At 41.8% G+C, this 71,749-nt stretch overlaps 2 protein-coding genes across 2 annotated transcripts; one reads left to right on the top strand and one right to left on the bottom strand.

Moving 5' to 3' along the window:
* Positions 1 to 36,236: 36,236 nt before the first annotated feature.
* MRPS22 (mitochondrial ribosomal protein S22) lies at positions 36,237 to 42,092 on the top strand. Its single transcript, XM_014870260.2, has 8 exons — positions 36,237 to 36,341; positions 36,575 to 36,735; positions 37,520 to 37,684; positions 38,813 to 38,956; positions 39,429 to 39,512; positions 40,409 to 40,554; positions 41,563 to 41,671; positions 41,917 to 42,092. The coding sequence occupies exons 1-8, from the start codon at positions 36,242 to 36,244 to the stop codon at positions 42,007 to 42,009; spliced, it is 1,002 nt and encodes a 333-aa protein (XP_014725746.2). The 5' UTR covers positions 36,237 to 36,241; the 3' UTR covers positions 42,010 to 42,092.
* Positions 42,093 to 42,605: 513 nt separating this feature from the next.
* Positions 42,606 to 56,358, bottom strand: COPB2 (coat protein complex I subunit beta 2). Its single transcript, XM_014870258.2, has 22 exons — positions 56,260 to 56,358; positions 54,957 to 55,094; positions 54,619 to 54,705; positions 53,621 to 53,747; positions 52,914 to 53,062; positions 51,646 to 51,792; positions 50,510 to 50,609; positions 50,239 to 50,381; positions 49,834 to 50,033; positions 49,434 to 49,544; positions 49,081 to 49,169; positions 48,898 to 49,004; positions 48,478 to 48,621; positions 47,703 to 47,833; positions 47,199 to 47,406; positions 46,879 to 46,989; positions 45,859 to 46,073; positions 45,492 to 45,584; positions 45,232 to 45,412; positions 45,055 to 45,120; positions 43,357 to 43,449; positions 42,606 to 42,978 (listed from the first exon to the last, which is right to left on the bottom strand). Exons 1-22 carry the CDS (start codon positions 56,260 to 56,262, stop codon positions 42,883 to 42,885), a joined length of 2,739 nt encoding a protein of 912 aa, XP_014725744.2. The 5' UTR covers positions 56,263 to 56,358; the 3' UTR covers positions 42,606 to 42,882.
* Between the last annotated feature and the right edge of the window lie 15,391 nt (positions 56,359 to 71,749).

The following is a 71,749-nucleotide window of genomic DNA, read 5'->3' as shown; positions in this document are numbered from 1 at the left end:
TCCTCCACAAATATCCCACACTTACTCCTTAGCCAGGACAGGTTTGGAGATGGAACAATCACAGTCAGGCATTTTTAGTCTCCAATTTCTCTCACCTGAGGTAGGTACATGGAACAGATGAACTCCCCGTGCCAATTCTCTGCACTGATTGTAGGAAGACCCCAGACATAAAAAGGAAGCACAGCCAAATGGATCAGCCATCTCCAGAGCCCATTCCTGCATCCCCACACTGCTCAGATGAGCCCCACCTGCCACAGCACTGATCCTCCTTTCCTTGAGGTGCAGAGCTCTGCATGAGATGGACATGGAGCTCTCACAGCACAGAGAGGCTCAGGGGCAGCAATCTGAGTTTTGTGTGCATTCACACATTACTGCAAACAGGCCTTGAGGTGCCCAAAGTCTGACTCTGAACACCTGTCCTGGCTTGGGCAGAGGCTTTGGGACAGTGAACTCCAAAATTATAATAGAATTTTTTTAAGTGCTACAGGTATATGCACCTGGTCCCCATCCCTGAAGGATTTTAGATCAGATTCAGTCCTGCTGAAATTTTTTTGAGTCTTTGTATTAATTACAAAAGGATTCTAGGGGAGGCACCAGCAAAACCATCCAAGACAATGCTTTTGTACTTCTTATGTACTAACATGTACATGTAAAGAATCCATGTCTGAAAGAGCTTAGCATTATCTAAAAATCCATTCCTTCTGCAGTCCTTCCAGTCTGTGCTTTTTTACACTAGATATTGCACAGATTTAGAATTAAGACCTAGAAGTAATTCAAAAGAAGAAATTTGAAAAAAAAAAGCTGGAGAGAACGGCTCCACATCCCAAAGCAGCCTGTGTGGTCTTTGCTGTCAGAGAAGATATTGCAGATACAAACATGCAGCCCAACACATTTCTGAATTACATGTTCCTGTGAATGCATTTTAAAAATACACATTTTAAAAAGCCGATCAGAATGATTCTTTTTTTCACAAAAACTTTGCAAACAGGGAAAAGAAGTATTCATGACCAATTGTCTTGCTAATTGTTCAGTGTCCAGCTGTTTATCTTTATTGCCCTTTGTTTCAGATCTATTTAACTGCATGTTTTACAAATGAGTGGGTGGATTGGATTCAAGCAAATATTTTAACGTCTTGTCACAGGTCATTCTTGCTCTCCCTTTTTTAATCCTGCATCTATTACTTTCCACAAGAAAGTCTTCACAGAAAGAAGAATTTCCTGATAATGAAAAAGCTTTCTTTTATTTACTACTTATTATTTTATTCTGCATGGCAAGAGCAGGAGATCTCTGTCCTCCAAGGAAGCCAGTTGGAGTTGCACATTCCAGTTCATGAGGCAACTAGGGCTAAGTGAAGAGGAAGTCAATAGCAATGTTATATTTGGGGTGGCTCCAAGCATGCTTTCACAGCTTTGATAGCTGACACAGAGATGGTCATTTTATGCAAGGCAAAATCCATTTACCACTGAGGTTCCCTTGCCAGATTTTTCACGCTGTCTCTGGTAATAAGCGAACATATAAATGAATGTTGTTATTAAACAAGAAGCCCTGATTAAATCCATGTATTCTCCAACAGAAAGCACATCATTCCTGTGCTGTGCTGTCCTGAGGCAGTGCCACCCGCAGGTCCCTGCCAGGCAGAGCTGCTCCTCCCCACTGGAATGCCCAGCTGAGCAGACGGGAGCTCCGGGTGCTGCTGCCAGGAGCATCGCCCTTCAAGCCACTCAAACAGGTTTCAGACAAATTGGGTGGACTTTGAGTTGGGTGCATAGTGACATCAACAAGATCTGTAACTTATGATGCCTGGAAAAGTTGCAAGGCAACAGTCCAAGCCTTGGTTCTGGGGCCATTGTCGTTGGGATGAAATCTCTCCCTGCAGTGAACCCTCACATCTGGTAGCCTTTACTGCTCCTGCTGCTCCTCTTTCCCATGCACTCACTGACCCCTTTGACTTTCTGAATAAATCTAATAGTGGGACTGTACAAAGATATCCTTGGAAACTTGCAATCTAGTGACACCAGAGGAATATGTTTCCAAATACTGAGACAGTTATCCCTAAGGATACTTCCTATTGCAGGCCTGGCAAGTGTGGAAGCTGCTGTGGTCTTATTTTATGCTCAAAAAATGGCCAAGAAGAGAAGGAACTGGTGCCAAAAATATGCCTTAAAAATTAGAGGATGACAGAGCTAATAATAAGTGTTTGAGCTGGTGAAAAAACAGCTGAGATTCTGTTGCTCAGTGCAATAGCTGGAATGCAGTTTGGTAGATCACAAGAAAATTTGAAAACACATCTGAAAGATTTTTAAATGTCCACCTAAATGCAGATTCTTGGTCACCAACAGAACTGAGCTGGACACACCAGGCATGAGAATTGCCCTTATTTTCTATGTAAGTCTAACTGTGGAAAAAGTAATATTAACTGATAAGTACACACTCTAAGCAAAGCAGTTGTGCTCTTCTTTCTCTGAGTTTCTAAACTTGCTCCAAACACAAGGTGTGGTGGATCAGAAGGTGGAGAGGTGAAGGGAAACTGAGGCACAGAGCAGGGATGTGATTTCTCATGAAGTCACAGGGAACCAGTGGCCAAGTATTTGAACTGGCCAGTCATCCACATTATCACTTAACCAGGAACATAATTTACATGGATTTATTATGGAAAGTTCTTTTCCAAAGTTAAAATGTGTAGACTTGCATGACTTTTAACACCAATGGGGCAAAAGATGTCAAACAAACTTGCAGCAAGATGTTGCAAGTTACTGGAGTGCACAGAAAAGTGACACAGGCTGTGATGTCTAATCTGATTTTTCAGGCAACTTCAAAAACAACCCGAACAAAGACACAGAGCATTTGTCTCCGAGTTCCTGTCCTATGAAATACCACACTGGAGCCAAGAATATTAAATAATCCCTAAGAACATGTCAAAAAGGATTGAGTTTTTGTGAAGGCATATTTCTGTAATTTGCAAGAACAGGAAGAGGCTGAATCACTTTTTGACCAAAAATAAAGCTGAACTTTTCCTAGAGTTAGTTCCACTTGTAAAAAACTGATTTGTGTGTGTGAGCAGTCTGGGATCCCTTGGACTGGTCAGGTGGCTCTTACCCTTCCTAGGTGTTCACCCCTGGGCCAATACCTCTGGTTTTTGGTCCCAAAGTTACCTGTGAGCAAGGATGTTCTCACACTGCGATGGGCAATCCTCAACGCTGAGAAAGCACAGCACAACTGGGAATCCTGGGGAGGGATATTTCCATGACAATGACATCCAAAATGCCTCTGCACACACCCAGATCCTGCTCCAGGGAAAAGATTACAAAGACGTCTGCATATGGATACAGCATTCCCCTTAAATATAGCTTAAATGGCTTTGTTTCAGAGCTGGAACATGACACTTTTCCTGTGCAAATGTAACCTCTAGTAACATGTGTCAGCTTTAGCCATAGAAATAAATAATGGGTCAGGCTAAGTTCACACCAGCACCTTCTTTCATGTGATAGACCCTGCTTGGAATCTGGTCCATGATTAAATAGGTTTTCAGGCCGAGTCAGAGCTCTAGGCTTTACCTAATCACAACACTTCATAAATAAAATTTTAAAAGAAGAAATTTGATTTTTTAAAAAGGAAGAAAAAATTTGATCACTGTGATGTCCATAGCACAAGAAAACATAATATTTAAGGAATATCTGGTACAATCTGTATTTTTAGTAATTTGACATATACAGTTTGGTCTAATAAGCCCACTCTTAAATGGGCAAGCTAAGCTTCCTCTGAAAATCAGAAAATTGAAACTACCTTGCAGAAGTTTATGAAAAATAGAAACTGTTTTGACTCTGTTTCACAAGAAAAGAATTCATTTCACCAAGCTGTCAGTCACTAACATTGAGCCACTCAATTTTCCTGCAAAAAAATGCACAAATGGCTTTCATTATATTTAGCTGCAGCTTTAAGAAAATTTAATCAACCTAAACTGTTTAGTCTTTTTCCCTGATGAGAATCATAAAGTCAAATTCACATTTAAACCTGTTTAAACTGAAGCTCCTGTCAGCACCTCTGTTTATATTAAATCTATCGGCATGAAATGCATTAAAATAAGAATAATGATATAATGTCTTAAGTGTATAATGTTAACATAGGTCCCAGACAGAAAAGTGGGACAGACAGGCTGAACATTGTAAATTAATTTTCAATGTGTTATATTTATAGCTGTCAACTTTTCTAAATAGTTGCTCTTGTAGCTTTTACACATTCTACTTGTCCATCTGTCTCTGTTACTCAATGTCTGTCTCTACCATCAGTATTTCAGCAGAAAATTGCTATTTCCACATTTTCAGAATGGTTGGCACTCTGGATATTGAGCTCTCCTGGTGCTTGCTTTCAGAAACAACAAAAACAATTACCCAGAATGGGAAACCCATGATATCCCAGGCCCTAAAAAGCAATGCCAGTGTTCCTCCAACTCTTCAATAGCTACAGAATCTATAAAAAACCCAGGTAATAAAAAGGGTAGGAAAATTTGTGTCTAACTCGTCTTCTTTGGTGGTTCCATCTGATTGATCTCATGAATTCCCGTCTAATCAGGAATAAACTTCCCCAGAAGTCTCAAAAACTCACTTCAAACTTGGTTTTGTTTCAGTATTTCATGCTCCATTAAAACACCATAAGATTAAACACCAAAGTCCAGAAAAATCCAACAACTCTACCTTCCCAAACTCCCACGGGTGATGCTGGGGCCCCTTTTTTGAGCATCCCAGTCCCATTTTCAGTTCCTGGGTGAGTGGCCCAGGCTGGCTGGGGAGCTGCACAGACACGATGGCTCTGCCCAGCAGGTCCCAGGGTTCACACAGTTCCTGCTGATGGGAATATTGCACAGTGCTGCTTCTGGGCATTGGCTGAGAGCTGGGCTTAGCACATCACACCAAGCAGCCAAAAGGGCTCTTTGTGCTGGAAAACTGAGGACACAACGATGGAAATCAACTGGTCAGCTGCTGCATTCCAGACATGCCCAGCTTTCTTCGCAGTGACTTTGCAAAAAAAAAAAGTTTTGGAAGACCAGGAACACAATTTTGCACCTATATTGACAGGACTACAGCAATGCCTTCTGGAATTTGGAGCCCTGAATGCCACCAAAGCTCAGCACTTTATAAAGCTTGTGATAAATGAGGCTGTGTATGAGTTAAATAATAGAGGTGCCCTGAAATCATGCTAAAGAAACCAAAACCTATTTCCTCACTGTACATAACAAGAAGGGTCAAACATCAGGACCCACGATGATTCTCACACAGTCCGTTTGTGGGAGCAAAAGATGCACTCAGTTAATCTATTTCCTTTCCCAATTAATCACTGGTCACAGCAGGTTTGCTGGATGCTGACGACTCCTCTGGTCTGAAAAGGGGTTTGCATTTCTTTCTGCAGAAGGAAAAATTCATTGGCTGTGGGTCAAGGGGCCTCAAGCACAGAGTAGAAAGGAATGACCAATAAACCTCAGTTCTGTGCCTTAATTTGGTTTTCAGGTACATTTGTGAGATATGCACTTTGAACTCCATTCAGTGATACTCAGAATATCATGAATGTTCTATGACCTAGCAAGGCTTGCTTTTAAGTAACTTATCTCCCATTACATAGAAATTAAAGGAATTTTTGTCAGTGTCTTCCTAGTGTAGCAAATCAGGACAACACTCCACACTATATTTAATAATTTCAAATTGGAAAACAAAAGTAGGTGGGGAACTTCTGTTATATGACCTGAGATTTCAGAAATCCTCACATGTGAAACTGAGATAGAAATTTGAGTTGTTATATGCAGATTTTAAATAATTTTGATGGAACCATTAGCTGTGAGAAAAATTTCAAACTAAAAAGAATGCTACTGGGTTTAGAAAATATCAAAATAGGCCTTGGCAAGGTTTTTGAATTGAAAAGCAAATTTAAAATTTATTATTTCAGGTGTGTGTGTAGGCAGACACGTGGTTGTTGGTGTGTACATGCCAGTTTTGGTCTGAACATGGAAATTCACTCAGATTTCAAATGCATGAACCTCTCCATGAACTAAAACCAGTATGAACTGTTATTTTCTGGATACCGAGTGTTCATTATCAGAGCCTGGGAAGGTACATAGTTTGTAATGAAGATTATAAAACCTCTCATATAAGATAAATTGTGCTGAGAGTAAAACTCCCCTGGCTTTGCTTTTTGTTAAAATGCCTCCCATAAACTTCTGACTGAAAATCCAAAGTCAGATCTCTGAGGCCACAGAAACTAAGAGTGGTCAAAGAATCAGTCTCAAGGAACTTTAGCATTGATGTTAAAATGATGTTAAAATGATGAATTTATGTCTCTAACCTTTTATGCTTGTTTACAAATGACTCATTATGATTGGAGCTAACAAAAATTTCATTTTGCATTCTCTAGATGCCTTCTGTTAACAAATGAAGTAGAAGTAAAGCCCAAGTAAATTACACATTTGAATAACATTAAAATGCAGCAAACTTAATTTCCTGATAAGTGTAAAAGGTTTTATTACTCCTATGTTATGTCAGTAAGTCCACAGCCATGGAATCAGCCATCACTCACTCATTTGATTGACAGTATTATCACTCTGATGCTTTTCTGTGCTACACATGCTGTAATTTTCCCTTTTGTCCAGCAAGTTTTTCTATTTTGGCATTTATATTAGGAACCAGATTTGTCTTCCAAGCCATGCTACTTTCTCCTCTCTATTAAGAACACATTCTCTGGAAAATTCCCATTTTCTTACACCCTGCCAATCTGACCACTAACGTGCTTCAACTTTTACCCTGGTCTTCAAGTAACAATTTTTTGTTCATGTCAAATTTACTTCTCAGTGCTACCAGCCCTGATTCTTCAGTCAACTCCTCCTGAAACACAGAACACCACCTCTTGAGTGTTCCTTCCCATTTTACACTCTGCTTAGTCCCTGTGAATCTTGGATTATTCTCCTGCACCCTTCACAGTGCCCACCACCTTGGCAGATCAGGCCATTAACCAAATATCCACATATTTATGTACATATAAACCAGTGTAGCTCTGTGGAAGTCACTGAGTGGTTTTACCCATGTCCTCAGATTTACAGTTCCCTGTACGAGGCACTTTATCCCAGAAAAGCTACAGTGAAAAGAGAGAGGTGAAGCAGAACCTTATAGCATTGATTACTGTGACACAGCCTCAACAATCAATGATCTGCCACAGCTTGTGAAGCGGTTTCATAAACTTGCAAAAATGTCAGCAGGTTCAGTGGAGGGTTTAAAAGACAGTGACAAGGCCCAGTATTGAGGAAGCTGTCTTTTTCCTTTTGAACTCCCTGCTTATTTCCAAAAGAAGTAAACACTAACTCAACCAGCTCATCCTTCACATTCTGCCACAGCATCTGCACCACAGTTCTCAAGTCTGTTTTGTTCTCCCTTGTCTCCAGTAAATAGAAAGGGAAAAAAGATAGCAAAGCAGCCCAGCTTTCTGGAAGAGACAAGGAGGCGAGTCCATGCCACATCAGTGGGATCAGAATTCCAAAGAGGAAAGTTGTGTCCCTTTTTCCTGCATTATCAGTTGCTAACTCATCCCTTTTAGATTCACACAGGACTTTGGTCCAGGTTTTAAGCTGTGAATCTGACCTGTCCCAACTCCCCAACGGCAATTTAGTTATCTCTATTCAGTTTTCTCCTTTTTTTTCCTCCAATACAGTCTAATCTTCACTGTTTGCATTTTGATTGCCTGGCAGTGCCAAGTTGTTTTGGTTCAGTGGAACCACGGAGGCGACGTTTATCACAGGCGTTACTCTGGAACCAAGTTCAGTTCTCACCAAGAAGAACTGTTACTCCCATCAGTGACTTTTTGTTCTGAAAACAAGGCTACTGATTTGGCTGAAGGAAACAAAACAGCCTTTCCCACCCCGAGATAGCTGCAAGACTCTCATCTCAGCAGTGAAACAGAGGGGAGGTGCCACAGCACCAAGGATATTGTTGTTTCTGGAGGACCAGGCACTGATAGAGAGGCTAAATCACAAGGAAAGAAAGATGCTTCCTTTCTCAAGCACTCCTTGTGGATAAAAAATTCAGTCATTTTCATTCATGTGTTGGCCAGACTAAGCAAGTGTGAGAGAGATTCTGGTATTTTTGAGAAGGCAAAATGAATCAGTTCTGTGGTCACCCTGCATGACCTGTCCTGGTCAGTGACACTGGGAGCCATCAGCAGCTTCTCCTGTCCTTAGACAGCACAGTCAGGCCAAAGCAGCCTCAAAGCCACCACAGCTAATTAATCAAATATCTTGATTACTTCAATAAATGTTGAAAAGGTTACTTCAGTTTCCCGTCCCCTTGAAGGAAGGGGAAGTCCAGCAGCCATGTGCTGATCCCAGGGGTGCCTTCCAGCCTGAGGTGTGCTGGATTCCATCTGGGAAGAGCTGCAGGAGAATTTGCTTGGATCAGCCACGCTCTGCCCCGAGGGATGGGGACCAAAACGGAGCAATTTTGGAACTACAGGACACCTTGAGTAACATAATGACATGCAAAGATGTGTACCCATCTCTGAAGGGAGCAGAGGCTCTGCTGAGCAGCGGTGAACAATGGTTTAAAGCCAGCAGCTAAGGAACATCAGAGGAAACAATGTTGGAGGGGGATTAAAGGGAGGTAGCATGTAATTATCCCAGTTGGACCCCAGCCTAGAACTGCATTTCAAACTGCTTTTCCTTTTTCAAGAATAATTACTATGAAAACACTTAGCCAACGCTGTCAAAACAGATGTCAATATTCCATTCAAAATATGTAGGAGATTTTCATTATTAAAAGGGAACAACTGAGAACATCAGAAGTTACAGATTTTACACAGCTCTTGTCTGCCAGTTTGTCAACTGCAAGAAATAAAGGTGGTGCTCAGATCCAGCTGGATAGAAAGAAGAGGTTAAAGTCAGCTGTGGGTGCAGCAGTAATTTAAACAATCTGAATAATGTGTGTTTATTCCCAAGCAGAGCTCTGTGGCACCACTCAAGGCCTGGCTGTGCCCTTTGACACAACCGAGGGAGCAGTGATGGTGTCACAGAGCAAACTGCCAGTGGTGAGGGAGTAGGAGAAATGTCCCCTCTGCCACTGACAATATGGTGTGTGCCTGGACCACTGCTACAGACTGAAACGCCCAATGGTGCTGGAAGCCCCAGAGATGGGAGGTAAAAAGTGAGGTGCTCAGGCTCTCTCAGCCTGGGAGTCACTGACCATGCATCCCACATTACAGACAGGAGAGTTTTCTGAGAAGCTAGTGTCCTCTAAGAGTTTATAGGAACACTACAAAAGCTTTTTCATGTTCCTTTCAAGTAAGGAGCAGCTCTGATAGCATCTACTCCTATTGAACTTTTTATTCTTTCCAAACTTTCTTTTGTTCTTCAGGATTGTTTTTTTTTCTTGGCAAACACAGGGAATTTATTTGGGTACAGAAGTACATCTTGACCAAGTATTTTGCAGTTAAAATATTTCTCTCTTTGTTGGATGGAATAAAAAACCCCACTGTGGCATTTTGCTATCCTGAAATTGTTTCTACCATCTTGAAAGTTCTTCTGTGCCAGGATAGTAAATAAAACTTAATGGATTTAGGGCATAGAAGGGGAGATTGCTTTTTCAAAAAGAAAAAAAATAAACCAACAATGAGGTAAAGATTAGTCACAGCAAGTAGGAAGCAAAATTTATCATAAACATCACCAGTGTCTGTGTGTCTAAAATCGTTGGTGCATTTATACTTGCAAGTAACCATATGAACAGACCATTTCTGACCCACCTACTGGTGGGCTGGCACACATAAACTTATTTATAACGGGATAGTTCAAAAGTTAGCTCAAATTTGCACCAGTGGAAATCTTTTGCCATCAGCAGAGCTTGCCCCAGTACAAATTTGGCTTTAGATTGCTGAGTTTTTCCAGAATCAGTTTTCCAAACAGAACTAAATGAAAGAGCTGGATGCAGAGTGAACTCTTGGAAAGCTATCTTGATTATTAAAAGCTGAAACCAGAGAAGCAGCCTTCACAATTAATGTAATACTGATCCAAAGGCAATTAATTTTAACTTTGGATGAATGAGGACAAAATTTGCCAGACTTTAAAAGCTTGCCTATTCCCATCCTGCCTGCTTTCCTCTGTGTAACTGACACCACACAATTTGTCTCACACAAAAGCCTGGATGGATACTATGGCATATGAGAAGGGAAGTTTTACAGTTTGCTATCTATGAGAGAAAAAGAGAACAGCTCTTCTTTGGCCTCTTCTGAATGAAATATGGCTGTTTTCAACTGCTGCCTTCTGAATCTCGTGACTCAAGAAGTCCTTAGCTCATTTCAGTGCTCAAACTGCTTGCCTATGATGAATGGATTTTTAACCTCAAACTTCCTTCCTACCTCATCAGAAAGCTCCTTTTAAATTGCCAGGTGAGCCAGGTGTGAGTTCTGCATAAAGGAGGAGCTGCCTTTCTAAAAGGAGCTGCAGGAGCAGCTCCTGTGGGGGGAAATAATGCAGTGCCCAGCCAACCTGGCAGTGCCAGCAGCAGCCTCACAACATCTCCAGAAACAGCAATCCTAAACTCAGTTTCAATGAGCAGGTATATTCCCATTGCCTAAGCAAAGGCTTCATTTTATACAAAAGAAAGTCATGGTTAAATTGCAGCAATTTCCCTTGCCTCTGCTCCAAAAGTAAGATTAGCTTTACACATTAAGGTACTTTCTTCTGGAATAAATGAAATGTCTCTATGAACTTTACCTTCAACCTGTTCTGGAAAAAGGGAAAAATTATTTTAAAATATTTGATAAGCAATTTTAGGGACTCACCAAGCAGCAGTACCCACAGGCATGTCAATGAGTATATTAGTGTGCATTCTTAAATTGCCCCAAGCATACCTGAACACTTCCTAAGCTTTTATCTGATGGCTGAAAAAGGACAATCTATAACCATTTCCTTCTGCTGTCAGATTAAAACATTCAGCAAGCCTTTATTCCTTTTAGTTTAGTTCTAAGCCAGTACAATTCAGCTATTCTGGTGAATCTGAATTTGCCAACTTGTAGCCCTGCAATTTGCAAAATCAGGAACAGCTGGAGGCCAGGCAGGCCCCAGTTCCTTTCTCTTTTCAGTCTGCAAATGCATCATGCAAATGAGATAATGAAAATCAAAATATAGGGTGAATCAGAGCTAGTGTTGGGAAGGTTATTTTGGGTCTTCATTTTACTTAAGGGTGGCAGTTGTAAGAGGTATCTCAATACCTGTTGATGATCCCTGACTCTTTATGTACTGGTTTTTATAGAAAATTCATTTTCTTTACACAGAATATAAATAGAAGGGATATTACTGCATTGGCCTCATATGAGATAAACTTTTTATACCTTCATTTGCTTAAATAAGAGATCATAATTTTTTTCAATTAACTGCTGCTTTTTTCCACTCAGTGAGAATAGAAGTCAACTGACATTAAAGTGAAAAATTGAGTATTATAGATCAGGTTAGCAACTCTATTCAGTGATCCTATTTTTATATTGTAGCTAATGGCTTCTGAAAAATGACACCTGCTTTCTTCTTCATACTCATCTGACTGTCAATATTAGCAGTTACAGAAGTTTCAGAATTTTATCTGTTGTATCTGAACACCAGAAAATATAGTCCTGAAAAGTTTTGACTCTAGTATTGTTTGATATGCTGACATTGAGTTTACATGACCTGGCATCAAACTTGCTCTCACTGAAATCTGGGGCAGACAATGTTTAAAATGGGACACGTGATGCTCATACTGTACCGAGACTGAAAATGTGGGAGTCACTTATTTTACTTAATCACAGCATAAGGTCTTCCTTGTTTAATCCCCCTTACCAATTGCCAAAATAAGTAAAATTAAAAACAGTGAAAATAGAAATCTTGACCGAGTAGTACCAACAAATCCAGTTACTAAATACTTAAGTACTTACGGGAATGTTACAGGGAGTAAATATTAGGCAGGATTTCACTCTTCTCAGTTATCTGCTGAGGACTGTTCTCAGTACATTTGGGTCTCAAGTTGGCTCTCCTGCAGTCACAGAGATAGCAGTTAATTGCTTCCCTTGATTAGAATTCGCAGCTGCATCTGCAGCAAGAGAGCTCCTGAAATTAACTGAGCTATCAATCAACAGAATAATTTGCTAGAGTGAAAAGCAACTGGTGAGCTGTGCACTTATCAACAAAAGCAGCAAAGTTTCTCTGGGAAAACTCCTAATGTTTGATAAAACAATCACATGCTTCTCTCCAGCCTTAAACATCAATATAAATCATTGCCTTCTGCATTTAAACTGTTCTCAACACTTTTGCCAGCTTTCTTGTCTGTGTGCTACTGTGTTTACAGAAGAAATCCTTACAGGTTTCTCTAATGGGTTTTAACATGCAGCACCAATCATATGCAAGGCATCCAGGGGCTGATAAAATTTCCTGATTCCATTTCTGAAAGACCTCCTCAATAAAACTTAACCCATGCTGATGCTCTCTTTGGAAATTAGGCAAACCTGAAGTTAACAAGGACCCTGCTACGTCTTACACTAACTACTAACAAAGTTCAGGTTCCAAAGAAAGCAAGCATAAAAAATTACCTGCTCTGAATATTTTGGAAGAAAAAGTTACATGAAACAACTTACTGCACTAATTGTTTCAGTCATTGCAGCCCATGGTGTACTTTGAGATTTTGTATCTCCTGCCAGCAAGGACAACTAGTCATTGAGGCCAAAGTTGTTTTTTAAGAGGAAACTCAATCTTTTTTGCTGCTATAGGAAGCCTTGGATCTAACATAGGCTTCAGTTCAAGTTCCAGCCTTCAAATAGATGTTCACCAATTTCGCCTCGTTTGTATTTGCTAATTCTGAACTAAGCTTCTTGATGCTTAATTATGATCACTGACAGACTCTTCCCCCCACTCAGCTTGTGCACAGAAAAAATGAGTAAAACTCTTCTCTACAGAAAACCAGGTGCTCACTGCCTCTCATGTACCTTTCTGACCTAGGTGCCATAAAAGCAATTGCAGGAACATTTGTCACACTTGTGTTTCTGCTCATTTTCTAAAACCCATGCCTGTAATGGCTGCTATCCTCTGGATTACACCCAGCAGGTAATATTTTATAAGCTCTGTTTCTGAAGTACTTGCATATAGAGGATCAGCTGACCTGTGCACCAAGATCTTTGCAAAGTGATTTCTGAAGCCAGGTTACTGAAACTGTTTATCAAGCTCACAAAACTGATAGAACGTTTGCAACACAGATTTCACACCAAAAGCTCTTTCCTCACATCCCATGGTCTCACATTTACAGTTTTACTATCAATTTAAACCTTAAACTGGTATTATTCAAATACCTGTAAGTATTAAACGGCTAGATTTATTAGCAAAAGAGAAAATTTGATGCGATTTGTTTTATTTGATGACTCAGTGGCATCACTAATGTTTCCTATTTATGCACTTTGAAGATATCCAGGACTTCACACAAGAAAAAGCACTGATATTCAAGCATCTTAAAAGGACTGATTTGTGCCATTCAATAATATGTCAATATGATTATTGATAATAATGTCATACTGCATCCATATTAGGCATGAGTTCAAGCTTTCACAGCAGAGCAGGAGTTTGTCCAACGTGCTGCAGTGATTTTCTGTGTCCAGTATGTGGTTGACAAGTGGGCAGATGAAATTCCTGCAGCAGAGACAGAATCTGCCCCGTGCATCCCCTAAGTGCCAAGAGCTCCAGGCTCAGCCATAACTTCCTCAGCAGGAACATCACTGCCATTCAAACTTTGGGAAGCAGAGACATTTTATTAACTGCAATTAGAAGAGAGTTAAGCCAGAGATGAGCACATTATAAACCTCCTACGTGTCCTTCTGTAAATAACTTAGACATTTTTATGCCCCAGTCATATTTTATACATTATTTCTTGAGGTTACAAAGCACTTCCTGCCACACAATGAATGCATACAATGCCATAGTGAGTATGCTTGTTATAAGCCATGACTGTCAAATAAGAACAAAAGATCAGTCATCAGATTAATTTGTTTTAGCAATTACAACTTTTGGCGTGTTAGAAGTTGTCTACAGCAGTGACCTCCTTCAGGGCCTTCATGATGGAATTTAGAGTTCACAGAATAGACACTGTGCTAGAACACTGAAATGCTGAAGTGCTGGTGCTTCGAGGAAATAGGAAAATGGGAGTGTCATTTCCTTTTTTCAGTGAAAGATTAACACCATATTTCCAGCAGCTGAGAAGTCAAGCATCCTATAGGCAAATTTCAGCATGAGCTCATTCTAAGACACAGCAATAAACTGGACTACATTATGTGGGTTTAAGGAGGAGAGCAAGGTCAGCCTCATAATTGCAATTATCCAGAAGTGGAACCAATCACAGAGAAAATGTCAGCTCACTCTATTTTGTGCTAATATTTTCATGTTTCAAAGAAGTCCATTAATTCTTTTTAACAAAGTAATTGGGTGATGTTATGAAATGCAAAGGTATTTTAAATTTTAGTTTTCTAAATTGCTTTCTGATCTGTCTTTCCTGCCACAGGGCGAAAGGTTCTAATGCTACTATTCTCAGAAATATTTCTGTATTCCAGTTAAAGAAGACTTGGAATAACTGGATTCAAGGCAGAAATTATAATTAGAAAGCTGCATGTGTATAGGCCTACATATTTTAGGACTGAAAATATACATCTCAATCTGCTCAAAATCTATTTGCAGAGGTCAGAGAACCAAAAGAAATACATGTGCTCGTTACAGAGCAACTGTAGCACCAGTAAACTGATTTTAATGTACTGCAAGCTGTGTGTGCTGTATGTTTCAACATTCCCCCTAAAGCTGGAAGAATTTCCAAGAAGCTGCCTGACAGGGAAACACTGCAGCAGCTCTGGGCTGGCAGGACAGGAATGACTGCAGAAAACATGCTGTGCTATGAATGCATTGTGATCAGACAGCCCACCAGGCTCTTTATGAGCTTTGCAGCACTACCAATATAAATTTTATTCTTTCGTGGTTTTTAGAATCGGGAATTCTAACTAAAATTGATTAAAAAAATACAGCATTGAATAAAACATGATGATTGCTGCCTATAGCCCTGTCTAGATGTTCATCAGGTTAAAAGCAGTTGTTTGGGATTTAAACTCTCGTGGCTTTGATTTGCATTCATTTTATCCTGTGTTCCTTCACTAACTAAAGTTTTAGGAACGCTTTTTGGGAGCTCTGACCCAGCATCTCTGAGCACAGAACGAGTGAGCTTCCTGTAGGGTACTGACCCATAACTGTGAACAGATGTGCTGCTTTGAGGCAGGCAGAGGTTACAGATGTTCTGCTGCCAGAAAAGCAACGCTGTTATTTCAGCAGAGCAAGAGCAGCTCGGAGCACCTTGACCCATCCGAGGAACACCTTACCCTTTGCTTTACTGTGCTGCCAGGTTTTGCTTCTTCTCATACAACGTCGTGACGAGGCTTTAATGTGTGGGAGACAAGGCTCTTGCTGTTTATCAGGCCCTTTGAAATGTCCAGACACATTGCCAGGAGTGGGAAGCACAAGCTTTATTGAACTGACTCTGCAGTGAACTCTCTACACCAGGGTATTTTTACTTCCCCCTCTCCAGCCCCCCCAGTTGGTTTTCTAATAAAGCAGCAGCTGACTCAGCAGGTATGCCCTGCTCTTTTCATTATCATTTTAGGAAGCTTAGAGGACAGGGATGCTGTAGAAAGCAGCTTTTTCAGCAGTAAAGAGGAGTGATGGTTTCAGGGGGAAGAACGTCTTTAAAAATTACATTTTAGTAGCTTTGACTTTCACTGCTCCTGATCTAGCTCACACTGAGGAGGCAGCAATGACAGCACCCGGGGCAGAAGGAGGATTAAGGGGTGACCCTCTCTGTTACTCAAGCTGCCATTCCCATGGATATTCCCTGGGAATACTGATTTTAAAGCTTCCACAAATTCTGAACTCAGTTCTAGACTGAGAAAGTTTGGGGAAGATTTTTAAGATGGGGTCAGTCTGCTAGAAATAACAAACCTTGCCAAGAGAAAATATCCACTGGAATGAAACTAAAAATGTTTTTTGTGATTCCAAGGCATCAAGGCAAGCATCCCAGCATTTCTTTTAAAGCTGCAAATTAGAAATAAATGTTTTAAAAAGCCACAAAATTTATTCTTACCTATTGGAAATATGAGTAAGAGCTGCTGTTTCTATGTGTGTGAAGATTAGAAAGAGCTTAAGCTAAAACGTTCTGTAAGAAAATTAATCTTCTGTTGTCTGTCTAAAGCATTTTGGGGCACACCTGGTAATCCAAGCAGTTCTACTCTATTTTTTACTGTCAACTTCTACATTTATCTTTGTTGACTTCCAGAGAAATTTCTTAAACTATGTTTTCAAAATGGCACAATAACAGATTATTCTAGAAAGAGAGTGATTTCCTTTCCAGAGAATACTGCACAATTGATTATCAGCCTGCATTAAAACACTGAATGCAGGTGGTTTGATAACAAATCCTTATCAGATTCAACTTTAAAAATAATTATTACACAAAAGAAATAAAAATGATCAGCAGCTAAGGGATGTTAGTACATGTTAGCTTTTAACTGAGTGAAACCCACTCGTCTGAGGAAAAGCAACCCTGCCCACCAGCTTTGGATGACTGGGGATTATTTGGGGAGGAAATGTCCCTGCAAGTCCATCCTGTCCCTGCCATTAAGAATATGAGGAATCTTAAACTGCAAGTGCTGACATATGAGCAACTTCACAAACAGGTAAGCTCAACAAGAGGTGGAATATCAGTATTTTTCTGACAAAGCCCTGCAGCTGCAGTGCCCCAGCTCCTGCCCCCCTTACTGCCCCAGCACACCTTCTAACCCAGAGCTGCTCCTCCCCAGGAGATCTGCACTCAGGGAAAGCTGCTCTGCCAAAGGGGGCTGCACTTCTGGGGGGGCTCTGCAGCCCCTGCTCACTGTGTAAAGCTGGAGTAGGGCTGGGTACACAGCTCCTGGGGGCTGCACTTCATTCTGCTCAGGAAGGGGTTTGTGTTTACTGTGGAAACCTGTTAGAAATCAGCTCCTTCTTGCCTGGCAGAATTGGATTTATACATCAGGAAGGTATTAAAATAAGTCTGGTTTTAGCCCTGAAATAGGCACTGATGCACACAAAGGACAAACAGGAATTAAGAGGAAGAAAAGAGCCATTTTAGGCAGTTCATTGAGAGTGGCAGCTGTTCACGGTGACCAGGTACTGTGGTACTTCCACAGACACCTACAACAAGAATTGAAGGTGGATGTTCTTCACCACTTATATAAAATTGAAATCCTGTGCCTGTGCTAATCATCACTGGTTACAGTTTTATTGTTTTAATTGGTATCATTTAATGATAAGCATTATTAATGATTTATGCATATACTCCATGCAAAGCAGATAAGATTTGAGGTTTTTCTCAAATTTGCAAAGTGCATATAGCTACATGACAGTTACATTTTCATCTTCAGTCCTGAAAAGAATCTCACTTAAGTTTCATTTGGGAAATGTAACTGAATTTTTAAAATTTATTTGCATCTCAGATCAATGTAGAAAGAAACAATGGAAGCCAATGACTGTAAAGAGATGAAGAAAGAAACTATGGCTGCAGAACTCTCCAGATGCAGCCAGCTGTTATTAGGGATATTCTAATCCTGCAATCAATCCTTAGTCTCAGAGAACTAAACAGCTTTCTGACTGCAGAACTATGAGGTTTGTTGATTATGTCTTTGAACTCAGATAGTCCAAGTACAAAACAGCTGCTTTTCACAAAGAAATCAGACTTTCTAAAAACAACAGCATGAAGAGACGTGATGGTTTTTGCTAACACCACTACTGCATGTAGCCTCATTAACCAGGCAGAACCATTGTAAGCAACTGGATTAAATAAAGGGTACATCATGGGAAAGATAGAATATTCTAACTGAAGCTGGTTTATAGTCTCTTTAACTTGTCTTAATTGCAGTTAAAATAATGGCATAAATTGCTAATCACATCACTTTGGATTTATAAACATTACAGAAGTAAGAACAACTCTGCAGCTACAGAGACATGTAAGTATTTCCAAACTACAAAGATAAAAAGGAGGCTAGAGACAACTATCAAATGAACATGGAGCAGTTCAGCTCTGTGCTGGCAATGAAAGTCCTCTGTGTCTCTGAAACTTATTTATTCCTTTAGAGTGACCTATGACCAATATGTTACCCCCTGTTACTTCTGAGAACATTACAGGGTCTAAGCAGAAGCTTGTACTAATAGATGAAGCAATGCAGTGCAGTGTGAAGAAGAGTAGTGCTGTGCTCATCATGAGTAAGAAGTGAATCCATGAGTCCCAGAACTGACTATTATGGGTGAGAAAAATTTGCTGGTGTCATCTAACTCTGCAACCTTGACAAAGCCATGTCCTCAGTCATATATAGAAAAAGCTTGTAAACACATTTCCATATTCAAAGTTTAAGCTGGACACAGTGCTATGAGACCAAAAGTGTTTGCCATACATGTATAATTAATTATTATTATGCTCCTGTTAAGCTTGTTTGTTAATTCATGGTGATATCCTATGAATTCAGTAATTTAGCAACTGTCCCATTCCTTGAATATAATTACTTGATTTAGAAAAGTGAATGAGAATTTGGGTGTAGGCAAAGCTCAGGAGCTCAGTGCAAGCCCAGAGCTCTGCTGGCTGGGCTGCCCAGGCTCTCTGGGGCTCTGGGCATCAGCAGCTGGGGGACAAACATCTGCTGTCATTCCAAGAGCTGCTCCTGGCAAGACTGGCCTTGCGGTCCAGGGACTGATTTTTGCCATGTACAGAGGGCATCCTTCAGTGTCTGAACCACATCAACCCTCCCGTGTGCACAGAGCTTGTTTTAAGTACTATTCTATACTTCCCCATTTTATACATAGTATAGTAAAAATGGTTATAAATCAAGGGTGAGAGATGAAGGAAAGTAATTAGAATTGGCAAGGGAAGCATCTTTGCATTTTTGCGTTTCCTAGTCAGTTAGCAGATACCATATTATCATATCCCTCATCCAACTACAGCCAGGACTGAGGCTGGGAGCTCCTCAGCAGAAGCACACATACAGAGGTGTAAACTCTGCCTCCTTTCAGGCCTGACTTCCTAGATCCCCTGGTAAGGGGAACTGAAAGGCTAAGGTGGTTATTTCCATGCTCATTAGGATTTAGATTGGTAGGTCATGCACACTGGTATCCCCAGCTCAGAAAATGTGGAAAAATGTTTCAGAGACTGGGTGCCAGTTCACACTAACATTATTTTAAGTCCACTGTGAGCTACCAGCCTCTTTTATACAACATGAGTATCAAATACTGAGATCGGTCTAAAGCTCTGTTTAGGAGATGACAAGTAGATATCTACAGATTTCTCTTTTTTAAATGAAAAATTAATGGAGAACCACTCTTTCTCAAAAGCATATTCAGACTGAAGTTGTACCTTTTGAGTGATAACTCTCTTATTGCTTTGTTACAGTCTAAGAATTTGATAACCACATGGGTTAAGACCCTTCCCCTTTACACTGGCCTGAGTTGGAGTTCAGTATCTGGATCTGTGCCATGTCGCTCTCATCTTAAAGTTCTGTGAGGGAGACCTCATCTCCCTCACCATCATCCTCCAAAATTTCATCTTCACCATTCTTCTGCCTTGTAACGGGCTCAAGCAAGTGCCATTCCTTAATTTGATGTTTTCTGTTTTATTTTGCAGGGCAGTATGTTCAGAATCAATACAGATGTTACAGTGGTAGCACCCACCTCAAAGAATTACTCTTCCCCCAACAAAAAGTAACCAATCTTACATGAAATCAATTGTAATCGAGCTAGCTGTCCATTATCCAGTGAAATGGGAGGCATGGCTGAAATGGGAGCCAGGACAGCAAAGGGAACACCATGGCTGAAATGGGAGCCAGGACAATAAAGGGAACACCATGGCTGAAATGAGAATGAGGACAGCAAAGGGAAAGCCATGGCTGAAATAGGAACGAGGACAGGAAAGGGAACACCATAGCTGAAATGGGAATGAGGACAGCAAAGGGAACACCACGGCTGGAATGGGAACAAGGACAGTAAAGGGAACACCACGGCTGGAATGGGAACAAGGACAGTAAAGGGAACACCATGGCTTACCAGTCATGCATGGTGCACAGAGAGCTGTATGGGGCCAGACAAGGCCCACCAGGATAATGGATAGAGGAAAGGATTTCTGCACATAGGTGCTCTCTGCTCTTGGCCGTAGAAGGAACCAGGGGCTCTGGCAAAGCACCAGCCCTCTTGTGGGCCCACATCTGCCCCATGGAAAAAGCTTCTTGGGCCCAGAATGCTGGAGACAGTGCACCAGGCAGCTCTCCTTGGGTGTCCCTCAGGTCAGCACTGGTTGGGTTCCACTCAGAGCAGCTCCCTGCACACTCAGGCATCAGTTTCTGTGCTGGGCTGGAACTTTGTTTTTAAACATCTGTAGAGCTCAAACCTTCAGCATCCTGCTTATGAACTTGCCCACTGAAGTCTACAAATATTTTGCATTCAAATATTTTGCATTACACCTTTAATAAGTGATCTAAATGTCATCCTATAAATTAAGAAGAGGATGTTCAGAAAAGCTAATTTGTTCCCATGTTTCTGTTCAGTCATTTAGCAATAAGAATATAGAATAAATTCCATAGCTGCACTGCATTAGAAATGCTGTCAAGACTGGCTGAAGATTACTGATTCTGCTTCGGCTGGAATTTGTACAAGTAATGTTATCTAAAGAAGAACCATATGACGGCAAATTGAGAAGCACAGAATGAAAACTATTAAAGTCTAACCTAGCGGCAAAGTATTAAAAAAAAATAAATAAAAGTGAGACATTCAGCAATCCATGTGAACATCTAAGATTCTCAAAAAGCAAACCAAATTCCTCTGACTTCTCTTTATCAAGCCCTAGTAAAAGTCAGTATCTTCAGAGCATCTCATTCAATTACAGATCCACGATGAGTTACTTGCCCTTGATAATGCTGCATCCTTTAATTTATAATCCATTAAAGAGGACTGATGCTTGAGAACAACAGAATGTGCCAATTTTCCAAAGCACAAAGTGGCATATACACAGAGGAAAATTACTTATTCAAATAATTGAACTCTATCAGTATGTATTATCTTACCACAGGCAGTTATTATTTGATATATACCAAACCTGTTTCTATGAATGCTATTTAGATTAGAAGTATGAGCAGTTTAGTTTGAAGAGGGTCTCAGACAATAAATTACCTTCACCTGCAAATACTCACTTTTAATGAGTTTTGCTTGTTTAAATGCTGGAGTGGCGGTACTCAGCATTACCACTGCACACTGTACAACACTCATGCATGTTCCACGAAAAAAGAGTGATGGGGGAACAGTCACCTAACATATGGCAGCAACTTGTGCAGTGAACTGGAGCAACAGTAAACCAGAAAAAGAAAGATAATATTGGACAGCACTTTCCTCAGCTAAGAAATTCTGGGCCTTGTAGTTACAGCACAAGTGGAGGAGACAGGAAATCTGGGATTTATTCTGGGATCTGTCACAGATTTCCTGCATGGCTTTAAGAAAGTCCTGTGGGGTTAACTTCAGCCATGGGGTCTTGTTCCTTTGAGAGCAGCTCGTACCCATATCTCAACCCTTCTTTAGTGTGAGCTAATTAACACTAAGGGAGGTGTTACTGGTGCAACTTTTGTACAGAAGAAACAGCAGTCAGGTCTAATGCAGGCAACACCCCCCTCCCCAGGAGCTGGCAGGGAGGGAGTAAAAAGGACATGCACTCCAGCCAGGTAGAGCACAGTTGTGACAATGCTGGAATCAGGGAACAGAAATTTATCTTCACTGAAAGCCAAGACTTCATTTTCCTATGTTCTTACAAGCCTAAAAAGTAAAGGGGGACATACAGGGCTTGTAATTTCTTGAATGCTACCTCCTTTTCAGTTTTCACACAGACTACATTCTCCTCGTGCAATCCAGCTGTGGGAAACCAAGACACTCATTCCTCTAAAAGGCACCTTCACATACCCAGTTAAGTTAGCCCAGAGTTTTCAGTTACAGAACGCAGTATGATAACTTCAGTGGGTCACTTTTATTTCTCAGGCCTGCATGGCTTAATGTCTCAGATTTGAGCAAAACAGAATAAATCCCACATGTTCCTGTTGGGAGCTCACACCCTTTTGGGTTCTTCTGGTTGGAGAGATGGTTCCCCTCATTCTCTGAAGACTACCCCAGAATTAAGATAACTAATCCACAAGAAACCACTTTATGTTTTAGGTCACTTGCCTGGTGCTCCCAGATGATCCATTCTTATCTCCTGTGTTCTGAGCTATTTTGTTTCTACTCCGTGTTGTTACCTGCAAGGGAAATAAAACCTCTAGAAGACAGCTCAATGATGCTGTTGAGTTCAGTTAACAAGGATCTGGAACCAGGCATTACCCAACTGAATTTCCTACCCTCTAGCCCATAGGTTATTCAATCACAGCAGGTGTTTCTACTTGTTTCATGGCATTAATAGACACTTGGGTGCTAACCGAGTTTGTAATGCGTTTGCAACTTTTGGTTATTTATGGAACATGCAGTCTGGGAAAGCCTTATTTTGAATTTGATCTGTGCGAAGAATTTATCAAACTTCTGTAGTGATTTATTTTAGTTTGTGCATCAAATCTTCAACTGAAGAATTGCTTGTTGGAGCTTTCATTTGCAGAGAAAGATGGGACTGGAATTGGGACTTGGGTCATAAAATAATATTGCATCCCAATATCTTAAATAATCCTCAAGAAAAAAAATGTGGCAAACAGAGCTGCATCCATGTAACTCTAAATCACAACTTTGGTACAAATTGTCTTTATAAAAGGTTGTGGGATTAAATTTCTAAGAGACCTGAAACCACATTCAACCATTGGAAATGTGTCACCTGGTTTCTCAAAGATGTTCTAGCTCAGCTGGATCTGCTGGGCAATTGTGAGAAACCAATCACTGAGATCCTAACTGGAAACAAGTGACTAGGGATCCTATTCAGTCCCACAAGCAGCACAACTCTAGAAATAAAACAGGAAACAGGATAACAGCTTGTGTCCTGAGCTTCATGCTCAGCTTTGAATTCAGATTTCACTAGAGATGGAAATGCAAATCTTGAAATCAAACCTTTAAAACAGAACAAAAAGTTCAGGATACAGGACCACAGGTTGCTTTTGTCCACTGTAAGTGTGGAGGCAAACCCCGTCCCTACAAACTCTTGCCCTGCATTGAAATGGTTGTGTCTGTCTGCTCACACTCATCCTCTTCCTCCTCAGCCCCATGTGCAGCTTCACCTTCCAAGCAGCATGCAGCAAGCAGAGTCACTGGGCAGACTCCAAAATGCCAAACAAAAGAACTTTCTCCTGATTTAGGGTCACTTACCAGCCCTCTTCCTCTTCACTAGCTCCTACAGAGACTTACAGGAATATTCCCAGTAGCAGGTCTAATTATCCATCACAAAACATTAAGCATTCCACAGATCCTAACAAGGTACCACACCAAAATAACTGACAATGGGCTTTCCCCTTCCTAAGGGCTCAAAGGACATATTCTGCACATAATTTTTCTGTTTAAATCCACAGTGACCCTAAAAAGGTTGACAGTGAAGAGATTTCTAATCCAAGGTATAAAACCAACATCTTCCTAAAGTCTACAGGTTTCAGTTCTATAACTCTTGGACATAGCAAATATCTGTCCCAATAAAATGCATCTGATTGACACCTATTTTTCCAATTATTTTTTCCTCTGATGCTGTATCAGAATCTTTAAGAATCTTCTCAGAAAGCTGAAAATTTAAGTTTATGGTAAAAATATCTTCTCGGTGGAGTTTAAGATGCAAGACAGTCAAATCTGTAGAAAAATTAAAGATTATGAAATATTTCCTCTGTATGAGATGCATTTTATGTAAGTTTTTATATTCTCTTTTCCAGAATTCACATCCATCTATCTACACAAACCCTGCTCACCTATATCCACATTTTCCAGCATGAGTTTTGCTACTTGTCTCCGTTCTTGAGTGTGTGTTAAATGCAGTTATCAATTACCTGGGGCTGCTCTTATGGGCCTACAAATGGAGTTCCCACAGTCACACGCCTTCAGGGCTCAGCTATTCCAGCTGATGGGGACAGCACAGTGCTCCTCCTTCACAGCAAACACTCCCTGCCCACATTCCATTATTTCTCAGGAACACCAAAACCAGGTTCCACTTTGGAAATACAAAATGAGAGAGACTTTTCACATCTTCATTTGACATTAGAAAAGCAAAGTCTTTACCTTTTTGTAGTTCCACGATGACTCAAACTTCTGAGTTCTTTTCTAGCCTCGGTCTGTCTAAAGCATCTCGGAAAGACTTCCCCACACTGTGCTAACAGGAACAACACAAAGGCCTCCCAGTTGTGACACTATCAAATTCGGGGCACGTCTTTTCACTGTGTTTGTGGGCCTCTAATGCTGACACATTTCTGAGAACACAGGACAACAAACACACGAAAGAGAGGCTGAAGGTGATGCTGCAATCATGGCTGGGGCATTCTAAGCATGGGTATGAGGTTCAGCTCATCCAGAAGGGATTAGCAGACCAGATTGTTTACCATATAAGAGAAAATGCAGAGAGTTTTTAATAAATATTTTTCATGCTGTTACTGCATTTTGACAACAATGTAATTTTGTTAAAATATCATAAGAATAGTTTATTACCTCAGAGCATTCCTTCAAAATCTAAACTGAGTTCCACAGAGCAGTTCCAGATAACTGACATCAGAACAATGCCCATCTGTTATTCTTCCAAGAAAACTGGTACCTCAGAAATAAACTGAAATTAACAATCAAAAGCATTGAAAATGAAAAATCTTTAAAAGAGGAGAATGTGTGAGCTAAAGACAACAGTTAATGACTGGGTAATATGTTACCACGGCCCTGACTAAATTACAGTATTGTAACTGTTTTGTTCTATGTTGCATTTCCAGATATTTTTATGTTATAGCAGACTGCACCTTTATAATATTTTTAATTGTTTTTTTTCCTTTACTATATCTTTATTGCCATGAAACAGGCCCTCAGCCAGAGTAGATTCTTGTATATCATAAACTTTAACAGAAGTTTTTTCATTTTTTGCCAGCATCTTACACTATGCACTTAGGAAATTACTGAAAATCTTACATAGCTTTTCTAGGAAGCAGAGGAAGCATAATTATCTCTTTCTAATTATTGCACTTTGGCTTCCTTGGATTATTTGTTTAGCATGAAGATTTGTTTATGTTCACTGATACTTTGGTTAAGTTTATTCTTAATTTATTTTAATTTGATGTTCCAAGGATATTTTACTGAACACTCCCTGTAAGACCTTCAACTGTGGCCACCCATATCCTGAAATTTTCTCTCTACCTAATCCTGCCTTATGTCATAACACAGTTAATATATATATATATTTACAAAACAATTTTTTTCCAGCAAAATATCCAGAGTATTTCATATGTTATTTTAAAAAGCTTATGTAGCATTGCACAGTGTGTGTGTGTGTACATAAATATGTGCACTTGCTAACCCCCCTAAGAACATGCACAGAGCTATTGTTGAAAATTTTCATTAAAACTGTGTAAAGGAAGTCCATCTGCCACAGCTCAGGATGTCCTGTTTCTTTGAGGGCCTTCAGCAATTGCTTGGCCATTTTCTCACTGAAAACATAAGTAGGAGACTTGAGGGCATTTAATCTGCTATTAAAACAAACTGATTTGGAAGGGGTGTTTTGAAGAGTTTCCCCCCAGCAGCTGAGAACCCGGAGGCACGGACCCCTCTCCAGACACAGCACACTCAGTTCTGTGTCCTCTGCACTGCTGTCATCAGTGGGAAGGGTGGGAGGAAAATCCCTTCTGTGAGGAGGGGATCTAATCTGGTCACCGAGATAACCTCAAAGGACAGCTTTGTTCCCAAGCAATATCTGTGCCCTGCTGGTCTTCAGGGCACTCCACAGCCCTGGGGGCTGCTGACAGTGGGGTGGGCTGCAGCTCCTGCCCTGCCCCAGCCCCTCAGCACGGCTGGCCTCCCTGGCACAGGGAAGGCACAGACACCCTTGGCTTTTAAAGCACTGGGGACACAGCCTGCAGTCAGTACATGCCCATGGTATGTATCTGCTTGCTTTGAGACTCATTGCTTTGCAAGAGCATGGGGACTGTGGCCAGTTTGGATTCCGATTTTATTTTGAATCATTGAAAGAAAACCCCAAAAGTTCAAACCTCAGGAAAATTCTTTCATGATTCATTGGGTGTATTTTGTTTTACTTTACCACTCCTCTCCAGAATGTTCAGCTTTAATTTTACAGTTGATCGGTCTGCAGGAAGTCCCAAATCTCATTCCACTAAACAAGGGCTTTCCTTGTTTGTGTTCCTCATTGAGAAATAAAAGATTGTAGCCACGAGAGGTTTACACTTACACACAGTAGTTATGAGTACCCAAACCAAAATGTTTTTGGTGGGGACTGGTGCCAGTCCCAACCGAACAAAACCAAATGCCACAGGGATACGCCCTATTACCAGGAAAAGAAGAGGAGGAGAGAAAGAGACAATGGGTGGAAAAAAAAGAAGTGCATGAGGGGTCAAAAATGTCAAAATAAAACACCAGTGGGGAACGTGGAGCAGAGAGAACAGCAGCAAAAAAGAGACTGGGGGCACAGAAGGGTCATTAATAAAGGCCATAAATATCTTAGTTTTCCCATCCAAGTCTTCTTTCCCAATGGAATGACTGCTGGTGTTTATCACAAGACAGCACTGGATGCTGCACTAGGATGGAGAAGGCAACATGGAGAAACTGGAAATCAAATGTCTGCTCTGGACTCTGCCTCTCCTTTTGGGCATAGAAAGCAGAATTGCCTCTGAGAAAAGAAAGAATGAGACAGTGCTCCCTTCATCCTACAATGAAGCCATGGCCTACAATGGAAGCACAGGCCATGGGTGCCCCTTCAATTCCACCAGAGCACAGCTGAAACAGCCTTCTCACCCTCCTGCCCCAGAGCAGACACACCAGCAGGCACAGACCCTTGCTGCCCTATGGAGAGCACTGCAGTGGCAGGAGCAACAGAACATTTGGGGGTGCCTTAGGCAGAATGGCCACCCCTAACAGCCTTGGTGGGCCCTCACCATTCCATATTTCCTCCTTGTCAGAAAAGCAGTAATACACTCCATGCAAAATTCCTTGAGAAATTATTTCTGCCTGCCTGTCTGCAAAGTGAGATCATTCAGCCTGACAAACATAGGGCACCTGTTTATTTTGATTAAAGGTGACCCACACAGGCTGGTCAAGAGGGAGACCTAAAGCAGAGGTAGGATATGATATGGAAAAGTGGCAACACTTTTTGTGGCTGAACACCACAAGGGGTTCAGCTGCATCCCCAAAACACACAGAGTCTTTTCTAGAGAGCCTGTGGGGGACTGGGCCCTACAACAATTGTCAGCTGTGTAAGGTCAGTGGCTTTGAAGCCACTTCTTCCCAAGTCATCCAAAAGCATTGAAACACTGACAGAGTAACAGCTGTGGCACTGCTTGTCTTTAGGATGACTCTGTGGCTCAAAATGGGGCCATAAGGTTGCCATTGCCACCTAACACCTTTTGCTTTTACCTGAGTTTTGAAGTGTCCATTCTCACCACTGCCATGACACCAAGTAAAAGGTTATTTGAGGAGACAGGGCAGGGCAACATCCTGTCATTCCTCCTTCCTCTTTCACGGTAAGAAACACGCTGATCATGCTAGGAACTGAAAACTCCACCTTCTGATAGATTAATCGATTGGACAGCTTTACAGCAGACCAAAAAAGGGGTAAATGTACTCACCAGTCTAACTCATTAAGAAACGTTCCCCGTGTACTCATAATGCAGGAAAAAGAAAGTTTGTAAAGCTTTCAGACTGCAAAAACGGAGCATTTACACATTATAATTGTTTTCATAATAAAAAGGCAATATTACAAATATTTTTGAAACATGAGGATTCTCTCACGTGTTGGGACTCTCGCTACTGCCGTTCCCTGGATGTCACACGGCCACATTGCCATCTAGCGCCCGCGGCCACACCGGCAGCGACAGCGAGAACTTGGGAAGGACATCCCAAATTACTCACAATAGCAAACTCGGAGCAGTTTTGGTTTTCACGATTGCAGTGCTATATGACAAAACAATCGCATCTAACAGATGACAAGGAAGATTTTTTTTTTTAGTAGGTCTGAGGAAATTATGAAGAGAAAGAAAAGAATGACCGACCATAAGCAATGTTGAACTATCATTAGTAAGAAATACAATCATATTTAGAAAATATGGTAAATTGCACGTATTGTATCAGCATTTAGAAGAAGTTTTATTTGGTCTACAATGAAAAAAAGAGAGTGGAAAGGAGCAGGGGAAAGAGTGAACAACTAATTCAAATGATGCTCTGCTTTAGGAACAAATATTCAGTCCTTCAGGCAGAAATGTGCATTAAAATATTGCACAGTCAGTTCTGGACTCTGTTACACAAAACCCTTCAAGCAATACTCTGCTAAATTTGGAAGTATCAATCAAAAACTCCCCCGTTTCCTTACAAAATGAATGGTGCTTGGCTGGAAGCAATTCTACTGCAGTGGAGCACCCAGGAAAAGTGGAATGACCCCAGTGCTGCCAAACTCTCCTGTAAAACACCCTTGGATTGGCTGCATCGGTCATACCTTGTAAGGTTCAGGAGACCTCCGTGCTGCTGCAGAAACTCAAAAGGGACAGAATGACAGAATCCACTTTGCTTTTCCAAGCAGCATTTAAATTCCCTTTCACAGTCAGAGCCTGAATTTCTGTGTCACAAACTACTGTGCTTTTAATTAAAATTCACAAGAAAATTATCGGCTCCGTTTAGTGACTGCTAAGAAGAAAAAAAAGTTTTTAGGGAAGGCTTGAACAGAGGGAACAGGAAAGTCTTAGATCAGTTTGGGCAGATATAAAACCGCATCTTGAGGTTGCAATCACCTGAAAAGACGTGACAATCTGGAGGTTTGCTGCTAACAAAGTGGGAAGATTCTGCTTCCATTTTTTCCTTCAGAGGGTCTGGAACTCAGTGGGGCCCCCTGTGAATTGACCCAGTTCAATAACCAAAATTGATTCATTGTTTCCACTTAGGTCATATACTGAAGTTGTTTATGAAAAGATATAATGTGTGTATTTGGAGAGGGTATAAGGGAAGGAACAGACAGCCTGCCCAGAAATGGGTAAATAAAAGGGAAGACCAAGACATTCCCTTTTCCTGTGCAGCTGTAAAAAATTTAAATAAATATAAAAGATCTAACCAGACAAAACCACTTGGACTTCTAGCACTTTACACTTTAATTTTCAGTCTATTTGCTTGTTTCTTACCCCCTTCCCCAACAATGAAAGAATTCCCTGCTCTGTGTGTCCCACACTCATCCCTCTGACAATGGGGACACCCTGCACTGTACACAGGGCAGAGTCAGGCCTGTGTTTTATGTTTCTGTCACTAATATTTCCCTGCCATGCTGAGCTGTCTACTGGCTTTTTTTGCCTTAAAACATTTAATAAAAACACTACTAGATCCCTCTAGCTGCCCAGCTACATTTTTTATTAAGATATGAAATACATGCCTTCACAAAATGCCAGCACTTGTTCTATCCCAGTGTACAATCTCTGGCATCTGTTAGTGCCCATTCCATTTCTGCAGAATGCCATGGGCAGCATGCAGGAGAAAGCCCTGTGGAAATGCAGGGTTGTACCCAGAAACACTCTCTAAAAACCCACAGAAGCATAAATGCAATTGCTTGCTCAATGAACAGGTTTAAAACAATTTATGAAGTACACACATATATATTTTGCCCCAAATACAGCAGGGATAGCACCAGCTGAATAATTTTTTATCGTGGCTCTTCTGGAAATCATCTGGTGACATCTCATTCTCCAATCAGACAGTTTGTCCAAAAAAGGATGGAAGCCTTCCTATTAGCTCCAGTGAGCAACCTAATAAATGTCAAGAGGTTTACTTGGAAACAAATGGGGAAAATAATCTGGTAACTATTTGACCAAATTAATTCTATTTCTGTTTTGGGTTCTTGAATTTTTTTGCTTCCTTTCTCCTTCAGCAAATCAACTAGAACAAACACAACTGGAAAGTGTTCTTGTGAGACTGGCTCTTTGCTATAGAGCTGAATAACCGTTTTTTCTTGGACTTAAAGACAACCTTCATATCAAACAGGCAAATAGAGCTGTTAGGTTAGCATATAAAAATGCTTCTGCTCAAAATGAAAATGAAAAAAATGTTGGATTTTTACAAGTATATCAGGAATGGCTAAGATTTTAACTGACATGAAATTCTTTTAGCTCTGCTTATGTGAGATAAAAATATCTCTTACTTTCTGAGGATTTTCTTTCACTTATTTGATCTTGAAGAAAAGATAATGTAGATTTATGTGTTGTTTGTCCTGGAGAGCCCAGCTGGTTTAGCTTTTCTGTCAGACCTCCAGGATCCCGGCTTTAAAATGACTTTTTAAAATGCACAGTGGGTTTGCCTAAGAAAATTTAATTTGTATTACAGTCTGGATCCAAAGGAAGGAATAAGAAAAAAAAAAGAGAAGAAAAAACCCAAACACACAAACACATCTCCAGTGCCACCTTTAAAAGAGAGGGGATTTTGTTTTAAATAGTGTGATATTGGTACGAAATAGTTTAAAAAGTTGGCCTTATCATGCAGGCTATTTATATATATGATAGCAAGCCAAAGGTACACATTACCCTTATCAACAACAAAGTACATTAAAAAGTGCAGACTGTTAAACAGCAAACTACAGGAGCTATTTCCACAGAAAAAAATAATTTGGGGAAAGACAAAAGAAGAATCAAGGTGACAAAAATCCTAATAAATCCAGATGAATTCAAAGTAATATGAAGACAGGAAGGCTTAGGGGTACTATAAAGAACAATCAGGAGACTTAGAGAAAAAATAATTGCCTAAAAGGAGAAGTGAAATTGTAAAAGAATCCCAGACAGATGAATCTCAAAGGGAAAAAGAACTTGAGAAGGGAATGGCATGCAGATAAGAGTGATTTCTTGGCATAACTAAGCAACAAGATGGTTGGTGTGAAGTAACTGTTCTTTAAACTGAAAAAAAAATAAACAAAATTATAGAAATGGAACCAGTTTTGGGGAAAAAAATTAATGTATTTAACTGTTGCAAGTCACAAGAAGACAAATATATTCACTTTCTGAGGCAATTGAAAAATGAAGTGGTTTCCTGTTAATAAAATCAACTCTTATGAGAACAGGCTGGAAGAAACAAAACTTGGCCATTATTTCTGAGTGGTATTAAAATAGTTTATGACTAGGAGTATGTGCTTCTTTGCCAGGTAAATTCATTGGTAAAATAATTAAATTAAAAACCATAAAAAGAGACAAGAGCCCAGATGAAACATGGATTAAAAAAAAGCAGGAAAACCAGACCTCCAGGCTTCTTTGTGAGGATGACAAAGTATGACAAAGTGTAACCAGTAGACACTTGGGATTTAGATTTTTATGAAGCCTTTGACAACAGGCCAGGCAATACACACAACATGAATCCAGGTTTAATTTGGACAGTTTTGGTTTCAGAAGATTCTCTCAGGGGTCAGGTTTCAGATAACAAATAAAAACAGATAAAAGTACAATTATGAGAACAAAGTATAGACTACTTCTGCTAGCAACAGGAGAGAAGGAAAATATTATAATTAACCTTTGAATTGGAGGGTGCCATCTTCTCCTAATCTTCCTGTGCCCAGAGAACAAAACAAACCAACAAATCTGCCAGGATCATTGCTCTGTCTTCTCCTGTGGAAACAAAGGGATCAGACACGTCCCACCTGCCCACACATAACACTTTGTGCTGCACATCAGATTTAGTTCACAGTGCCCTGACAAGCACTTGGATTCAGAAGGACAGGACTTGAAATAGTGATGGAATGTAGAGGGAGGTTAAAAACTATTAAGAATGGGAAAAGCAGCAATTACTGAAACCATACCTTACTTTGAATAACACTGAATATAGTAATATTATATAATAATGTATTATTAATATATTAATATATTATTATAAAGAATATCTAATTTATAAAATAATATATAATATATTATTTATTTCTTTGATAACTACTTTTTAAAAGATAAGTATTACAAGAGGAGAAAGGAATAATAAAATTAATTTGAAAAATAGGGACTCCTAATTCAGAGCCCGCTGAAGTTAGGAAAGGACTTTAATGGGCTTGGCTCAAGCCCCTATAGTGTACCAAAGAAAACAATATAAACTGAAGTGGGATTTATATCCCTACTATAAATAATGTATGCAATCTCAACTACTGGAGACAGTCTTTGTGTGTATCTAATTTATCATTATTAAAGTGAGATTATGGCAGCTTTATGCGAGACAGAGGCAAATGTGGGTCATGAATGAAAAAGTTCATTGACATTTCCCGCTGCAGCTCCTCAGGCACTTTCCCTGCTCTCAGTCCTCGCTCCTGCCCCGCCGTGGCCCACAGGAACACAGCACACGAGCTCAGGGCAAGCGTGGCTGAAACACGACTGAAAACTGAAAATAAAGAGCACGGATAATCCTTCCTGCTTTGTCATTTCCCCTTCGAATTGGAAACACAGATGTCAAATAGTCACGGCACAAATCAAACCTCAAAGGACATTTGGTCTTCAACCTATGCTGACTATGAGCACTTGCTGGAAGTGAGAGCACGGAAGGAGCAGCTTTGGAAACCTTTTGCATGGTGTTTCCTCAGCCCCTCTCACTGCGGGCGTTTGCAGCAGCAGAAGGCAGCTGGCACACAGGGTGAGAATGCTGCAGCTGAGCTCCAGTACCTGAAGTTCAGTGGGCAACTCTGAAAATAGGCAATCCTATTGAAAATGACAACTCCAACAATTTTAGCAAAAAATACCCACTCCCTCAATGTACATGGTGAAACAAAAACAGCCATGTGTAATATCTCATTCCTTTAAAAACTAATTTGATGATATAATGAGGTTTGTGTCATCTCTCTTATGTCAGCACTCTACACCTTCTCTGGAAAAAATAATTTATCTTCAGACTAATCCATGCAGGTCTAGCAAAAAGAGCTTCCAACCTGGTCCATTGTGTCCTTCAGGAAAATGTTCCATAGGATTGCCAGGTTTTTTCTTATCAGGAACAAGAGAACCAACCATTAATTTTAAAAAGATCACATCAGCTGTGAACACATGCACAGCCTGACTGATTTCATTCTGTGTTCTTCACATAACAACTGGATGCACAGTTACCAAACCTGACATTTTGTATTTTTCTCTGTATTTTTTCCAAGAAAGAATTCTTCCTTCCAAACAACTCTCACTACTAATTTGATATATTTATGGCTCAGGAAGAGCTCAGTAAACCACTGTCCCTTATTTTATCAATTACATAGGCAAAGCAACAACATGAGCTCCTAAGCTTCTCATTTGTCTCCTCTTTCCCTGAGATGTCAACCAACTGGTGCCCTCTCAGCAGCCATCTGATCCTTTTGCTCTCCTGAAACTGCCAATGGAAAGGAAATTAATGCCAACTGTGCAGGTGATTTTGTGCTGACACTTTCCCAATAGAATCCAGACTGGACCACCAATGTGTTTCACTGAGGACATCCACCCATCATCAGATGGCTGTAATTTTCCAACAGCAACTGTCCTGGGATGCATTGAAAATAATAACAAAAACTCAGAGAGATTCTTCATTTCATCATTGATATTTACACCACCGATTCTTCAAGGTGGTTTTACATTTTTAACTGCATCAATATATAAATATCCTACTTAAAGCTGTTACTTCAGTACAAATTTAAACCACAATAAAATATAATCACCTTACCCATTATAAATGAGCCTACTTTATAAATTATGTTAACCTGCTATACTTCCATCTACAGTATAGTTAGTTAATATTTCTTTTCATCCCACCAGCCAAAAAGGTTAATCCTCACAGCAGCTGTTACTACTCCAGTACAGACTGAATGTGAATTTAACCTCTCCTGGATATTGCCCAATAAATTCAGTTGTTTTTCTAAGCACTTCTGTGAATTAAAATGGACGTTGGCTTGCCATCCAAACTCATGAACAGGTCTGAAGTGGCTTTTAGGCACGTTGCCAAATAACTTCCCAATTCCCTTATAGGGTATAGCTCTCACTCCAGAGATCTTACATGCAAGAATTGAAAAACAACACCTTCTCCATTTCATCAAAATTATTTTTCATTTTCTTAGCATTATTTAAATAAATTCTGCACAAAATTACATTAAAATAATATTAAAGGTTCATTTGCCCTGTGCAGTACCCAATAATTTCAACTTAGTTGTAGCAAGGCAGATATGAGAAGAACATATCCTCCTGCAACCTTCCTGACAAGGCCAGGATATTGAACAGCCTGATTATTAAATTCAACCCAGAGCATGTGTTTGGATATAAGGCTGAGAAAAACAGGAATACTCCTCAGTAGAAAAAAAAGATCAATTATAAGAAACAAACACATTTTTTAAGCTGATACTTAACTTTATTCTAACTAAAATCAATATATGTTAAACAGGCTTCATTTTCTCACAGACTTCATCATTTTCAAAAGTAGTATAACTTAGACTTTGATCTGGCAAAACAACGAACAACCCTCTAAAGTTTAAACAATTGGAGATCTACAGAACACAAGCACAGGCCTCATGTCACCCCTCCTGGAGAAAAAAATCTTTCCTGTTTCAATGGGAAGGCATGAGCCAGCTTGCATTGATGGGTGGCTTTGAACATTCTGGAACTTGAGGCATTCCGGGCTCTTGGACAGAGACTTGCCTGCTGATAAGAGAATCAGAGAATAATCAAGATTGGAACAGACCTTTAAGATCAAATTCTGTTTCACACCCCCTAAGCACAGTCTGTGACTCTGAAATTCACAACAGAAGATATACAGACCAACTAGAATAAATAAACTTCAAGTCATAATAAACTTTCAACCCCCTGAAACAGGCCCAGTTATAAGAAATCAGTACCTCCTCTTCACAGACATTAGACCTGATATGTCATAATCATTGAGTATGAAGCTAATTTTGGCTTTATGGTTAAGTGCAGTTATATATTTTCCTTCCTTTACAAAAGCGTTAAATCTCCCTGAACATGAGGGCAGCAATTCCTCACCACCCATGGCAGTGAAGCCATGGCCAGGCTGACAGGCCAGTGCCCCGCACAGCACAGACAGAGGCAGGGCACGTTTAATGTGCGAATTCCCAGCGAATTCCCAGCGTGTTCCTCCCTCTGGAGCAGCCTGCCCGGGCACGGGGCCGACAGCGGCTCCTGGCAGCGGGCAGGGCACCCACTGCCACCCGCACCTCTCTGGACTCGGGCAGCCGTGGGCCAACAGCGCTTTAATCCTGCACAATGGCCTCAGTTCCACTGTTTTTCCTACTACGGAGACTCCGCGCTAAGGGAGGGAACACACAGCCCTGCTCGGCTGAGGGAGCTGAGCACCCTGGGCTAGGGAAGGGAACACACAGCCCTGCTCGGCTGAGGGAGCTGAGCACCCTGGGCTAGGGAAGGGAACACACAGCCCTGCTCGGCTGAGGGAGCTGAGCACCCTGGGCTAGGGAAGGGAACACACAGCCTTGCTCCGGGCCTGGGCGGCTGAGGTAGCCGGGCATCCCGCACTCTTTCCAGGGTTGTGCCACAACTGCAGAATGGGCTCCACGCCCTCACCGAGCCCTCAGCAGCGCTTAAATGGCACAAACGCGCTGGGAGAGCTTGGAGCAACGATGTTCCTGCCCTGTCCCTCGGGAAAGTGCCCGGGGACCGCGTGTCTCCCCGACTGCGGAGGAGACTCAGGGGAGACCTCAGCAATCTACAGCTTCCTCATGAGGAGAAGCAGAGGGGCAGGCATTGATCTCTGCTCTCTGGGGACAGTGACAGGACCCGAGGGAACGGCCTGAGGACGTTTAGGTTGGTGTCACGAAAAGGTTCTTCACCCAGAGTGGCTGGGCACTGGAACAGGCTCTGCAGGGCAGTGGTCACAGCACCAGGCCTGTCTGAGTTCAAGAAGCATTTGGACAACGCTTTCAGGCACAGGGTACGACTCCTGTGCAGGGCCAGGAGGATCTGACTCGCTGGTCCCGCTGGATCCCTGCCCACTCGGGCCACTCCGCAGCTCCGTGCCTCCATTTCCCGGCGCGCCGCGGGGCGGGAAGGGGCGGGAGCGAAGATGGCGGCGCTGGGGGCGCGGGGCTGGGCGGCGGTGCCCGCACGGCTGCGGCCGCTGTGGGCGCTCCCCGCGCGGCGGGCGCTGGCGGCGGATGCGGGCGGTACGCGGGGGGACCCGCTGGCGGTACTCCGGGGGACCCGCGGGCACTCTGAGGGCGCTCCCGGCTGCCCCAGCCTCGGGGCTCGCCCGCGCCGCGTGTGGCTGCGGTGCCTTCGGGAGGGATGTGGGATGCGGGTGCGGGGCCGCGGAGGGCCCGGCGGGGCGGGAGGAGCCGTGAGGGCAGGGGGTGACCGTGGCCTCAGCCCCAGGTTACAGCGTGTGCCCCTCCCGCAGAGGGAAAGGCCGCCCAGCCCAGGCCCGCCTTCACGGACGAAGCGGTTCAGACGCTGCTTTACAAAATGACGGGACTCGACCTGCACAAGGTGTTCCGGCCTGTGAAGAAGGGCCTCAAGCCGCCTCACTACAAGCTGATGACCGAAGCTCAGCTGGAAGAGGTAGGCTGCTCTGCTTCCTTCGGAAGTAAGTGTTGGTTTTAGCAAAATGCCTATAATAGCCCATATTTCTGCCTTCCTTACTGCTGCGTTTGAAAACATTCTGGTTTCTTTACTTTGTTTCAGATTATTAACAGATTATTATGATACTAAATCAGTGTAAATCACTGTTTCTTCACTTGAAATAGCTTAGTTTGTCCAGGTTTCTGCGATTTTGATGGAATATGGAAAGAACCTGATCTTTTTTTTTTCTTGAGTGATAGTTTGTCTTTATTAACCTGTTATGCTTCCTAACTCTGTCAAATACCTTCATCTGATGCTTAAGTTTTATCCCTGGGAACCCTTTGACTACTTTTTTTTTATCCTCTCCCCTCTGGTCTGACTTCATTCAGGATGACAAAGGGACTTGACTTAAGCCAGTTCTGCTGTAGCCACAATTAAAGCTATGTACAAACTTTTGGTCGTGTTTTATGCTTTGGGGGAAATTTGCCATGGAAAAGCACCTGAAATAAGCTTGGTGTTTGAAATTAACTTGGTGTTTGCAATAGTTTGTCTGTTGTAGTTTTGTATCTTCCTCCAGCATTTTGTCCAGGTTTTAGTAGTCGTAAATTGTTTACATGAAATTCACTTACCTAGAGGTGGAATTGGTGTCTCACTTTTTCTCAACTGCAGAAGAAAAAAACCAAGCTTCTCTAAATGAAAATATTTGTCCCCAAATTGTATGTTATCTTTACAATAGGATGATATTTTTAATTGTAAAATTAAACCACTTTTTTTCCCCTACAAGGCCACAAGAAAAGCCATCGAGGAAGCTAAAACAAAACTAATCATGCCCCCTGTTTTAAATGAACGAGAGCCAATTGATGATGTCTTAGCAGAAGACAAAGTCCTTGAAGGAACTGAAACTGCAAAATATATATTTACAGATTTAAGTTACTCCATTCCACATCGTGTAAGTAACATGATCAACAGTATTAATTTGTCCTCAAAATAAGCTTTAGTGAAAATGTAGATGGATCGGTTTGCAGAAGGGCTGAGGAGTCGAAAATTCAATCTGGTACAAGGCAGTAGAGAAAAATGTGTTTCTAAATACTTGCCTCTAACTGATAATCATAAATTACATTCTGCTAATCAAAAGCAGGCATGGGGAAAGCTGTGTGGTAGGTAGTTTATTATTTTATAAGCAGGTGCTTGTGGTATGGTAGGAGTGCTGAGTTCTTCCATGCTCCTAGAAGCTTTCTGTAGGATTAGATTCCTTTGTAAGATGGAGCTACTCCACAATTGCACAGATCTGGTTGAAAGCTGTAGAAATGATGAATGAATTCCCAGGAAAGCTGTATTGAAGGAGTTGGCTAATGGAACTGGGGAGTATAGGGATAAAGTTTCCTTTGTGTAACAAACATGTCAGTTCTTTAAGTACCAATAATAAAAGGCTAGAAAAATTCTTAACAAAGTTATGGTTCCAAGAAGCCTTAATGGTTCAAATGGGCATATAGTGATGATCTTGTGAAATGAACTGCCCAGTCTTCCATATATTATTCTGTCTGGGAGCTTTCTCCAGGAACGTGCTGTTTATCGTGCTGCACCATGCTGAAAACTTCCCTGTCAAACAAACTGTCCCATTTGCCATAGTAAAGCAATTATGCTTGTGAACAAGTCTGAGTATATTTTTTAATTTGTTTTATTTTTTGCCTTGCACTTGCCCTTACTTGATTCTCGCACCTACCTTTGGAAAAAAGGTACAAAAGTGCATGACACTTGCATTCTTAATTTTGTATGGGTTATCAAATGATAAAATCAGGCTAACTCCCTGTCTGGGTGTGAGTTATATTATCTCTGAACTTCCCAGAGCTGTAGCTTTCGGTGTGGGCACACACACAGCTGTCAGACAGTATAACTGAGGTGCAAAAGCAGCACTTACTCAGCGGGTAGCAAGGCAGAAATGATGAATCTGGCACATGGCAACAGTCAGTTAGGAACTGGTGTTATTAGGGTGACTTTAGGAGTAAAGGACTTTGACAGATGAGGGGTTTTTTAGGATGGTTCTGGCTTTAGACAATGGTTTTGATCTCGTTTCCAGGAACGTTTCATTGTGGTTAGAGAACCAAACGGGGTGTTACGCAAAGCCACATGGGAGGAGCGAGACAGGATGATCCAGATCTTCTTCCCAAAGGAAGGGCGCCGGGTGATTCCCCCCCCATTATTCAAGGATGAGAACCTTGGGGTGAGCTCTTCCTGGCTTTGAAACGGAGCACTTTTACTTCATTGCAGTCTGATAGTGAAACTCTGCTCTTTGGGCAGAGTAGCTCGGAATAAGCCATTCTGCATGCATGTGTTTAGCTGCTTGAATTCTGTTTTGAGCAATTGCCTTTCATCGTAACTTGGTTAAAATACTTAGAACAAAGTTCCAGGTTAGGGCCAGGTAAATCCTGGGTAGGTATAAATACTGTGTCATACTAGAAACAATTGTACATTTTATCTGGAAGTGTGAACTGCTGTTTCAGAATCAAAAATCAAGAAACATTATATTAATGTCGTCAAGGCAGTTACTGTACTTCTGTCCATTTTGTCTTTTGATGAAGGGGTTACTCACTGTACGTGTTGCTCAGAGCAGGGTTGTGGCTGCTGTTTTGATTTTGGAGAGTTGGGATGGTGTGATTACATAATCTGGCCCTGAATCTGAACTGTTGTTTCAGACTGTATTTCAGCAAGACCGTCATGAAGATGTCCTGAACATGTGCATTGCTCAGTTTGAGCCAGATTCATCTGACTATATCAGAGTGAGTTCACTTTCCATTTTTCTAGAAAAAAAAAAATCTAGTGGAGAATTGTAGGGTTTATTTTGTAAACATAAATATTAATCTGGGGAGCAGAGGTGTTGGTCATATGTAATCTAATTTTTCTATATCGATTATCCTTGTGATGAGTTGTGGGGTTTATTTTTATACAGAACAGTAAAACAGAATTTTGCACAAGTAATTTTTACCAGCCTAGAAAGGTACTAGACGTACAAAAGTAGTCTTTATTCAGGTACTTTTTGTATCAAAGCAGAATTGATGGTAACAGTTGTCAGGGGCTCTGAGCAGAGTTGTGCTGCTGAAGTTTCAGTGACTGCTGGCTTAGGAGCTGGCAGGACCAGCTAGGGAACTGACAAAGTGCACAGAGTAGTATTTTTGACCAAGACCAGCTTCAAAACTGTAGTTCTAGCAGAATAAAATAAGTAGCTATAGCTGCTGATAAATATTAGTTCACACTTGCTTTTATAATGTTTACATCTCTTAAAACTGTAACATTCTCAGTGATTTGAGAAATTTTAACTTGTGTTAGGCAATTTTTCAAGTAACTCCTTTTCTTTAATAAAGTTTTGCCTCTGCTCTAGTATTTTTCTCGGGGAAGAAGAAAGGCACCTTTGGCAGCAGTGCAGTGATGGTCCAGAGCTTATGCCCCTCCCTCCCCAAAAGTTCAGGACAGAGACAGGATTTAGCTTCCTTTACCATGAGGATGTCTACACCTAAGTACCAAGGACTGTGCCAGCCCAGTGACCCTGAATTAGAACAGGTGCATGGTCCAGCACGTGGCTCACTCCTGCACCTTAGGGAAATGAACAGGATGAGAAAGGAGGTGCAGGGGAAAGCAGGCTGCAGTTGTGCAGTGAAACAAACCCTTGTGTGTGCAGGTTCACCACCGCACCTACGAGGACATCGAGAAGCACGGCAAGTACGACCTGCTGCGCTCAACCAGGCACTTCGGGGGCATGGTGTGGTACCTGCTCAGCAGGAAGAAGACAGATGGCTTACTCATAGACATGATCAGCAGAGACCTGTAAGGACACTCTGACACTTGCTCATCCTGCTTAGCCTTAGAACGAGGACCGCTGCTTGGCAATGACAACAGTATTGCTGTCAGATGTAGGAAAGTTTTCATTTCTATGTTAACTGTAGAGGTACTGGCAGCTGTACAGGAGCACCAGTAACAGTCCATTAAGTTGGAGGGTATATATAGGTTAGTCTTCTGTAGTTTTTGGGTTTTTATTTTTGCTTCACATGTAAGTGTCAGAACACTTCCAGCTCTTAAAGCCTGACATTTCCATGCTGAGCTCAGTTTTGGCTGATAAGATTGATACACTCTGCGTTTTAGAGTAATTCCTAAGTAGATTAGGAACACGTAGATAAGATTTCATTTTAAATTGGTGGATTTCTATAAAACATGGTGCTAATTTATTCAAAGTTCCCTAAAGTGAACAATATTTAGTACTTCAAAATGTCTCTAGAGCTGGGAGAAATTTGTACAATCAGCCACGTTGCAGTAATGGTGGCATTTATTTCCTGCTGTTTCAGTCAGAAACTTGGAACAGGTGATCAGATCTCACTTTTAAACCTGAGCATATGGAGAAATCAGGAAGGTTTCTGGTTTAGAATCAGATAGGTAAAGGGAAAATTCATGTATCTGGCCAATTCAAATGAGCAGAGTTTGAAGTGTCTTTCCCTGCCACACACTTCAGTAGTTGTAAATTCAGGTGAGAGCTCCGTAATGCTCCTTCTGTAAAACATACTGGTCATTGCAGTCTGTGTTAGAACGTTCCACTAAACTCTCATTATTGGTAATTAGTTGTATTTTCAGAGGGATGTCAGCTGTATTATTTCTGAGTAGGCCAGCAGGCTTCAGCTGCAGGAGGGATAGATGTAGGTACTTGCCTGTGTAATCCAGGGACTGGATACTCAGTGGAACCAGCAGTTTGACAGCCTGTGCTGTGCAAAGTACATCACAAAATACACTTTGTAAATTCTCTGAAGAGAAAGGAATTGCTAAAATGAGTCTTTATTTGTTTAGGCTGGAGGATGCTACAAGTTTAATTACACTGTATCACATGCTTCACCCTGAATGTCAGTCAGCAAAGGAAGCTAAAGAAGGAAAACTTCAAGGAGTTGATCTGATCAAGGTAAGCTTTTCTGCTTTAAACTACTTAACCTGCAGAAGAGAGCTTTTAACCAGCAGAACCCCATTTAGTAGTTAAATTTCTCCTTACCTTAGGAAGCAGATACTTAACCAGAACTGTTGTACATGCCAGGCTGGGGTTTTTGTTAAACTGTATGTATGTACAGCTGCACCAGGATTTCACTTGTGGGTGGCTTATCTGCCACTGGCATGATGACTGCTGTTGCATTAACCTCTCTCCTGCTGCAGGTGTTTGTGAAAACTGAATCCCAGAGAGAAGGTTATATCCAGCTGGCCCTGCAGGCTTATGAAGAAGCAATGGCTACTTCTTCAGCTTCATGAAATAAACCTCAGCTCATCAGAAGTTTTAAGTCTGTTTATAAATATTTTCTGTACAGGATTCCACAATAAATACTTGAAAATGACTGCTACAGAATGTATTTTTCTTTACTGAACTACATGTCAATCACTACAGCAGTTTATTTTGAAAAGTTCTGTAAGTTAACATAAGCAGCCATCATGGCTTTTGTACTCTGAGTTCAATTTTTTTATTGCAAAATCTTGAATCTGAGTTGTCCACAGTTCATTTCAGTTATTGAGGTAAGTGCAGGGTCTGGACAGCTCCATTTAGGACAGGGTGTAACAAACACCACTTCTAACCCTTAAGCTGTATCACAGCTCTGTTGGAGCTTTTAGCTAGAAGTGGTGTCTGAAAGAGTAACTGAGCTGATACTGATGGTTACCAGTGCTAGATGGCAGCAGAGTGAAAACAGCCACATACCTCAGTGTAGGTGCTGAGAATAGTCAGGTTAAAAATACTGTTTTTCAGCTACTGTGCTCCTGTTTCACATACTTGGAATATACACTATGGAAGATGGGTTATGCTTAGAATTATACTGTTCTTAGTAAATATTACTAGTAAATGGAGAACTGAGGAGCAGAATGTTTAAAGGGATTTATTGAATCGCTTGATAAATGAAAACATTTTTAGTGTGTTCTGGAGCAAGCCTACATCTTGAATTTCAACATACTGGAAGCTGATTATCTTTGTACAGTTGCTGGCTCTATACTTCCTTATACATGTACATGGTCCACTTGTGATAAAAAAAAAAATCAAAATAACTTGGAGCACATAGTCCACACAACTTCATTCCTCTGGGTTTTGACCAAATTATTTGGTCAAATTATTAGATTTGGTCATCTAAAAAAGGAAGTTCACTCATCTAAGATCTCTTCATCCAGATTGATATCTGTGGTATCGATATCCTCCAGATCCAAGTTATCTAAGTCATCTTCTAAGTCCAGCAGTGTCTAGGGAGAAAAAGACAGGATGAGAGTGATACCACTATGGTTACCTGTGAGGCAGATTATAGGATGGATGGCTCTGTAGAATGGATGTGCACCCTGCAAACCCCAGCCAAGGCCTCATGAGGAACACAGCTAAAGGAAGCCTCTTGCAGCACTGCAGCTTTTTACCATGTTCTGAGCAGCTGGGTTTGAACTGCCCCTCATCACCCCCCTGCTGAACAGGTCTGTTACTGTGTGCAGTGTCTGCACACACAGGGCAGGGCTCTGGGCACTGTTCTGAGACTGCCAGAGTCAGGTTTGCTGTAGCTTGGTTCAATTGCACTCATTAAAGTCTTTAATAATCGAGTGCTTATACTTCCCCTCATAAAACTGTTTGGGTACCTTTTGATCTCTTGCTGGAAGGTTATCAGAATTCTGCACAACTGTCTTCATCACTTCTTGTTTAGGAGAGGGAACTGGTTCTTCAGCCTTCTTCTAATGGCAAAAAAATTCCTTTAGTTTTTTTTAATTTAAATTCTTTCCACAAAAGCAAGTAAATAACAGCAGACCTCGAATGCCCCTTTCCCAGTGGTTCTCTTTCAGCTTCCCTCAGTTACTCTTGAGCCACATCTTCACTGTCAGAAAGCATTCTAGTCCTCAGTCCACTGGAGAATATTTCCCGCCCCAGTATATTTGAAGCGTTTGATGATGGAACTGATAAAATGAGAACCTTCAGAAATTAACAGTTAATTTTAAATACTGAAGTGCTGTTAGTGATTTTCAACATCCTCAGTGGGAGAGACTAAGTTAGTTGAGATTGACAGCAAATTTAGTAGTTGCTGGGCTTTGTGTCCCAAATGTGTCCCAAACCCTATAATAGTTTAACATTTCACCTTCTTGCTTCACTGCTGCACAAGTTTTATATTAAGATAATTCATCAGTCAGTACTATTATTGATGCAATGGTATCATTCAATAGATTAATTCTATAATTAAATACAGTCAATCTCCTACAAAATGTGCTATATTCAGCCTCAGTTGTAAGAGACATCTGGGGTTTGGGGCTTCTCTGCAATCATGAGCTGAATGCAAAGGTATGCTGAGGTCTTGTTTTCAGCTTCTGGGGCAAGCTAGTTCTCATTTGCTTCCATAGGTAGCCTTGACAATGTGCAGACAACTTTGATTTTGCTTTAATAGTAACAAGAGGCAGAGTCACTACAGAAGCTTGAAAGTAACCTAACTTCTCTGCTGTGTCAGGGATGTTCAAAACTATGCTTTGTAGTGCACCTCCTATGAGGAAAAATATACAGACAATGGAGAGTTGTAGCTTTTCTGTGTCTCTTTCAGTTTCCCGTGCAGTTTGGATTTTAGATGTTTACAGCCTCAGAGTTGTGCCAGCATCACTGCCTTTAAGAAATCCTTGCATTACGATTTTCACATACAAATGTAAAGTGTATTTTACTTGAGCAAAATTAGAAGTTGTCATCTTCTAAGGCTCTGAAAAGCTTTAAGTGTTTGTTTCAATCTGTATGCTTATACCTTACACTTTTCCTATTTCCTGCTTAAGAATTGGACACCTGAGGTGGTAAAAAAATGAATTTTTTGCTTCAGGTATCGATTAGAACCTATGTTTAAGGACCTGAGTAAGATTCCTGGTAGGTTAGTTATGGAGCAGTGTTATTCTATAACCATGAAGCACAGCAGCAAAGAACACATGGTATTTGTCATTGCTGTAATAGGCAAGAGTTTGCATTTCCAGCTGCTGAGCTTTTAGGAACCAGCTGCAGTCAAGGCAGTGTTTGTAAATGCAACTGGAGTTGTTTTTCTGCAGGATGAATTCAATGGAAAGACTACAATTACTCACACTATGAAGGGTGACCCAAGGTAAGGAAGCACACAAATAATTTCACAGTCAAGAAGCTGTTAGCAGATACAGATATAGACTAAAAAGAATCTGAGGCAAAAGAACATGAAACCAACTGCAGCACTTACAGTCAAGGTAATGAAAGCAACAATTTGTCCATTACTGGTGAAATAATTCTCCAAGGTAGATGTTACTGTAAAATAGCAAAGTTCTCCCTTAGATTGATCACTCACTGACCTGAGATGTTATTCCAGAGGGCTCAAATCCTTTTGCTTCTTCAAGTAAGTTTCTTTCTTCATTTGGCTACAAGTAAAAAAACCCAGACACATTAAAGTGTTGCACTGAGTTGCTTAGAGCTGATTTTACACAGCACCAAACGTTTCTCTTCTAGAGACAGTAAAACCTTCTACTTACAGTGACAAGGGGGTATTCCCTGGCTGGCCTCAAGTCAGCAAGACTTTGCTTAACGTACTCTTCAGCAACAAAAGCTTCCTTTAATCCAGGGAAAAGATTTTCGTATTCTGTAGGATCAGCAAGGGACTCAGCAGCTTTTTGATTAACTTTAGAGAGGTTCTCCCGCCAGAGTTTAACAACCCTGGAGATGCAAAGCAGATTTGTTACAGACAGCTCATTCAGACAACACAACTCATGCTCTGCATATCCTTAGAAGTTACCTTGAAACTTGGCTTGGCAAATATGTCCGTGCAAGGAAGGCAGCTTCAGGGAGACGCCCAGTTTTGATCAGGAGTTCCAAGCATGAATCAAGCCTAAAAGATTTCAAAATGTGATTTTAACCAGTAAACGTAATAAAGCCAATTTCTTGTATTCGAAAAGCTGTTTATTCTCTTCCATTACTTTAAGGTGCTTTCATTTCAGATTTTAAATCTAGCAGCCATCATGGAATGAGCTTTTCTGAGAAGGACCTATGCCCATCTTTCTCCATGAAGTTTTCAGTTAGCTGTAGTTAACCACCTGAAGAACCTGAGGGTCTTGGCACTTGAGAAAGCAGAACAAGCAATCAGAAATTCATTTGCTACTTACTTTCCCTGCAGGAAGTAGCTCATAAATGCCACATTATTCTTGCCATCCTTTTCTGCACCTTCAGCCAACTTGTTCACCATGCTGGCGTTCCCTGAAGCTGTGGCCAGGAGCAGCAGCCCTCCATAGTCCTGGGCATGGTGGAGACACTCCTGGGCTAAGCCAAACTGGCATTTACTGATGGCAAGCTCTGCAAGCTGCTTCCACTTCTGTTCTGACTGATTTTGTACAAAGAGGAGAGGGAGGGAAACAAAAAACCAAACCACTCACATTTCTGAATAGCATTTAAAGGTTTTCAGAGCACTCAGTATGAAAATATAAGGTGACTTGTAAAGGTGCTGTATCCCACGACTACACTTGTCTTCCCTTTGAGGTACTGTGATTACTGCAGCTTCCCAGCATGACACAGTGAGTGTTAAGAGATCCCTACCCAGCTGTAACATTACATAAAATAAACAGCTTCTCAGTAAACATCGAGGGGGGAGGCAGGCATAACTGGAAATTTAACTGTAACAATCTCTTAAAGCTCCCAAGTTAACCCTCAGAACGCTGAAAGGCATTTATGCCTGTAACTAAGTTAACATTCCTTCTAAAAAGCTTGATTATTTTACAGCAGGAACAATGAGATCGAGTCTCTGCATAATAATGATGGAACAAATCACTTCAGTGAGTTTTTTTTAGTGCAGCAGTCTAACTTTGCCAAGGCTGGAACAAAGGCCTGAAGGCTTCAGCCCTGTCCTTCCTCTCACTGTTAAGTACTGGAGATTAAGGCTTGGTTCTGGACTCAAATTTTCTATTCTCCAGGAGTTCCTGTAGCTTTCTGAGCAGACACCATTCTTTGTCCCCATCCCACGTTAGATTCCTTTGAATTACAGACAGAAGAACTTCTTCATAAAAGGAGCTGGAGTTGTGTTTAGGGAGTTGTATTGCATCCCCACATACCACTGCCTTTTCTTACAAGGCCTCTCAGACTCCTGCTAGTACTCAGAATTCAAGATGAATCACCCAAATTTATATAATTACCTCTGCTTCCACTGCAAGCTGATAGGCTATTTTTAATTCTCCAAGTTGAAGAGCAAGTTCAAAACGATGCTCTGGATCTGTAGATACTGCAAGAGCTTGTTGTTTGAAGCCCTAAAATAAAAATCTGACAGTGAAGCTGGGACCTGTCAGGTCAAACATAGTCCTAAATACTTTAACAAGGTTTCAGTGTTCTCGAACAAACATAATTAACCAGAGTTAATGCTCACAGATAGTATCACTGGGTTTTGCTTAGCAAACTCAATTAAGAATGTGAATAAACTGATTTATTTAGTTGCATAACTAAAAAGTAGCTTTTTTACCTGTTTTTCAAGAAAATGTGCGACCCTGGTTCTCTGTTCTTTTGGGATTGTGGGAAGAACTTTGTCAGCCATGCCGAAATCTCTCCTCATCACAGCAGTCTGATACTCGAGCACCGAGACCAGCAGAGAGTAACTAACAATGTTTAGCTCTTTATCACCCAAATACAGCCTGTTGTCCTTGGGGATGTACCCCAGCAGATACATTGTTCTGAAACAAAACAAAGAGCACTCAGCTGCAACAGATCCACACAAACAGTCTGTAAGAAACCATTCCAGTAGTTCTTATGGTAGCAAGAATACTCCCATCAAATACTCAGCTTTTCCTGGATGTATTCTTTCACACAGCACTGCTCATCCTCAGACCTGCACTGCTGCTTCACAACACCCACCTCGTTCCCACCTCTGGGGCTACAGCAGGGCACAGCAGCAGCTGCCAGCATTCACCCTGAACCCCCTGCTCTCACTGAGAGATCCTTGAACACTTCAACTAAAGCAGCAACTCACCTGTCCAGGTGGGCAATGGTGACAATCTCTCCTCCAACATAGTAGTTGAGTCTGTTCACAGAACTGGTGTAAATAAAGCAGTCACCGACCCACAGACCTGTTTTCACAATCTCCTGGATCTCACCAAGAACCTGCAAAGCAAATTAGATATTAGGTACATAAAAAGGTACTTCTAGGTAGCAGAAAGACTATTGCAATTTAAAATATAATTCTATATTCCACACTTAAATAGTTGGGCAAGTTGCAAATACAAGTTTATATATAGATTAAAAGTACATAAATGATAATTCAGTTTTATATGCATGCTACCCTAATTCTTAATGAAGCCAATTATGAACCTAGGAAACAAGCACCAAACTAAGCATTAAGCAAGACAATCAAAGGCAACTTTTCTTCTGAAATTCTGATTTCTGACATTTCACCACATGAGGTTTTTTCACTTTTCAAACTTGAATAACATTTCAAAACTTGAAAATTATAGAAAAAAAACCTAGGCAATGACCCAAAAGTGTGTTTTAAAAATAATCTCTATAACTCTCTGATAACAGCAAACAGATGAAGAGAAATGCAGGCATCAAGATCTCTAATGCTGGGAGATTCAGACATCAGGAATCCCAAAAAATGATCAAGTATTCCTCAGGCAGATGCACGATGTGTGATAGTGAAAATTATTTGGAAACTGACATTTAAATTGGACTATGTTAAGGACTCAGTTTGCTGCACTCTCTTGCTTCTACCATCTCTAATCTTATTCCACTTTTTAAATAGAAGGTACCTCAAAGGCATCTTCAATTCCATCTTCAGTGACACCTTCATGTGTTTCTTGGGCTGCTGCCACTTTTTCTGACAGGTACTTGAGAATGAAGAACGACTCTTCTGTAGCAATGCACACAAGCTCACCCGAGTCAGACCAGAAAATCTGTGACAGCAGAATCAACAGTGGCACAGTGTTACACACCCCAGGTTATGGACCACGTGGGAATGAAGGGTAAAACACACCACCTCTAGAAGCTTTAGGACTGAGAAGCCAACACATACAGGAATTTTTCTGCCCTTTCTGCTACATGGCTGACATCAACTTAAATTACTTTATTACTGACAGCTTGGCTTCATGCAAGAAAATCAGTTTAGTAAAAAAACCAGAAATCAGTAAAGCCAGATAGGTAAATACTTTCAGTTCCATGCAGACCCTTACATGTTTGGGCTGGATTTCAATCCTGCGAATCAGCTCCGTGTTCTCCCAGTCGTAGAATGCCAGGCCATTAACAGATCTGACCCCCAGCAGAAAGCCACCATAGATGCCTGCAAGAAAATAAAGGTGGAAGAAATCCCTGTTGTGCAAAAACCACACCAACGTAACTGTTTTTAAAGTACTTACCTTCTGCTCCAAAATCAGGCTTGAACGACTTCTTCTCTTTGAAATTCTTAAATATCTTTACAACACTGTTGCTCTCCCTGATTGCATATCTAAATAGAGATTAAATTGTAAATAAACAAAACAATTATTCAGCTTCCAAAGTAGTAAATTAAATAACCATGAGCTGCTACAAAAAAAACTATGTTTTGAGTTATCTTCTGAAACTGGCAGAGTGATAAAAATCCAAACTTTTCAAGCAGGACAACTACTGAAAGTTCATTTTACATGCATGTTTTGGTCTGAAAATGGCCTGAAAACTAAACTAAAGTAGCAGCAACCAATGTAATACAAAGGAAAAAACTTGCAAGACTTACTCAGAAGAGTCATGTGCCCACACGAACTCCTGTGCAGAACCAAAGCTCTTGTTCCTCAGAGCCATGGCTGTGTAGATGATGTATTCACCATCACCACACACCACCACGAACCTGGGGCAGGACAGAGAGACGCCTGTCACTGATCTGTGATCAGGTCGACAGACAGCAGCAAGAAGGCATATGATCCGTAAAGGTAACGGCTCCCATGCCCAGAATAATCACTGAAACACAGAATATGAGCTTTATATATGCCTAAAATGTCATGGAACTCCATTTCCTTCCTGAATCATGCTCCTTCTGGTCTCCACTGAGCAGCTCTTGTACCTTGGATCCCTTTTATTTGAGCCTGCTAACAAAAAACCCCAACCAGTTCAAGAGAAGTGATAAAGGAATGTGTTACCTTCCATTAGGGTTGTGCTGGATTGTCTGGGGATAGATTTCACAGCTGCCCATATCCTTCACAGCCAGTGGCAATCTCTCGCCATCTTTGATTTCAGCATCTCCCATCGCTTTCAAGTTTGCCTGTTGGACTTCAGAATGTTTAGCCCAAATAATTTTTCCATTTGCATCCATGGACATGGCAGGTTCTTCACGACCAAGCTAGAAAGTAAGTAAGAAGTTAGCCTAGGGAAGAAATACATTGTTGATTTTCTTTTCAGTTGAAAATATCAAGTGAAATAGCCAATCTCTATCAAAAAAACAACTAAAAAGCCAAATTTTCACTATTTTACATACCGTCCCAGAATCAGAAACCACACAGGACAGTGATGAATCACAGTGTCTCACTTCACACCATGAACTGTACCTTAACAATAATGCTGCCCTCATCATATCCCAAAGCCACGTTGTTGGAGCCTCTCAGGCTGGCCACACACCACACCCTCTCCATGCCGTAGTTGAGGGTGCTCTCCAGGCGGTAAGTGCTGGAGTGCCAGATCCGCACCGTGCCTGGGGAAAATCAGGGAGATGGACCCTTTCATCTCAGTGTGAGGGAGCAGGGCTGCAGCCACACCACCACAAGAGCCCTCCCCTCCATTCTTTTCCTGTCCTTTCTACACCAGAAAACCCAAAGTTACCATCTTCAGAGCCAGTGATGATGATGGGCAGCTCCGGATGGAAGCTGACACATGACACGTTCTGAGCGTGGCCTTCCAGTGTCTGGACACAGGTTTTATTCTGAAGGAAAGAGAGAACACAATGCCACATTTTAACCCTTATTTCTTAAAAAAAAATCTCCCCCAAATCCAAAATAGAGCTGAAAATTCTCTAGATTTCTTACATTTGCAAGGTGTTCAAACAACAGCACTAAGCTATTAAAAACTGTGATTGTGTTGAGTTGCACCTCCTGCCCAGAAGAAAATATTTATTTCCCTTGAGAGAGGCATTTCCCTCTATTTTCAGATGTTTATGGCTAGAAAATATGTTTTCTCAGAGCTGCATAGCACGGCAGATTAAAGCAAGATAGAAAGCTGAGTTCACTGCAAAACAAATCATAACCAAACATTGCATTACAGGTGGAAACAGATCTAATTTAGGTCTTTGGCAAGAATGTTCATTCACACAGTTGTCAAAGAGAGGCTACTCTGCTTGAGGGAACTAAGACTGGAGCACGTATAGTGTCTCCAGCTGCACATGGTGGCAAAATCTCAAGCACTGCTGTGTAATACTCATGACTGCACTGAATGCTTAAATTAACAGTGCCAGCTTCAATTTCTGGGTTTGGATTTACCCTGGGGGAGTAAATTTTAATGACCAGAAAGTACCACCTAACAATTTCTGTCTTGTCCTTCTGGCCATTCAGACACTTGTATGCAGGAAGAACTCAGGAGTCCTAGGCTCCAGCACCAGAACTGATCTCTTTCCTGAGCAGCATTCAGGCAGGGCACCCCACCACTCCTGCCCTGTTTGGGGGTAGAAGCACTGCATGTGTGTGCATGCAACACATGGGACTGTGCCAATGTGCACAGGATGAAACAGGATGGGGGGAAGCTATAAAGAATGAAAAAAGAAAAGAGAGGTGGGAAGGATGGGAAGAGTTGATACATGAGCAACATTTACACTTGAACATAGAAGAGGAACAGCTCAATCCACAAACATGAAGCCTAACAGGCAGGGAATCAATTTGTCACAGGAGAAAAAAATCTAACAACAGAAACTTTATACCAAACGTGGCAGCCTGCACACAAAGGCTCCTGAAGAGCTGAGCACACACCTGATAGTCCCAGATCTTCACCAGACGGTCATCTGCCCCAGAAATGAGGTATGGCTTGTCCCCACCACTGTAATAGTCAATGCAGTTCACTCCTTTCTCGTGGCCTTCCAAGGTGAAGTTGGGAGAGGATGAGCCAAGCTGCCACACCTGACCAACAAAACACAACCACCTGTACTCAGCGATCTTCTGTGCCCAGGTCACCCTTGGCAAACACAACAGGTTTGCAGAAGTACTTCACAAGTCCGAAGAGAAATAACACAGAATTCCAAAGACATAGTTGTTTTCTTGGGTGAAAAACCTCAACAACTGCTCAGTAAACTACCAGTCCTTCTCCCAATAAACACAAAAAACATGCTGAAGCACCCATGCTCTGCTTGTGCCTCTAAACAATGGAATTGGTTGCTTTAAACCTTTTTTTAAGGACATGAAACCATATGAAGTACTGCTTTTAAGAAGTAATATCTGTTTTATAAAACTAGCTAGTAACTAATTGTTATTATACATGAGTTTCCTCCAACCGTGTCCTGATTTTTACGTTTTCCAGTTACACTAAAGAATATCCAATCTCATGTTAAATGAGGATACAAAACGAAGCAAGTCAAGTGTAGATATACTAATGTTTTCTCATGTTTATCACATCAAATCAGCATTCATGTGCACCTGATCTCAACATGCATGGCCATAAGAAATCAGTGCTGGCTTTTTACAGCCAACATACTGATAATGTACAAGAAACCTGAGGAGGTGTCACTGCACAGTGGCTGCAAATCTGTAGTCACAGATATTTAGTAACAGCAGCACAGCAAATGAAACCATGAGAAGGCTGAAGGTGTTTCTGGAAACAATTCCAGGCACAGATAGTCAAGGACATCAAAGTAACAGGAGAGACACCTTTACCAGGGTTTAGTTTTTTCTTTTTAATGCACGGTTTAAGTCTTTATCCACTACACAGTTTGAATACTCCCAAATCACTCATTGACAGTAAAACCAGTGCTCCTCTCCCATATTTCTATGTAGTCCAAATGGAGATACAGCACCTAAAAGACTGTAAAGAACTAGTCTCCAATGATTAGAGACAACAGGTAATCTGGTAAATTTACTGAATTGCTTAGCAGGTGCCTGGACGAATGTCCAGGTCTTTGTTCAGTCAAAAATCTGTTACTGCACCTGCTATTAAGAATATAGACCCATCATCCATACAAGATTATTGGTTTGTGCACACTGACCATCACTTAATGACTAAAAAAACCCAAATAGAGTTTCTGTACCTTAATTGTCCTATCCAAAGAGGCACTGGCAAACTGGTTATTGTCTTTTGGGTTTATGACAATCTGCATGACATAATGAGTGTGTCCTTCAAACACCTGAGAACAAGACCATTTCTTATCCCAGTCCCAGAGTTTGATCAGCATGTCATCTGGAAAAAAACCACAAACAACAATCAACCAAGCTTCAGTGGGTGATAACTACCTCCTTAAACTGCATAATCCTCCAGAACTTCATGTTACAGGCTGGAAAGGAGGCACTGCTAATAATCTATTTGCATCTATAGCATTACCAGTCCTTGCAGAAGGACCACAGGGAGATGAAAGCTGTCTGTTGCTTTCAAGTCAGATTCCCAGCTAAAATCTTACCACAAACCATGATGAAATTTTAAAAAAACACAACCTGAACTGTTATTTGAGTGCTTGCCACACTAGTTAGCACATATACAAATGTTTTCTCTGGCAGATACTAAGACAGAAGGCTCTTTGCTCTTCTCTGACAAGAACAAAAGCCATTATATTTTAAAACTGAAGTGCAGCTGATATTCCATTAAAAAACCAGGAATGCATCTACCAAGAAACAACAATGTCACATTGGCTACTTGCTCAAGGAACCCTGACTCTTCCCAAGAAGATCTGCAAGCCCTCACTGCACAAAAAACAGGAGCCTGAAAACAGCAGAACATGAAAACATCTGCCAGGACTCTCACCACTGCTCGTGAGGATGAAGGGCTGCGTGGGGTGCACTGCAATGCACCGGATGTAGTCGGAGTGGGCCTCAAACATGTGGACTCTTTCCAGTGTGTTGTAATTAAAAACTCTGATCTGCATGTCATCCTGGGAAAGAGACAAAAAGCCACATGAAAATAAAGTCTCTTGTGCAGTGCACCTTCTATGCAGTGCAGGGGAGCTAGGAAAAAAACATTCCACCACTGAAGACAATAAAATGTTTAAGGAATTTTGCTTGCTAGGGGATACAAATTATACTTGGATTCAGAAGGCTATAAATTACACATTGCTGTTCCAAGTAATTTATGTAAGGAAAAAAACTTCAACCAAATATTCATTTTTAAAAGTATGAGTCATGGCAGCATAAGGTGAATATAAATATAAATGAAAATAATTTTTTACTCTGTGCACAGGGCAGAAGACTAGGAAATGAAAGTTGAGACAAAAGTATTTAGGCATTACCTTAATTTAGCCAAAAAATATTCACTCCATAAAGAAAAACGTGTTACCAAGATCAGAATACAACTATTCCTCTCAAGGTAGATTCACTGAATAAAAGCAGACATTTTTTTCTAGTAGCGAGCAATACTAAAAAATAGTATTTTTAATATAACCAAAAACAAAAGTAGAAAGCAATTAGCAATTTCTACTTCATCTTCCCTAGGACTGTCAATAGTTTAATCTTAGTTAAAGCAGCACCTATGATACTGAGTCAGAATTGTGTGCTGGCAGTAAAAGCTGAACTCCATCCACCTGGCATTACCTGCAGAGTCAGTCACCTTAGTGGGCTGCTCTCTTGAAATGAAAAGTTTAAGCTTTTAAGTATCCTTAAAGGAGAAAACTTCTGTAAGTGAAGTATTCCCTTCTCCTCTCCAAATTCATATCAGATCAGATTATTACATGATGCAGAAAGTAATGGCATGAAGATTAATCAGAGAAAGTGCAGCTGCATAGGAAACACAAGAGGAGAACAGCTTACAGCTCCAGTAACAACCCAGTTCTTCCTGGCCACGAACTTGGCAGCTCTCACAGGCAGGTCACACACTTCAAAATTCTTCACCAGCGTCTGAAAATAAAAACAGTTAAGTCATAGTACTGGAGAAAATACCAATTTTGAAACCAGCTCTTTCTACTTTTTTACAGTGTCCAATATGTCACTTCCTTGTCTACTGATAGTGACTCTTGTACTCAGCCACAGGAGAGCACAGTCAGTCAGCAGCAGTGACTGAAGATTCTGTACAAATTCAATTTTCCAGCACCAGACACACATCTGTCAGTGATGAACACTTCCCAACAAGGCCCAGCCAGAGGCATCACCTGTGTTTCGTGGTTCCACACACACACACTGCCGTTGTAGAGGCTGGCCAGCATCCATGGCTCCGTGGGATGCAGGTCCACGCTCTTCACCCGGTCAGAGCGCGCCGTCAGCTTCCGCTTGATGTCCAGTCGGAGAGGCTGGGGGAACAATGGCCAATGCCAAGTGATTTAACAGCAAACTGGCACAGAAAAGGGAAAAGGAAAGCTGCAGTTGACTCCTAGAATAAAAGGAGCCAATCCTGCTGTTCAGGGAGACAGAAGGTTACTGCTGTTTTCTATCCATCTGCGTATCTGGCTTTGTAGGGAGCATCACATCCCCACTAATGGCAATTGCTTTGTCTAGTTTAATTCTGTGGAATTCAGAATTTCTTCATACTGGAAAAAGTATCTCCAGCAGAATCAAAGAAAAAACAAAAAAGATGCACTGCACATCTTCCTGGTGTCACTGAACTATGAAAGCAAAGGAGAGAGAACGTGCCTAATACAAATGTTAAAAAATTAATCTTCCTGCTACTTCACCTGACAAACCAGGAAGAAAAGCCAGTTATTACAATAGAGAATAACAGCATTTGCCCATCATAAGTTTTCTCCCATTCACAATTCCAAAACTGCGTTTTAGAATGGAACACTGTCTTGTAGAAACTAAGAGGAGGGAAAGGTTTAAGTCTTTCCCCTACAAAGAAGGCTCTGACCTTCCACCTTCATCACTAACAATGTAAAGCCAGAGTACTTAAAAGGCACAAAGTCTAGCAAAGTGATTTTCTAATATATTTGAGGCATTATGGATGCATTCAGACACTCATTTGAGATCATTTAATGCTGCTTTTACCTCAGAGAACTCAGTGGATAATGGCTGATCAAAGAACACTGCATGTATTAATAAAACCTGCGGTTACAGATGTTAGACACTGCAAGGAGAAAAATCCACCTGGTTATCATGTAGCAGCTGTACCACAGCTATGACATGGGACGTGGAGATGAATTCGGGTTCATTTCTCATGCTACAAACACCAGGAAGGCGAGCACAGCTACCTTTGATTCCGCGCTTACCCCTGGAAGCGCTGGGCTCTGCAGCTCCCGAGGGCCGGGACCGGCGGGTCCGAGGGGCGAGTGCGACACGCACCCCGAGCCCGGGACAGCCGCTCGGAGGGGCTGAGGGACACCTCGGCCAGTGCCCCGGCCCCGGCCCCTCCTGCCCTCGGGCCGCCGACTGCGGGGCTGCGCTGCCTCGCTGGGGCCGGCTGGGATGGTCCCCCTCCCGCAGCGGGGGCGAGGCGCCCCCGGGACCCCGCCTGTCGCTCACCATGGCCCCGCTGTGCCCAGGTGCCGCTCCGGCCCCGCTCGCCGCCGCCCGGGCTCGGTCCGACCTCCGACGTGGAGCTTCCGGGCCCGCCGTTCTCGCGACAGCACAGCTGGGGCGGTCCTCAGTCTCGCGAGAGCGAGGCGCCCCCGCGGGATGCCGGGATATGTAGTCGGCGGCGGGCGGCGCAGGGCAGGGTGGGAGTTGTAGTCAGTGCGTGCTGCCTCAGGAGGGGAGGGGGTTCAGAGCCCTGGTCACAGACTGGGAGGGGCCCCATGGGGACCATCGAACCCAGCTCCGACCCCGCGCACCATTCTCCGAGCATCGCTCCGTGTGTCCGAGAGTGTACCCAGCTCCCGGGAACTCACACCACACCCTAAACATCGCTCCGTGTGTCCCAGAGCGTACCCAGTTCCCGGGAGCCCACAGCACACCCCGAGCATTGATCCGTGTGTCCGAGAGCGTTTCCAAACAGCTCCTGACCCCTGCCAGGCCCTGTGCCCGCTGCCCTACGGAGCCTGTTCAGTGCCCAGCCTCTCTTCCTGATATCCAGACTCAGCCTCTCCTGGCCCAGCTCTCCGCTGGTCCCTCAGGTCCTGTCACTGTCACTGCAGAGCAGAGATCGGTACTGGCCCCTCGCTCCCCCTCATGAGGATGCTGGAGATTGCTATGAGCTCTCCTCTGAGTCCCCTGCAGGATGAACACACCAAGTGTCCTAAACCACTCACACGGCATCCCCTCCTTCACCATCCTCGTGGCTCCTTTGGGCACTCTCGAATAGCTGAATGTCTTTTCCTATACTGTGGTATAGGCGCCCCAAACTCTGTCCCCTCGGTATCCCTCAGTGTCCTCTCAGTGTCCCCAGACAGAGTCCCCTGTGTGACCTGGACCCCTCAGTGAGAGGATGTGTGACGATCTCCAGGTGTGCCCAGGTGTGCCTGGTGCTGTCCCCTCGGTGCCCTCTCGGTGTGCACCATGGTGACATGCTGAGGGGACAGGAGCGTGGTGACAGCGCTCTGGGGTGACCTGGCAGGGAGCCCTGTGCCCCAATCTCTCTCAAAGACAAACATGCCAGCCTGGGCGGTCCTGCAGACCCTGACTCTGGCAATGTGACACTTTTCTCAATCATTTTGCCAGCTAAAATTGCTGCAACTTCAAACAGCACCTAATAGAAACATGGGGAATGCGAGGGTTTGGGAAGCACCAGAGGACGAGGAGCCACTCTTGAGATAATTTCTCCTACCCCTGCTGCCAGATTGAAGTTCCGTCTCTAAAAATTGCATCCCCCACATTTCGTTGTATAAAAGAGACGAATAACACGGAGGATATTTCTATTCATTGGGATCCAGTTAAAGAGAATTCTTCTTTCGATACAAGTGTTCAGCCCGGGATTAGGGGCTCTCTGTCCTCTATCCCACAACACTGCAAGAAGGATTACACCGGCCTAGAGTGTTTACAGTCTGAAGGACACAAACAAACAGAAGCGAGAGACAGAACAGTTACTGCAATTCTTGTCATTTTCACTCCGAGGGAGAAGAGACAGATAATTAAATCTTTAAAAATCCCCACAAGTCTGATGGAAAGTGAGAAGAGAAATGCCTGAGCAAGAAAAGGGGCACAGTATTGTCCACTGCTATGGATGAGTTTAGACTTTCGACTTTCTTTAAGTCTTGCTTTCCACTTTGAATTCATTACACTGATGATTCTACAATATAATAAATAACACTTAAAGTGTTTGAATACAGAATTTGAGGATGCAGATTCTGGATAACCCTGCCTAAAATGAATGACTTGAGTAAAATTTATGAATTTTGAGTGTAGTTCATGATTTTAGATGGCTGAGGTGGAACACTGAAAGAGGAGATGTAGAGGAAAGTGGCTGTAATAGAGAATATAGGTAGTGGGGAATATACAGCACACACTGTGTGTTTTTCCTTGAAAAACTCAATGAAGTCCTGTCCAGAGAGAAATGAGACTGTTACAGGGCAATTAAAGATGATCAGCAAGGTAAGGGAAAGATAAAGGTGTAGAGCTTGTTAGTCAAGAAAATAACAGCAGAGAAAGGAAGAAATTGTTTTGCTATTAGCTTCTCCTGGGAGGTTGTAGTAATAGAAAAGCTAAGGGGGAGAGAAAAAAGCACAGGGTATAAGCCAAGACTGACCTTACAGGAGGAAAGAAGAAATGAAAAATAGCAATTAAATTCGAAATAAGAAATATCCCTCACAAGCTGTTAGAGGCAAGTTTACCAGCTGGATATGAGTTCTGAGTCCAAACCATGATCCATGGTGGAAATTAAATGGGTATATAGAGGGAATATATTATGTATTGGTTTGCCTTTCATGTGGTTTCCTGTATATCCTGCACTGGCCACTGTTTCACTAGGGGCTGCACACGAAACAGCTGGAACCATGGCATGTCTCTAAAAGCCTTTCAGTACAGGGATTACATGAGAACAAAATCTGTGCTTCAGGTTTTTTGTGTAACTCAACAGCTATTCCTATGCTTGTTTACTGAAAGATATTTTTTCAGGCAAAAACCGCCCAACTCAGTGTTTTATTGCAGAGCAGTGAAAGAGAGGTAACTCTGTTCCTTGTGGGCATTGCCCTGAAGTTCCTCAGTGCCCCTTTCTCACCTCTGCCTGCTTGGCTCTGCAGTAGCACCTGCTGCAGCTTACCTGGAGCAGCACACCTGGGCTGGGCATTTGGCTCTTTCCTCCCAGGCCTGGAAGAAATCTGGCATTTTCTTTACTCTGGAGGAAGGGCACCAATCTGGGTTTGCTTCCATAGCTACCAGATATCAGATAGACCACAGACAGGGCAAGGGGAGAGGACAGGATGATGCAGGGAAATGATGAGATTGCTGCAGATGAGAAAAGTGCAACCACAGGCTTCCTTCAAAAAGCAGAATAAAGCCATACACAACATTTTCAGTGCAGTGTGAATGGCCATTCCAAACTGCCTTTCTGTTAGTAGCACAGCCAGCATTTCTCTAAGTGATATAGGTGTGTCTACAAGTGTATGATAGAGGAACTGCCAATAGGATACATTTCCTGTAGGTGCAAAGCTACTTCTAAATCTCTTGGAAGTTCTCAATGCAAAGCATTAAAGAGGACATTTTGGCTATAAAATTATTGGCAGGTTTTGAATTTTTTTGGCAATAAAAAATGCTCTATCCTACTTTTTTGGAAGTAGGATATAGCACTGAAGTAAAAAAAAAATACAGTATCATTATTTCAGAGAAAAATATTAAAGCAGGTTGGGATATCAATAACAAACCCCTATAGTTTATCCTTAGTGTACCAAATGAATTTTACTTGGCGTTTTAACAATAAAATACCAGTCCATTTTCTTCTTCTCTCAAGTAAAGACTAGAGGTCTGGAAATAAGAGTCATATCTATGTGGCATATCCCATATGTATGAAAATTCCTATTTAGCTGTGGAGTGCTGTCAGGTAGAGCCATACCTAAAAATAAATAATAAGCATAATTTATTATTAATATAATAATAGAATATATTAGAAAATCTAGAAGTAGAATGTAATCCATATATATTACATTCAACAATTATGTGTAATAAATATAATGTGTACTGCTACTTGCTGCAGCAGGCAGCTCAGTCCTGGGGTCCAGGGTTTCTTTGCCCTGATTGATCTACCCAGGACACAAATTCTTTCTGCAGGCTTCAGGCACTGCTGGTTCTCCTCATGGGGTTCTGCGGCACCTCCTGGGATGGCTGCGTTTTACCTGGGGCTCAGCTCCCCTGTGCCTCGGGGCTGGGCTGGCTGAGCTGCTCTTGATGGTTCACCAATTCCCTGAGTGAGCTACCCTGCAGCCTGAAGGGCTGTATTGTTCTCCTAAGGTCCTTGCTTTCGGGAGAAACAGAGGCACTTACCTCTTCAGGTCAGCTCTACAGGATTGTGAAGTGTTTATTTCACATGTGGAATTAATGTGCTGTGCTGCTGATTGCCAGGAGTTAATACCTGCAGTGCAGTGAACTGAAGCAAAACTCGCTGCAGCCTTAACTTGGCAGACAGTGAAGATTGATGGAACATGGTGGGTTTAAAGGAAAGGTGTTATTAACACGTAGGTGGCAGAGCTGTGAGACGAACCCTGCTGTAAATCTGAATTCAAGCCTCCCTTGTTAGGATTTCACTCCGTGGTGGCTCAGGGACACAGCAGTGGTGTGGAATGCACTTTGTCTCCTGCTGTAGGCTGAGGTGCCCAGCCTGTCTCTTACTCTCTTGGAAACATCCCAGCCTTGGATACAATCCTGGCCCACGTACCAAACATTAACCTGACTAGAATAATGAGGAATTAAATGCCAGTAAAGAAATAAGAACTGTCAAAAGGCTGGAGTTTAGATTAGAAAAAATATAATCCCATCCCCTCCAAAACTTGCCACCTGTCAGTAGCAGCCTGATGCTGCATAAAACGATTGTTTCCAAAAATGGTTGTTCCTTCAAATACAATCATGTATGTGGTGCAGGCAGAGGAACATGATACTGCAGTAGTAAAGGAGGGATTGGAAGTTTTGTATTTGGTGCCATCTAAAATAGTATTGCCTGACACTTTCATTACAGACCTGCCTTTTCATCTCACAATTCTGCCAAACACGAGCCATGTGGGTTTGGATTTTTTTGTGCTGGGTGTCTGTCTTCATCTCAACAAGATAACCGATTTCAGACTGTTTTCAAATTTCAGTAGAAAGGTTTACTATTTTTAAAATAGTTTGATGTGAGCACAAGTACCACCCTCTTAAAAATCAGCAATGGGATAATCAGCAATACTTTCAGCAGCATCTGATATGGATCTAGTTTAAAGAGAAAATCTAAAGTATCAGCTGTGGTAGGACCATAGTATGTGATATCCACACGCTAATAACAAGGAGATGTCTTTAAACAGGCAGCTCTGAGAAAAAAACTTGTGAGTGAGACCAAAGTGTTGCATGTAATATAAAGACTCCAGTTCTTGACCTCTTGTGCTACAGCTTCTTTGGGCACATTTGATTCATTATATAAGTGCTATCATGTCATTCATGTAATCACTTAGCAAGAACCATCCTGATTGACCTGTTAGTGCTCCTGATTTATTAACACTTGCTTCTTGTTTTATTTCCTGGAGGCCACAGCTCCAATTCTGGCATGATTCCATTTCCATTAAGATTGGTGGCAAAAGGGCAGGCCTTAAACCACAGAAGTGGTTCAGGAGGCAGCCGTTTATATCCTCCCAGGTATCCAAGTTTGGAGCTTGTAATTTCTTTCTTTATCAGATTTATAATGCCTTCCACTATAGTCGAATGTTGGTGCTAATGTTCTTTTACTGAGTTTTGAGGCTTCAGATAAGCTTATTCCATTTTCTTTGCTCATCTTCAGACCTGCCAAACTGTTCCTAAGATCTGATTCAGTGAGCAGTTTAGTTTGCCCTGAATATAGTCTTGAGATAACATGCACTAGAAAACGTATAAAATGATTTCTTCTTGACTGAGGAGTATCAGTCCAGTAGCTACTTAAAAATTTCAGTATTGACATTGATTTCAGGACAGAGACACTCTGTGATTTCCATTTTTATTTGCTATTATATATTATTAACTTATCGCTGCTGACTATGGAGTTGGCGCATTCTTGGGAAATGTTTCAGCATCAGATTTTCCATAAGCTTGCAAAAAATTTTTATTGAATAGCATGGGTTGGCAGCACCCTGGAAAACTGAGAACACTGTGTTTGTTTGCTGTTTAAGTTAGACAAAACTGACATAGAGGTTTTTTTATCTAGATACAAAGTGGCAATAAAAGGAAATTTAAGAGCAGCACTATGGGCACTGAGTCAATATGAAAGATTCATGGCCAGACTTTGATAATTGACTGTGGCTTGTGAAGCAAGTCGGTTGTTTTCTCTTGATCTGGCAGTTTTGTGCTTTCCTGATGCAGAGGTGAGGCTTCAGCTCCCCCTGCAATGTCTGTAGAATGTCCAGAACAATCCAGAATCCAAGTACCTCGATATCCTGCCCAAACAGCTGACACTGCTGCCTGTCCCCAAGGAGCAGCAGTGATGTTAGAGCTGCTTTTGTGGCAGTGCAGTCATACCAGACACCTTCCACTTGTGCATTTCATCAACAAGTAAAGCAAAGGGGATTGGCTTGAAAGCACAGATGCCACTGGTGTCACTACCATCCCATTGCTTAGGCACAAAGGCTTTTATCATTTGAGAGCAGTCACGTCCCCAAGGGCTCAAAGGCAGCTCAGCCTTGTGGTGTGCCAGGCACAGCAAACCAAACCCTGCTGCTATGTCTTGGTTTCAGGGCAGGGTAATTTACACAGGGTGTCAGAAGAACCTTCTAGAACCCCCAAATGTGACCATAATCCAACACTATTCTCTCAAGATATGCCTGTCAAATAGAAGGTGGCTTTGTCAACAGTTTGGAACTGTTTTCTTAATATCTATAATTATTTCAAAATTTGTTACATCAGTTTAATATTAGGTGTTTTTCTAGGAAAGCTCAAAGCCCTTTGTGTTTATGATTGGAGCTTCATAGTTAGATGGTTTATGAGTTTGCATTGTGTCCAGCAGACCAGCAGCACACAGGGTTCTGTGGCATTTCTGCAGCACTGAATGTGTGTCTTTGCACAGAAAGCTTTTTCTTCACAATAACCCAGCAACACGTTGTTTATGTAGGAGAGCAGGCTGTGACGAAAGCTATATTAAATTTTATCCTTGCTCTTTTACAATAATCACACATAAATAACATACTGCCAGAGGCAAATATAGCAATATATTTATATATACAAGTCTTATACAAACATCGTTTCTTTTGTTTTCCCATTTCTAGTAGAACCTGAATCATTAATTTTTTTCAGAGATACAGTCATTTATATATATATAATTCAATAATATTAGTATGTGCTCTGTACCTTGTAGACTGCATGTTATCTCAACAATCTCTCTCCATTGTTTGAATTTCTAAACTCAGACTGTAGCAATGAATGCTTTTAGCTTTGAATATCTCTTTTTCAATCCTTGGTCAGTATATTACATCAATGGAACCTGACATAGAATTTGCAGAGTTCAGATCTTCTGGACAAATTCATTCCCAAGGATGAAGTATAAAATCTGTTGATGAGTGAGGATCAATACAGTCTCAGTTTAGACTAAAAAAGTTTAGGCTTTTAATCCTAGAGGTTTCTAGTTCAACTCTTATGCTGCTGTTCTTGCCATTCTGCAATACAGTCAGCTTCCCTCTCCCTCCAAGCAGTGATAATAACCATCACCCACACATACTGCTATATCCTTTATGAATTATTCCATCGAAAATGGAGATGGATTGTTTTTTTTATGTGGCTTTCCAAATTAAAACTGAGGCGTTTCAACAACATGTAGACAGTATGTTGTTGGAGTTTCATCCCCCCCAGTGTAAAAGTACTTAGAAAGTTGTGATGGGTTATTAGTACACAAATTATCTTAACATTCTGTTCTTAAAAAGAAATAACAAGGATGTTATTCAATTTACCACAGGGGTATGAAACAACAATAACCACTGTTAGTTTGAGGGAAGCGAGCAGAGTGAGTACAAGATTCACCACTCGATGGCGCCTTGATTCTGTTCATCTCTGTTCATTTCTCTTTCCGATGTCTGGACACAAAACCCCCAAACTGGTTTTGTAGTAAATCTGTCTGGGAAAGAATATTTATCCCATACTTCTAAACGATAGTTTTAATTGTCTTCTGCAGAAGTAAATAAAATTATTTCAGTTTTCACTGATGCCTTTTAACTCCAGTCTTTCAATGAAAAGTGGTGAATTCCCTCAATTTTGGTTAAGATATTTACTTCAACGTAAATATTTGTGGGTGGGCAATGGCATGGGAACACACTTGGCTGCAGAATTCTGTCCAGAATGGATGGACTGAGAAGTCTTGGTTGTTCTATTGCTGGCCATCAAGGCAGAGGACTGCATATATGTGGAATAAATTGCAGGCCCAGATTATTAGATAAATTGTTGCACTGTTTTCATATCTGCCAGAGTGATACTGATTTATTCTGTGAAAGAATTTTAATCTGTGTCACTTCCATTAGCAAACAAATTTGCAGGGTGAGGTGAACTATTTGGGCCTCATTTAACCCATTCCAGGTGCCGAAATACATTCTGTTTTTCATTGTAAGATTCCAAATATGTTCTGGGTCTCTTATTACTTAAATCAGTTGCAGTAGGACAGCTACAGAGTTTTGTCACATAGTGTATAAATAAAACCTGGGATCTGAGAAGCTGTTATGGTGCACAGCCTTGCTTATGAAAGGCACAGCCTTTTCATGCACAGCCTTGCATATATTTGTTTATATTGAGATACACAGTAAACAAAACAGATTTTTTTGTGACTTCGTGAAGGTTTGCCCTTCTTATTTGAAACAGCTGACAAATCTTTATTAACAGCATCTAGAGATTTGTCCTTGTGAGGAAGCAAGTTGTGAAAAGCTGGAAAGCCAAGCCCAGGCACAGGCTGGACTGCCTGGACTTCCACTGGGACCACACTGATCCTGCCAAGGGTTCAGCTCCTCCTGCCACTGTCACTTAGTCCCAGCCTCTGTCCCTTTGCCCTGCTGCAGAACCACTGTGCCATCAGCATGGCCAGAGAAAACCTGGGGCTGCTTCTTGTTTTTGTCCCCTAAACCAGAAATCCTTCTGTTCTGATAATCCAAAACCTTGCTCTGGAAAACAGTTATTTTCCTTCAGTGACTCTGGATGTGCTAACATTTTAACTAAGTGCTCGTGTTTGCTGTGTATTCCGTTTATGCCATCAAGGAAAGCAATTTGCTGTAATGCCACACAAGGCACCCATTAGTAGCAAACAGCAGTCTGTGTTTTTAGAGAACCAAGGCTGTTATTTCACAAAGGGAGTAATTCAATTCTGCCTTAATCCTCTAACCAGTAAAGCTCATCTTCCAGGTGTTTTTCCTGACTATTTGTCTGCTTTTGGCTTCTCAAAAAAAATTATTTAGAAAATGAAAGTCTAATTTAAATTAAGTTGTATGTGATTATTAAAAAATACAACATGATAAGTGTCTATGTAAATAAATGTAAATTTTCATTTTTTTAAATGGCAGGAAAAAAATGCCGTATGTCACAAGCCTTGATTTTTTGTTGTTTGTTTTCAATATCTAAGCAAAAAGAAAAATGTTTAACTTAAAACCCTGTTTCTAACATTCAGGAACTTAATTGCATTCATTTATTGTATCAACAACAGTGAATAGCAATACACATTTTTCTGACCCTGATACTTTGAATGCTTTAAATTCTGCAGCTGCAGAGTCTTCAGTCTGTTTTCAGTAGAGGCCTGATCAGGATCTGACTCCCTGGAATTGCTCTGACTTAAGTAAAACTACTTGCAAAGCAAGCTCCAATATATAGTTTGACACTCTTATAATTATTTCAAAAGCTGAAAGTTAACTAAAACTGTATCAAGAAAACATAAAATTACATCTTTTGAAAATCAACTGCTGTCCCACTTGTTACACCAACTGACTTTTGTGCCAAAGCTCAATAACCTTTCTCTGTTCAAGCTGGAAGGCATGACCATGGAGTGGGGGGATTTTCAGGCAATGTGTAGGAAAGGCACACTGCACTCTTCAGTTGGCCTTTAGCACTGCTGCCCTGTTGGAGAGCACTGCTTTAGTCTGACCAGCAGGAAATTTAAGCAATCTTTGGCTTTATGGCACCTCCAAGAGAAAATGTATGCTTCCATTATTAAAGTTCTTTTTCTCTACGCATGTGTAGGAAAAGGTGAGCAAATTTTGAAAAACCAAGTCAGTTACTAGAGAGACAACCAGAAAAAGACAAATCAGATCATTTAGTAAGTAGAAAAAATATTAAATATTGTAAAGTAGACGATGAAACAGGTACTGCTATGAGCAGCAGAACCACCACAGCTTGGTTTCTAGGGGATTTTATCTCATGGTTGAGTTCATTGGCATCCAGCTGAAGCTTTTCCATGGTTACAGGCATTTATCCTAAATTATTTTCTGGGACTTGATAAACATGAATTCACCCTGTAGCCTTTCTTTCACTGGAGGCGTTCTATCAGGGTATTAATTTTCACATCATATTGTAGAAATATTACATTTAGAGACTTTATATTTTACAGTCAAGTTTGCTTGGCCAGTCTGCCCTGGCAACTGGTTCAAAGCTGTGGGGGTGTGGACAAACAAGTACTGTGGGCACCTATGAACCCTTCTACCCTTGGATGTAAATATATCTATCCATGGGTATGGTACATGTGTGCACAAAAAGTGAATGAAATTGAGGTGACAGGAAAGGCAATTAAGGAATTACAGGAAAACTATTAACTTTGGGTGCAGTGACAAAGGCAGCAAGGGCACTGCCCATTAAAAAGCAGTTCAAAGCATGCCTGATGCAGCTTTCACAGGGAGCCATCCCATTTAACTTTCATGCCATGCTTTAATTCTGAAGTCATAACTAAGTTTGCAGGAAAAGCCTTTGTGGAGGGATTATCAGATTTTCAGGAAGCCTTTCTTTGAAAGACTGTACCCTAAACCAAACCCAGCAGAAATCCAAAGTAACATGAAAACTACTAAAAGTAAAGAGAACATCCAATTGTTCCTGTTTCTGGGTCTTGCTACACATTAGTAACTTTTCTCTTACTGCAGGGGCTCTATTTGACCCTTTTCCCCCCATAAAACCAGTGAGAATTATAATATCTTTGGGATCATCTTGCCAGTCTTTTTGCCAGCTGTTACTGCAGGCACACTGATGGGTTTGCTGACAGAGGAAAGTGGATTCTGTGGTGGCACCACAGGCACTCTCCTCGCCCCTCTTGGTCTCTTCCAGCCCTCCAGCTCCTTGGAGAGCAGAGGCACTCCCTGATGTCCATCTTCAATTTCCATGCTGCAGCTCCAGGCTACTCCTCCTTGTCCTGTCCATCTTTACCTGTCCTGGAACATGGAGGAGAGTGTGCCCCTACTCCTTCCATGTTTATATCCTTTCTCCAAGTGAGGTCATGTTTGCTCTCACATAAGACAAAGCTCCTCATCTTTCCATGGTTTCTTCCACCTCGAAGAACTCTGGAATATCTGCTGTCATCTATTGCATTCTCATTTCTATTTAATGGCGGCTGGAGCACTGCAGTGTGAGATATAATTAAAGAAAATGTGATATTTAGAGAATAACTGACAAAATTTTTGCAGCTATTGAAAAGCTTGTCTCATTAGTATTATTTTAAATCTAATTTTCATAAAATGATTTCTTCTAATCCTCACAATCTGCATAAGAAGTGCAATCAGCAAGCTGAAATTAAAGTATCTGCAACCTCTGACCTTTAAATCAGTCACAAATTAAAGAAAATAATGTACTCTAGCAGGAAGAAAACTTTTGAAAGAAACCCTTACTGTCAATCTCTCCCTGCTAAAGCGAAATATATACCCTTGCTTAAAAATACAAATAAATCTTATTAAGCTATTTTTTTGCTAAATTTTGTCTTCATCAGATCTTGAAGTAAATGCTGATTTAAAAACCTCAGACTTTTTGCCAGATGGCAGTGGAGAACCTTCACAAGCAGTAGAGCATCCATGGCAAATTGGGAAGGCATTCTGTGCCTTCCTGTGACCCTTCAGAGCTCCAGAGAACCACACCACTGTAGGGCCACAGAACACAACTGGTAGGAGCAATAGCAACATTATTCTACAGCCTCTGCCTGCAGTGTTGCTCTCTTCTTTTAGCAGTTGGCAATAAAATGCATAACTTTTTAGAAGAAAAATTGGCTCAATGCAGAGCAGTTGGCTCAATGCAGAGATTTTTAGAAATTCCACCATAAACATTTGTTCCACACAGCTTTGTCATTGTCATTTGAAAAGCCAGGGACAGGTAATGGTACTTCAGCTTTCCCCAGTATTGCACTCACGAGGAAGAGCTTTTTTATTGTTCAGGCTTTTCTATTCTGGATTTATTGGGTTTGCATAGCCAAGCTTTGGCAAGGTGGGAGCTCCAGGGGTGGCTTCTGTGAGCAGCTGCTGGAAGCTTCCTTGGTGCAGCCCATGGTGGGGCAACTGTGCCCCTGAAGCCCCTGGAGGGAATGGGGGATGCAGAGATCCACCCACAGCCCGTGGGGATCCGTGGGGATGCAGAGATCCACCCACAGCCCGTGGGGATCCATGGGGATGCAGAGATCCACCCACAGCCCATGGGGATCCATGGGGATGCAGAGATCCACCCATAGCCCTGGTGGAGGTGCCCACAGCAGAGCAGGGGAATGCTGGAGGAGGGTCTGAGCCCATGGGAGGCCTGTGGTGAGAGGGGCCCTGCTCCCAGGCTGGAGCAGCCTGTCCTTGGAGCACTGACCCGTGGGAGAGTGATCCACAGCACAGCAGTTTTGGGGGGATGCTGTCCATGGCATGGACTCACATTGCAGCAGTTTTGGGGGGATGCTGTCCATGGCAGGGACTCACATTGCAGCAGTTTTGGGGGGATGCTGTCCATGGCAGGGACTCACAGCACAGCAGTTTTGGGGGGATGCTGTCCATGGCAGGGACTCACAGCACAGCAGCTTTGAGGGGATGCTGTCCATGGCAGGGGCTCACATTGCAGCAGTTTTGGGGGGATGCTGTCCATGGCAGGGACTCACAGTACAGCAGTTTTGGGGGGATGCTGTCCATGGCAGGGACTCACATTGCAGCAGTTTTGGGGGGATGATGTCCATGGCAGGGACTCACATTGCAGCAGTTTTGGGGGGATGCTGTCCATGGCAGGGACTCACAGTACAGCAGTTTTGGGGGGATGCTGTCCATGGCAGGGACTCACATTGCAGCAGTTTTGGGAGGATGCTGTCCATGGCAGGGACTCACAGCACAGCAGTTTTGGGGGGATGATGTCCATGGCAGGGACTCACAGCACAGCAGTTTTGGGGGGATGATGTCCATGGCAGGGACTCATGCTGGAGCAGTTTTGGGAGGATGCTGTCCATGGCAGGGACTCACATTGCAGCAGTTTTGGGGGGATGCTGTCCATGGCAGGGACTCACATTGCAGCAGTTTTGGGGGGATGCTGTCCATGGCAGGGACTCACAGCACAGCAGTTTTGGGGGGATGCTGTCCATGGCAGGGACTCATGCTGCAGAAGTTCACAGAGAGCTGTTTCCTGCGGGAGGGACCCCCGTGCAGCAGGGGAAGGACTCCTCTCCCTGAGCAGCAGGAGAAGCCAGGGTGAGGAACTCACCATGACCCCATTCCCTGGCTCCTTGTACCTCTGGGGGCAGGAGGCAGAGCTGGGAAGGAGGGAGGGGTGGGAGGAAGGTGTTTTTCAAGATCTTATTTTGTTTCTCATTATCCTGCTCTGTTTTGTTAGTAATAAAGTCAATTAATATCTCTAATTAGAGCCTGGTTTTCCCATGATGGTATCTGGTGAGGGATCTCTCTCCCAGTCCTTATCTCAGCCTTTGAACCTTGTTGTTTTTTCTCTCCCCTGTGCATTTGCAGAGGCGAGTGAGAGAGAGGTTTTGGTGGGTGCCTAGAATCCATCCAGAGTAACTCACTACACTGGATCAGAAGGTTGCTGATAAATTCCCTTCCTGGGGCTGTATTTGAGCAATATTCTCTGCGAGGAAAAGAATCCATGCAAATGGTAATCCTTCAAAGCAGCTGAGACAGCAGTGTGTGCCAGAGGGCTGAAAAAATGTGAATGAACATTCTTAGATTTACCAGCAAGGTCTGTTCCTCCTGCACAAGTATTTAATCTGCTGACAAGGAGATAAGGGACTTTGAACAGCTCAGAGATCAGCCTAACATCACAAATATGACACAAACAAGGATACCTTTGGAAGTAATTATAATGCAACAGGATGAATAAATATCTGCTCTTTCTCCAGCACTGTGCATGCAGCTCTAAAGGAGGCTGCAAGTTCCTGCATATCAGTATGTGCAGAAACAAAATGTTGTTTTGGAGAGTGAAAAAGCTTGCATATTTCATCACTTCCTGTTAAAAAGTCTGAAATTTTCATTTCCAATATAGACAAAAAAATAGATCCAGTTCTGTCCTAATGAAAGTCTACTTGTGCTCAAACCATAACCATTAGATAGAACTAGTGAGCATAATAAGAAACTGGTTGAAGAATGTTTGCTTTCCCTCTTCAAACTCATCATTAGTGAATTGATGAGAGTTCCTTGTGATATATGAAAGGTTTTCTTTGGATTTATGATTTGGTGTGAATTTACAAACAGGGTTACTCCTGGCAAGAACCAACCACTGATTGGAAATGTCACTAATTAAAACATACACATTTTGTTTCCTAGTGATTACATTCAGATAATATTTTGAAAGCTTAATGAGCTGTGGTACATTTTTTATCCTTGTAACTAACAGAGACTTAGAAATATGAATTAAACACATTTCTACTGAAAAGTCTAGGCCAGGACTGAATAAGACAAAAGAAGGAGTTTACTAACTCTAAGTGCAGTTTCTTCTGTGCAAACTAACATGAAAGCATTGCTCAGGCAAAGGACACAGGAAGTTTGATGCCAAGTCAACTTTTATCAGGAGAAGCAAAGTCCAATTAATAAAAAATATCCTGACATATGCACTTCTATGCCCATTGTGATTTAACTCCAGCTGGCAACTGTGCACCACAGAGCCATTCCCTGAGAAAACTCCTGGGCTGAGCTAAAGACAGTGTAATGGGTGAAGAAAAAGCTGTGTGCACAGGCAAAGCAGAACAAGGAGTTCATCCCCCCTTCCCAGGTGGGTGTTCAGCCGTGTCCAGGACAGTGGGTCCATCATGTGTAACAGCTCCTTGGGATGACCCAAGGAATTACTGGGGAATGCCATCCCAAACACAACAGTTTTCCCTCTGTCTTCCTGCAGACTTACATGCTCAGCCTGATGTTCTATGGTGAAAATATCCCTTTGGCCAGTTTGAGTCAGCTGTCCTGATTCTGCTCCCTCCCAGCTTCTTGTGCACCTCCTCACAGGCAGAACAGGAAATCCTTGACTTAGAGGAAGAGCTACTTAGCAACAACTAAATCATCAGTGTGATATCAGCTTTGTTCTCATACTAAATCCAAAACACAGATCTGTACTAGCTACTAAGATGAAAATTAGCTCAGTCCCAGCTGGAACCAGGATAATGGCCATGGCCATAGAAGTATTGGTGGTATATCAATCAGATTTTTGCAGATGTAACCTAGTTGTCAGCTGGGAGACTCTCACTCCTTTCCTACCCTGAGCTATTGACAGTGAGTGGGCTGAGGAGCAGGTGGAGATGAGGGGAAAGCATATGCTCCTCCATTTCTGCCAAAGCTTTTTCACAAATTTTCTGTACTTCCCTACCACTGATCTGTTTAGCGGATTTTCACTCCTCCCATACTAAACAGAGGATGGGGGCCTATGGGCAAGAGAGAAGTTAACAGTGCTAAAGCTGATGTGCAAGTTTTTATATCTGAAAGGCAAGGTTGTAGGAAAGACAGTGCATTTTATTAGAATAATTCATGTCCTTGGGAAAAAG

This window comes from Sturnus vulgaris, chromosome 10 (genome assembly GCF_052056855.1).
Source record: "Sturnus vulgaris isolate bStuVul1 chromosome 10, bStuVul1.hap1, whole genome shotgun sequence".
NCBI lineage: Eukaryota > Metazoa > Chordata > Aves > Passeriformes > Sturnidae > Sturnus > Sturnus vulgaris.
Note: the sequence above shows the minus strand (reverse complement) of the source record. Positions and strands in the feature narration are given on the sequence as shown.

What these genes read in the sequence shown, in the direction of transcription:
- MRPS22 (XM_014870260.2), top strand. Translation starts at nt 36,242, where the DNA reads ATGGCGGCGCTGGGGGCGCGGGGCTGGGCGGCGGTGCCCGCACGGCTG. An exon ending in GCTGGCGGCGGATGCGGGCG is followed by an intron (nt 36,342 to 36,574) that starts GTACGCGGGGGG and finishes CCCCTCCCGCAG; the next exon opens with AGGGAAAGGCCGCCCAGCCC. An exon ending in AAGGAGTTGATCTGATCAAG is followed by an intron (nt 41,672 to 41,916) that starts GTAAGCTTTTCT and finishes CTCCTGCTGCAG; the next exon opens with GTGTTTGTGAAAACTGAATC.
- COPB2 (XM_014870258.2), bottom strand. An exon ending in AGGGCAGCATTATTGTTAAG is followed by an intron (nt 50,034 to 50,238) that starts GTACAGTTCATG and finishes CTTACTTTCTAG; the next exon opens with CTTGGTCGTGAAGAACCTGC. An exon ending in CAGCACAACCCTAATGGAAG is followed by an intron (nt 49,545 to 49,833) that starts GTAACACATTCC and finishes GTCCTGCCCCAG; the next exon opens with GTTCGTGGTGGTGTGTGGTG.